Source organism: Gekko japonicus, unplaced genomic scaffold, assembly GCF_001447785.1.
Source record: "Gekko japonicus isolate JY-2015 unplaced genomic scaffold, Gekko_japonicus_V1.1 scaffold57, whole genome shotgun sequence".
Taxonomy (NCBI): Eukaryota; Metazoa; Chordata; class Lepidosauria; order Squamata; family Gekkonidae; genus Gekko; species Gekko japonicus.
This window is the reverse complement of record NW_015160208.1, coordinates 571,602-633,551: the sequence shown is the minus strand read 5'-3', so window position 1 is coordinate 633,551 and position 61,950 is coordinate 571,602. Positions and strand designations below refer to the sequence as shown.

Below are 61,950 nucleotides of genomic sequence, written 5' to 3'. Positions count from 1 at the left end.
CTGGTGTTAAATGTTTGTTTATGTTACTCACAGGAAGTCACATGTTTCTCATGTAACCAATGTTCTTTAGATGTAGAAAGCCCGGGAATTTTCTCCCTGATCTAGGAATTTGATTGGGACTAAAGTGTCAAGGTGTATTACCATTTTATGGCATCTCTTCCCGTCTTTGTTTGGTGTTCTGAAGAAGAAGAAGAGCAGCCATAATCTCTCTCTTCTGGTTTTGTCTTTGTAGAGTAAGGATGTAGCCGATTTAGCTCTGTTGTTATTTTCATCCCAGTTACCCTTCCCATGCTAGAATTTAGTAAAAACTTTATATTTTAATCACACATGGACTCTCAGTCTGAATTATCTTACTCTGGCTCTGCTGGACTATCTTATCTCTGCTAAATACCATTTTTCAATATCTCACTATCACCCAACAGATGTTACCTGTAACCACTTAGAATAGAGATTAGTTGGGGGGGGGGATTGGTGGGAGTTGTTTACCCTTCTATTGCGAGCTGCAATGGCTCAAGTAGTTAAGACACTGAACTGCAGGCTGTGGAAGGTCAGTAGTTCAGCAGTTCGAGACCCGAGTGTGCCGCATGACGGAGTGAGCTCCCGTCTCTAGTTCCAGCTCCTGCCAACCTAGCAGTTCGAAAGCAAGAAATTGCAAGTAGATAAATAGGTACCACTTCGGTGGGAAGGTAACAGCGTTCTGTGCACCTTGGTGTTTAGTCATGCCGGCCACATAACCATGGAAATGTCTTCGGACAGCGCTGGCTCTTCGGCTTTGAAACGGAGATGAGCACTGCAACCCTAGAGTCGGATTCGACTGGCTTTCGAGCAAAGGAACCTTTACCTTTACTTTAACCCTTCTATTGGTCAGTTAGCATCTTGTTTGTAGAAAATGCTTTGATCTTGCATGCATGTATTCACAGGTTTTATAGCTGATCTTCCTCTCTTTGTCCTGAGCAAGAAGGAGTGGAATTAGGGTTGCCAGCCTCCAGGTGGGGCCTGGGGATCTCCCGCTTTTACAACTGATCCCCAGCCGACAGAGATTAGCTCCCCTGGAGAAAATTGATGCTTTGAAGGGTGGACTTGTAATGGCATTGTATTATGTTGAGGCCTCTCTCCTCCCCAAACCACGCCCTCTCCTGGCTCCACCCCCAAAGTCTCCAGGTATTTTCCAACCCAGACTTGGCAACCCTAAGTGGAATAGCCATCGCTATTCCTGTAGCTGTGTAACTGATAGGGTGTAGTTAGCAGCTAGGAAGTATTCTTTGTTTATTTCTCTCCAGAAGTTCCCCTACCCTTTCATTTTTTAGTAATCTTTTTATAATCAAATACATGGCGTATGGTTCTTTTTTATACACCTGCTAATATTTAAAGGCTCAAAAATCCAACACATAGGTATAGCAGAATATATCATAAGGAAAGCTGGGTTAGATTTAGATAAAGATGGAGTGAAAATTGGTGAAGGGAACATTAAGAATTTGAGATATGGCAATGACACCCCATTATTGGCATAAAACAGTGAAGACTTGGAACAACTACCAAAAGTGCCAAAGCAAGATTACAGCTGAACATCAAGAAGACTACTGGGGAATTACACAACTTTAAAGTTGACAATGGAAAAATGGAAATTGTTCAAGATTTTCTATTTCTTGGCTCCATCATCAGCCTAAAGGGAGACTGAACCCGAAAAATCAGAAGGAGACTGAGACTGGGAAGGGCGGCCATGAAGGAGCTAGGAAAGACCCTTAAGAGTAAGGATGTGTTGCTGGCGACCAAATTCAGTATCAGTGTAGTCTGTGTTTTACGTCTGTAAGTATTATGTCTGTAAGTTTGTTAACTGAAATAAAAATGTTATATTACAAAAAGAAAGTAGATTCCTTTGAAATGTGATGTTTGAGGAGAGTTTTACGGATACTGTGGACTGCAAAAAAAGAGAAAGCAGAGGGCTCTAGATCAAATCAAGCCTGAACTCTCCCTAGAAGCTAAAATGACTAAACTGAGGCTATGGTACTTTGGTCACATCATGAGAAGACGGGAGTCACTGGAAAAGACAATAATGCTAGGGAAAAGTTAAAGGCAGCAGGAAAAGAGGAAGACCCAACATGAGATAGATGGATTCCAACACGGAAGCCATGTCCGTCAGTTTGCAAGACCCGAGCAAGGCTGTGAACAGTAGGACATTTTGGAGGACATTAATTCATAGGGTCACCATAAGTCAGAAGTCACTTGACGGCACTTAACATACACACACAAACAGTGCTGAAGTCCAAATAGCCAGTGAAGGGGGGTGCTTTGCCATCTTAGGACAGATGTCTGTGTGCCACTGGCAGAGTGTGGGTCTCTGTGACTTTGCCCATATTCGGCGTCTTGTTTAAACTATGCTGCAACCTGAGCCCAGCACCTATGTGTGCTTAGTTTGCACGTCGGAGATCTATAGCGCTTGCATTATTTTGCTGTGGTAGAAACTAAGCATGTTTAGATCTTGTGTATGGGACAGGACATTGGCTCTGGGCTAGAGCACCTGCTTGGCATGCAGAAGTTCCCAGGTTCAACCCCCGGCATCTTCCATTAAAAGAATCAGGAATGTGAAACATCATCATCATGACCTAGGACCCTGGATAGACACTGCCAGTCTGAGGAGATAATACTGACTTTGGATAGAGCAACGTTCTGACCTAGTAGCCCTGTTCAGAAGTTACAGTGAACACATGTACAATCTGTCTACGGTGTTCATTTGATTTTTCTGTATATGTGTGTTGAGTAATTCTCACATTCAGCACAAGTAACCATGTGTACGGCCAAATGTGAATTTAGCCTCGGCATTTGTCCAGGTACTGTTCCGCTGTGCCTTTCGTAAAGCGAACACATGTTGGCTCTATCTTACAAACAGAAGTGTGCATGTGCATGTGAGGCGTCACTGGAACTTGTGAGGAGGCTCCTATAAGGGAGCTTCCTGTGGGCTGCTGCACAGTTTAAACAGGACCCTGAGCCAGTGCCAGGCCACAGCATGGGGAAAAGATCTTTTGCTTTGGGTTTATATCAAGTCTTCAAGACTTGTCTGTGGCACAAAGTTTCACAGCTCTGTCACATCTGCCATGTATGCGGTTGCCTACGAGAAGTTAAGCCACACTTTTTAAAAAAATTACAGTTCAATCCCAAGTACCTTAACTCGGGTTCTGCTGCACTGAATGGACTGACTTCCTACTCAATGTGCTTCTGCTTGCTGCTGCGGACACTGAAGGTACCACAACAGCCTCTGCCATCTTGCACTCGCAGACAAACATGATTTTTCTAGAATCAGCCATACAAGGACATTTTGAAGGGGGGAAAGCAATTGTTCTGCCTGTTTGGGAACATTTTGTGTGCCTGTCATTGAGACGTGGGGTCAGAGAACATCTTTGGTGTATACACAAGATCACAACCATTTATTCTTGATTAATAAATCAGCCATACTCCTGGTTCTGTCCCCACAGTTACTAGAGCAGCATCCTAAGCAGAATTATCAGTGGGCTTAGAGAGGTCTAAGTCTGCCTAGAATGGCACTGTAACATTGCAGTCATTTGGAACCCTACTAGATTTATAAGCATGCATGGAAAGAAGGTCTGCACGACAGCAAGGTGGGAGAAGGTGGAATAATCTACCTATTTGTTATCTTTTAATAAACCTGGTTGTCAGATCTTTTATTTTTTAGTTCATTAACATAATGTTAACCTACATTATATGACCTTGAATCTCTGAAGTTATTCCTAAGGGAAAACAGGGATGCCAGCTACTCCCCCACTTTGGGGCAAGGGGAAAGAAATCATTATGATCAAATGTTGCCTTGGTTCTGGAATCTGAAGAATTCACTTGGTAGCTTGTTTTAAGAGTTCCATCTGGCTCAGCTTCTGTGGAAAATGCAGGTTTCTTGTCCTCATGGTTGCAGACAGAAACATGTGTGCATAGTGCAAGTGTGCTTTATTCTGTGATGTTTTCAGTGAGAGACCTTTTATTCCATTGTAAACAAATCATATGAAATGATGCTTTCAGATTTGCCCTTACTTATAGCTACTGATGCCAATGCTTCGTGAACCCCATCCTTTTTTCCTACAGTCACTCCAGTCCTTAAAGCAAGGGAAGACCTAAGTTTGCAACAAAAAGAGATTGATACAGTTTGCATCCAACACTCCTATCAAAGTAATTGGACTTTCTAGACATTTTTTAAAGCCAAGGACCCCACACACACACAGACACACACGCACCACTTCTTAGAGCACACTTTGCCGAAGGCAGACTCCTACATCTATAACCACATCTCTATGGCAGCCAGTTGCTAATTTATTACATTTATGTTTATTGAAGTTGCCACCTTTTCTTCTTGAAGAAAAAGGGACAGTACTCATTTGTTTGTAAATCCAATAAAAATTATACGATCTTATTGTATATAATTGGGGCCAAGCCTTTTCAAAATCGGGGATGTGGGGAGAGAGACAGTGAAGTCAGTATAAAACCAGTCAGGTGGCAACCCTAATGTACATTTAAAATAGAGCATTAAAATGGTACTAAAACACCCACCAGGTGGTAGCCTTAATAATCACATCTGTAGAAAATGCAACCTCTCTAGCTACTGGCCAATGGCAATGGGGGGAAGGGGCACACACGTGTCCCTCCATTCTATCTCCTGCTTTCCTCCTCCAGTGAGTTCAGGGCTCTCTCACTCACCTTGCCCCCCTTTTATCTTCACCATGACCCCGTGAGGCAGGTTAGACTGAGAGCATCTAGCTCAAGGTTACATAGCATGACTCCTGGAACCGGGGTCCTCCCAGTCACTGTCCAGCATGCTGTCCACGGCACCATGGCCAGTTTCCACAGGCAGCACACAGAATAACCAGGAGCCCAGCCCACGGCTTTGGAATACTGGAAGCCTACACCAGTGCCCACCTTTTGGCAGGTGGAGCACATGTTCGAATTGATTGGAGAAAGAAGAAAACGGTACAGATGGATTCCCTTCCAGATTTCACTCAAGGTGGACACGCTGCCCCGTCTTCATGGTCATCACTTTTGCCAGGTTTCAGTGCATTTCAAAATAAGGTGCACAGCAAGGGGGAGCACTGGAGTCCTGGCCTGGAAGTGGCCCCCACCCCACTGTATGTCCTTTGAAGGTGAAGGTTCCCTTGCTTGAAATCCAGTCGAATCCGACTCTAGGGTTGCGGTGCTCATCTCCGTTTCAAAGCCGAAGAGCCAGCGCTGTCCGAAGACGTTTCCGTGGTCATGTGGCCGGCATGACTAAACACCAAGGCGCACGGAACGCTGTTACCTTCCCACCAAAGTGGTACCTATTTATCTACTTGCAATTTCTTGCTTTCGAACTGCTAGGTTGGCAGGAGCTGGAACTAGAGATGGGAGCTCACTCCATCATGCAGCACCCTGGTCTCGAACTGCTGAACTACCGACCTTCCACAGCCTGCAGTTCAGCATCTTAACCACTTGAGCCACCGCAGCTCCGTATGTCCTTTACAGAGAGCCTAAGCAGGATGCTTTGGAAGTTGACGAAGTCTGAAGTCCCTTGCAGGTGGCTCCCTGGCATACTGTCCCTTCTTAGGTGTTTTTTGTCTGCCCACCCAGGTGAAGTCTGCAATGGCTGCCAGGTAACAATGAGGAGAGGATGTCAGGAGAACTTCCTTCCCTGCCCATCTCACTGCATGACTACTGTCATGAGCAGACAAGAAATCCAGACGGGGTGTGCCACATCATGCTCCATTGCTTGTGAGACGTGGATAATCAGAGTCTAATCCAAGACCAAAGAAAATTGCTTCTCAAAGAAAAGCGATGTTTACAATGCTGCCCATCCCCAGGTTTCCTGCCCTGGCCAAACCCCAACTGCCAATCAAGGGCCTCGCTTGCTGCTGTTGACCACTCTCACATGCCATGTGAACAACTTTTTTGGCAACTTGCCTCCTTTGCATACAGTTCCCCCAAGGCTAAATGAGGGCATTTCCGGCATCAGATGACATAAACCAACCTTCAGCCTGCCTTTCTTTTCTGGATAGTTTACATGTGACTGTGCTATTGATAACAAGTCACAAAGCATGGCGGGAGCATACAAATAATTATTGGGGGGGGGGGGGCGAACCATTTAGCCATTTTTCCTCCGGTGTTTGTTTGTAACCAAAATCTAGATATGGGCCCAATGAGAAAGGAACATTTGCAGAAAATCTGGAATGCATCGATGGTTTTCAAAAGATACCACGTCACTGAAAGATACATAGAAAAATGGGTGTCAGGTTGTTCTTAAGCCATCAGGGATCCTGGCCTAGGGCATGACCATCAACAGACAAGAAACACATTGGCCACAATGGGGAAGTGGGGGGGGGCTTTTTTCCAGGAAATGGCTAAAATCCTATTCAGAGCTCTGTGTTCTCAGGGACAGTACTCCCTGCTGGAGCGCCTTTTCAAACTTTGTGGCTGCATGTCAAAGGCTATAAGTCTTAGCCCATATACCTCAATCTGCTCATCACCTTTGGTATGAATGAAGGCTGGTTCTAGCTGAGGCAGAAAGCAAAACCTTGATTTCAAACTTGACAGCATTTATAAACCTGCAGAAGGATAACTTGATAGAATAGATTCATACTGTCTCAGTCTCCTGATTGCATACTTCCAACTCAGTCTAGCCTGGAAAACAGCCGCCCACCTTGACATGAAGGGCTTTGGTCCCTCATTTCAGCAGGTACCTCTCCCTAATCTCTGCCACGACAGCATTGCTCATGTCAGCAGGGCCTTTTGCAGGTACTATCCTGCAAATGCGCAAAATCAACAACTGCCTGTACACTTCTCCTTTGTGGCCCCCACCTTATGGAGTGGCTTGCCTGACAAGGTTAGGAAGACTCCTGCTTTCCTGGTTTTCTGCAACTATGCAGAGCTGACTTGTACTGGAGGGCTGGGGCCGCAATGGCTCAGAGGTTAAGTCACTGAACTGCAGACCGGAAGGTTGGTAGTTTGGCAGTTCAAGACCCGAGTGCCGCGTGATAGAGTGAGCTCCCATCTCTGGCCCCAGCGCCTGCCAACCTAGCACTTCGAAAGCAAGAAATTGCAAGTGGAGAAATAGGTACCGCTTTGGTGGGAAGGTAACAGCATTCTGTGCACCTCAGCATTTAGTCATGCTGCCCACATGACCATGGCGAAGTCTTTGGACAGCGCTGGCTCTTTGGCTTGGAAATGGAGATGAGCACCACACCCTAGAGTCAGATTTGACTGGCTTTCGAGCAAGGGAAACGTTTACCTTTTTAATAGGGCTACGGTGGCTCAAGTGGTTAAGACGCTGAACTGCAGGCTGTGGAAGGTCAGTAGTTCAGCAGTTCGAGACCCAGGTGCCGCAAGACAGAATGAGCTCCCGTCTCTAGTTCCAGCTCCTGCCAACCTAGCAGTTCGAAAGCAAGAAATTGCAAGTAGATAAATAGGTACCACTTCGGTGGGAAGGTAACAGCGTTCCATGCACCTTGGTGTTTAGTCATGCCGGCCACATGATCACAGAAACGTCTTCGGACAGTGCTGGCTCTTCGGCTTTGAAACGGAGATGAGCACCGCAACCCTAGAGTCGGATTCGACTGGCGTTCGAGCAAGGGAACCTTTACCTTACTGTAATTAAATGGTTCAGAAAGTTGCGTTAGTAAACGGATAGGAAATGGGGACTATACTACTGTGATCTGTCTGCTCTGTAAGTATGCTTCTACTATGTGATTTCTGCATTGTTTAACATGTCATGTTTAAATGCTTGTGCTTTGTGGTCAGGTTTGTTTTAGCTTTGTTCCAGACTTCTGGTTGGCCCCAGATTTCTACAATCCAAATCCTATTGCACTATTTATTGTGTGTCCCATCTCGGTGATTCCATTAGTCATAGTTGGAAGGGGCCATACAAGCCATCTAGTCCAACCCCTTGCTCAATGCAGGATCAGCCTCCACTACAGTATCCCTGACCCCGCCCTTAATTTAAGCCCATTATTGCGAGTCCTATCCTCTGCTGCCAACAGGAACGGCTCCCTGCCCTCCTCTGAGTGACAGCCCTTCAAATACTTAAAGAGAGCAATCATGTCCCCCCTCAACCTCCTCTTCTCCAGACTGAACATTCCCAAGTCCCTCAGCCTTTCCTCATAGGGCTTGGTCTCCAGGCCCCTGATCATCCTTGTCGCTCTCCTCTGCACACGCTCCATTCTGTTCACATCCTTTTTGAAGTGAGGCCTCCAGAACTACACACAATACTGCAGGTGCAGCCTGACAAATGCAATGTACAGCAGAACTATGACGTCTTGTGATTTGGATGTTATGCCTCTGTTGACACACCCCAAAACTGCATTAGCCTTTTTTGTCTCCGCATCCCACTGGCTAATGTTTAACTTTTTGTCCACCCTTACCCTAAGATTTTGTTTATACACGCTGCTACTCAGAAGTGTATCCCCCATCTAGTATTTGTGCTCCTCATTTTTGTAACCCAGATGTAGAACTCGGCACTTATCCTTGTTAAATTGCATCTTGTTCACATCCGCCCACTTTTTCAGTGTGTTCAGATCTTGTTGAATTCTATCTCTATCTTCTGGTGTGTTCGCTGCTCCTCTCAATTTGGTGTCATCAGCAAATTTAATGAGTAGCCCCCTCCACTCCCTCATCCAGATGATTGATAAAAATATTGAAAAGTGCCAAGCCCAGAACCGAGTCCTGTGGCACCCCACTGGACACCTCCCTTACACTTACACTATGTAATCTGCTTTGAGTCTCAAAAAGAAAGGCATACAAATAACGTTTTAAAAAATAAATCAATATTTATCAGGATAATTATACCCTGCTTTCCTCCCCAAAGTAGCTTACAACATTGTTTTCCCCTCCTCCATTTTATCCTCACAACAACCACCCTGTAAGGTAGGTTAGGCTGAGGGAGTATGACTGAGCCCAAGGTCACCCAGAAGCTTCCGTGACAGAGTTTGAACCCAATTCTTCCCAGATCATAAACCAACCCCCATGTCACACTGACACTCTGTGTTGTACAGAAATCATAAAATACCTGAAAGTCCCATGAAGTTCAGGACACAGGAAATTTTAACTTCCATGTTAAAAGTCATGTTTCTATAAGTCCTCCCTCCCAATTCTTTATTATATGCCTGTTTGATGAGAGACTGACTGAGCTTTGCACATCTCACTGGTGCCTGATAGCTCTCTGAGTTGCTCTGGGCAGGGCCCTGGAGTGACATCCAGCTGCCCATAGCGGCTGAGATCCCCTTTGGGCCACTCTGCCTCCAATAGCAGTTCACTCTATTTCAGCCCAGCCAGCAGCAGCTGCTGCCCCTCTTTCTGCTTCCACTTTGTGCGTTAATCACTTCACTCCACAGCTAGTGTATGTTTACTCATTATTAATAAACCCTGTCATCTCACTTCACCCAGGCCACCTCTGTGCCAAGGAGTTCTTGAGCTCCAGGCTTCTCATTCTTTAAAGGGACAGAAGCTTCACAGTGCTCTCACATGACCCCCCAAAAAATGAATATTCTCACCTTTGATGTTGATTTCATCACTTGACAAATTTGATGTTAAATACGAAAACCACTTTTGTTTGTAGCCTTTTGTTTGGGCCTCCGTCCTTGTTACCCTTTGCTTAGCTTCCCCCCCCCCCCCCACTTCTTAATCTGTAACTGTCTGCTTTTGCTACTGTGGGCCATCTCACACAGGAACATATGCCACTGCCTTATATGGTGTCAGACCATTGGTCTATCAAGGGCAGTATTGTCTACTCTAAGAACATAAGAGAAGCCATGTTGAATCAGGCCAATGGCCCAACCAGTCCAACACTCTCTGTCACATAGTGACCAAAATCTCAGGTGCCATCAGCAGGTCCACCAGCAGGGCAAGAACTCCAGAAGCCCTCCCACTGCCCCCCAAGCACCAAGTATACAGAGCATCACTGTCCCATGCACAGTGTTCCATCTATACCTTGTGGCAAATAGCCACTGATGGACTTCTGCCCCATGTGTTTATCTAATCCCCTCTTGAAGCTGTCCGTACTTGTAGCCACCACCACTTCCTGTGGCAGTGAATTCCACATGTTAATGACTCTTTGGGTGAAGAAGTACTTCCTTTTTTCTGTTCTAAACTTTCTGCTCATTAATTTCATTGAATGCCCACGAGGTTTTGTATTGTGAAAAAGGGAGAAAAGTACTTCTTTCTTTACCTTCTCTATCCCATGCACAATTTTGGAAACCTCTATCATGTCACCCCCTCAGACGTTTCTCCAAGCTAAAGAGCCCTAACCTCTTTAACCTTTCTTCATAGGGAAAGTGTTCCACCCCCTTAATCATTTTAGTTGCCCCTTTGTGCACTTTTTCTAATGCTATAATATTTTTTTTTTAGGTGTGGTGATCAGAACTGTACACAGTATTCCAAATGATATTCCCACAAGCCTCCATTCAACACCATCAGCAATTGCCTCTGATGGGCAAGAAGAGTGAGCCCCACTGCAATTTGCACCTCGCTATAACGTTCCTCCAACAATATCATGCATTGTCCCTAAATAGCAAGCAGGCTTCCTGGTCTTTGAGCTTCACATAGGTGTCAACTTCAGGGGGGCTGAGGGGCGTGAGCCTACCCCGAACTTTTCCAGGCCTCCCCCGAGCAACCAGCACCCAGACAAAGCCTTGCCCCCCCCCCCCCCCCCCCCCCCCCACCATTTTGAAAGTGGAGAAGAAGAAAAGAAGGCCTTGACGCACCTTCTCACCTTGTCACAAAGTACACCATCTTTCTGTGTTATACCTCTGAGGATGCCAGTCACAGCTGCTGGCAAAACATCAGGTCCTACAATGCCAAGACCATGGCCATACAGCCCGGAAAATCTACAACAGCTAACTACCCCTACGGACTTTTCTGTGTTGCCCTCCTTACTTTCAAATTTGTGACCATTTGTTTGTCTTGTGCACATGGTATGTATATCTGCAGATATTAAAGTGACTATTCTAAAAATGAATTTAAATAAAGGACACAGCAGGAGACCACTGAGATACTGCTATAGCCACTGGCCAACTCCCACCTTTTCCTGAGTTTAGCCCAGCCCAGGGGCATGGCTAGGGGGATTCCCAGGCCCCCCTAAATTTCTGAGGAGTCCTTTCCTAAATCCCACATGGTTCCACTTCCATAGATAGTGACAATGGCCTGTGATGTCACTGGCTCCTCCCTATGATGTCACTGGGCCTCGGTTCTTTTAAGGACCTGGCATAGCAATGCCTCTGGCCCAGCCCCAGCCCCCCCCCCAAGGAAAGTCTATGCCCCCTGGACAGGGTCTCCCCGATTAAAGAGGACACAGCTCTACAAAATCACATTGGTATTGGGACAGGAAGAATGTGATGCTGCTTGCCACAGCTCCCATGACACCCAATAGCTCTCCACAGGCAACTGCATTCCACGTTTCAGTCACCATAGTGATAGGCTGGGGGAGGGGCAGGGAGACAATTCCTTTTTCCCCAGGTGCAAAACACAGCATGTCCAAGGCTAGGGAAACACTACAGCCTTGAGCAGAAGCAGAACCTTAAGGAAGGGTATCTGGAGCCTACAGGCAGCAAATGGGCAACATGGGGAAAAGAATGGCCCGACAAAAACATCATAGAACAGGAACAGTCTGAGCAAGACACTGCAGCCTCTGAACAGTCTGCTGAACAGCTGATGTTCCTGTCCATAAGGAATGTCTCTGCTTCTAGTTTAAAACACACACACAACTCAGCTATGCAAAAGGCCTTCACAGGGTTCCATGCCCAAGAAGCTTGTGGTGAGAAAAGGAACCTCCCTTTGGCTTTCAACCGGTTGCTTATGACTTTCATCGGGTCTCCTTCAGTTGGGGATCTCAGTTATCCACTGCAATGATAGCAGCAGCTGCCCCATAGCAGCAAATGAGTGTGAAGATGGTCCAGAGGTCGGAAGAGGTTTCAAATGATGCTCACCCTTTGTGCACGTCTGCGGCCCCTCGTCATTGGATGGCTTTAAACTAGCTACAGACTCCAGAGATCAATGGCTCACATGTAACCAAACACACAGAGAGCAATTCTCAGGTTGACAGCAGCAGTGCCACACTGCACTCTAGTGGCCACCTGTAAACATACCAAGCTAGATTTGCATTAGGTCGATACCACCAGTTGAATGCAGCATTAAGTGAGCCCAGCTCCTCCGAGCAGTGAAAAGTGTCAGGGCCAGCATTGTTCCAGGTTGAAGGATCCTTACGATATTGTACAGTATTTTCTTTATTTACAGATATACAGGTAGAACAAAAGTGAAGGCACAGGAGCACTCCTAGAGGGCAGCAAAACCTAGGGTGGCAACTGCATACAGGGGGGGAAATGGCCTGTCTTTTGTTTTTGTTGTTCAGTCGCACAGTCGAGTCCGACTCTTCGTGAACCCATGGACCAGATCACGCCAGGCCCTCCTGTCTTCTGCTGTCCTCTGAAGCTTGCTCAATTTCATGTTCATTGCTTCGATGACACTGTCTAACCATCTCATCCTTTGCCGTCCCCGTCTTCTTTGACCTTCAATCTTTCCCAGCATCAGGGTCTTCTCCAGTGAGTGCTCCCTTCTCATTTGGTGGCCAAAGTATTTGAGCTTCAGTTTCATTATCTGGCCTTCCAGGGAACAGTCAGGGTTGATTTCTTTTAGGATTGACTGATTTGATCTCCTTGCAGTCCAAGGGACTCTCAAGAGTCTTCTCCAGCACCATAGTTCTTTTTTTTTTTTGTTCAGTCGCACAGTCAAGTCTGACTCTTCGCGACCCCATGGACCAGCTCCCGCCAGGCCTTCCGGTCTTCCGCCATCCTCTGAAGTTTGCTCAACTTCATGTTGGTTGCATCTATGGTCTATCCATCTCATCCTTTGCCATCCCCGTCTTCTTTGACCTTCAATCTTTCCCAGCATCAGGGTCTTCTCCAGTGAGTGCTCCCTTCTCATTTGGTGGCCAAAGTATTTGAGCTTCAGTTTCATTATCTGGCCTTCCAGGGAACAGTCAGGGTTGATTTCTTTTAGGATTGACTGATTTGATCTTTTTGCAGTCCAAGGGACTCTCAAGAGTCTTCTCCAGCACCATAGTTCAAAAGAATCTATTCTTCGGCGCTCGGCCTTCCTTATAGTCCAACTCTCGCAGCCATACATGACTACTGGGAATACCATTGCTTTGACCATGCGGACTTTTGTTGGCAAGGTGATGTCTCTACTTTTTATCATGCTGTTTAATGGTATATTATTTACCAGGTGATGATATTTCTCTGTGTTATGAAAAGCTTCAGCTGCCCATTTCCACATATTAAGCCTCTATTAAAGAACAAAACATTTCCCCTCTCTCCAGGGCTGTTGGTAAACTACTCCCAAGGTGCTTCAGACAACTGACAGCACAGTTCCCTCTCTCTTCCAGCATCTCATGCCCCCCCCCCCCCCCCCGGCAGCCTCCCTTCCTACTGCAACTAGGCAGGAAGTTCATGATGGGCACTTCAACAAGCCCATTTCCCAGTCCTCAAGGCTCATTAAGGGGATATCTACAGTCCTCAAAGCTCATTACCCTTCCTTTTGTCCTGCAGGAGAGAGTGAGGTACAGAGACCAAAACTAGCACCACTAGTTTGGCAGATCCATTTCTATCTGATCAGGTTTGATTCAGGAGTGGTGGGGCCAGTTTACTCAAGCTGTGTCAAATTATAGCTAATTTCCAGCCTTAGAGAACTGGGAAGGACCCACAAAGATGAAATAAAAAACAAAAGCACTAACTTAAAAAAAAAATTATGTAGTCACTTTGCAATTGGGTACCTTGGACAGAAACATGTTCAACTAAAATGTGACATCTTAACATGTTTTCAGCATGCTATGAAAGCTGGTTGTGAAAAGTAGTTTCATTATTTTACTTCTTTAGCACATTCTTATCCTGCCCTTCCTCCATGGAGCTCAGAGGGAGGGTTGCCAACAGGCCCAGAGGAAAATATCCTGTCCATTTAACGGAGGCTTGATGCATGGAAATGCACAGCTAATGCTTTTTCTGGCTTGGTAAATAACATCCCATTAAAGGGGCAGGACATCCCCCCCCCCCAGCAGCTGGCAACCCAATGAAGCTCAATACCAGCCGAACCTTCTGGTGGGGCATGAGAGTATATCAGGGACAGGACTTTTCAAGGTGTAGCCACCTGTGAAGTTTGAAATCTGCTGAAGCGGCCTTAAGTCACCAACCTGATGTCATGGCTCAGACAATCAATGACACATTTGGCTGAATAAATCAATAACCCATACCTTAGGAAGTCAGCGTGCTGTTGTGGCATAGTGGTTGGAGTGTTGGACCAGGGCCTGGGATTACTCAGGTTCAAATCCCCGCTCCCCATGAGACTCACCGGGCAATCTTGAGGGCTGCTCAGGTGCAGGCATCTGGTCTGCCCCTCAGGTGTTCCAGCAGACACCAGGAGGCAAGCCCAATACCAAGAAGCGGGGCTGCATGGGCTGCAACCATGCGAACATCCCCAGCAACCACACTGTTCTGCCCCAGACAGGTCACAAGGTGTAACGGCAGGACTGTGCCAGAGAAGGTGGACAGAACCAATCATGGGCCGGCAGGAATGGGGACCCAGCCCTTCACAGACAAGGGGAAGGGTGGGGCCATGAATCCATGCCACAGCTGCACACACCCCTGTAAAGGAAAAGGGCCCTGCCAAACAGTAACGGGGCAGCTGACAAAGTTGGCAAGGGTCCCCAGCGATCTCCCACTGGCCCTGGCCCGACAGGCCCATGGCTCATGTGAGCCAAAGGGCACAAGCACCAAGAAAGGAGCATAAGGAGACAACAAGGAGAGTGTGCCCAGCCAGGGGTGTCTGCCATTCCCTGGCAGGGGCATCTCCTAGTGTCCCAATCACACCACCACAGGTGCCCCCAGGCCACCTCCACTGGCAGCAGAGTAGAAGGGGGGTCACCAGGGTGGGCCTTGGTGCAGGTGCATGCATCAGTGCTGAAGGATCCCCCCAACAGCCTCTCGATGCACACCTGTCCATCCCCGACATCCCTTGCGATCAACAGCAGCCCCTCCAAGAGCCCAGCAGCCACTACAGACGCTGCCAGCCCCTCCATGCACTGGTTACCATGGGAGAAAGCATCCCTCTGTTCACATTGGGTCTCCAGCCATTCCCACTTAATTGCTGCCCACATGGAAGAGAGGGGGAGGATTGGCTATGCTGGCCACAGACCCTGTGCCTGGAGCCCCAGCAAGGGATCTGAGCCCCCGCATCCCATAAGGCTGCAGCAGCAGCAGCACCCAGGACCCAAGGCACATTCACCCTATCATATTTACCTTGGTGGCTGTTTTCCCCTACCCTTTCCATGGATGCTTATGGATGGAGTGGGGATCCTAAAAGTATATATCACCAGTGAAGAACCATGGCCTGGTAACTATGCAAAGATACAGACTGCACTCAATTATTTCCAAGGATAAAGCGATCCTTCTAGTCTGGGTGAGTGAGATGTTTGGCTAGACGCAGCTCTTGAGCCAAAGACATGCCACCCAAGAAGATATTTGTTGCTCAACCAATTTTGATTTCAAAGAAATAAAATCTCATACAGATCTGGCAACATTTCTAGCTCCAGCAAAAGTATGCAGCTGCCAAACCAATGTTCATGCCTGAAAGCAGTTGAGCCCTAAGGATGCTAGTATCAATCACTGATCATATGTCACATAGGTACGGATTGTTGTTATTTGGGATGCGCTTGCTCTGCTGTAAACAGGTAACATGATGCTCCCAAGGTCTTTGCCCCACAATACAATGCATCATACATCCATGATTAGCTTGCTGCCCTTTCCTCTGCATCAATCCATCATTCTGTCATCTCTCTAGACCAGGGGTTCTCAAAAGTTTTAACTCTCAGTGGGCCTCCTTAGACAAAGGGGGAGGGAGTCCAGTGAAGGGAGTTCTGTTCTAGCCCATCAATTAAAAACGAAAACGAAAACCACAAGCGTTACCCCTACCAGAGTAGATTATAAGAAGCCTTCAGTTTCTGGGGGAATTTAGATAAATGGCAGGCCTCAGAGAGAGGTGAGGTATTAGCAAGGATCTACTACCTATATCTAAGGAGCTGTGGTGGCTCAAGTGGTTAAGACGCTGAACTGCAGGCTGTGGAAGGTCAGTAGTTCAGCAGTTCAAGACCCGGGTGCCGCAAGACGGAGTGAGCTCCCGTCTCTAGTTCCAGCTCCTGCCAACCTAGCAGTTCGAAAGCAAGAAATTGCAAGTAGATAAATAGGTACCACTTCGGTGGGAAGGTAACAGCGTTCCATGCGCCTCGGTGTTTAGTCATGCCGGCCACATGACCACAGAAACGTCTTCGGACAGCGCTGGCTCTTCGGCTTTGAAACGGAGATGAGCACCGCAACCCTAGAGTCGGACTCGACTGGCTTTCGAGCAAGGGAACCTTTACCTTTACCTTTACTACCTATATCTACTCCCTATATCTACTACCCTTGGACTACTACCTATATCTACTCCCTATATCTACTACCCTTGGACTGCAAGAAGATCAAATCAGTCAATCCTAAAAGAAATCAACCCTGACTGTTCCCTGGAAGGCCAGATAATGAAACTGAAAAATACTTTGGCCACCAAATGAGAAGGGAGCACTCACTGGAGAAGACTCTGATGCTGGGAAAGATTGAAGGTCAAAGAAGACGGGGACGGCAAAGGATGAGATGGTTAGACAGTGTCATAGATGCAACGAACATGAAATTGAGCAAATTTCAGAGGACGGCGGAAGACAGGAGGGCCTGGCGTGATCTGGTCCATGGGGGCGCGAAGAGTCGGACTCGACTGTGCGACTGAACAACAACTACCTATATTTACAGGGATCTTTCCCTTTAAAAGAGCTCTCAATAATCAGTTCATTGCTTAACCCAAAGGGTTGTTTTTATTAAAAGAAGAAATCCAAATACAATGCACACATACAGAAATAAAGCACACATTAAAACATACTCACAAGTAATAGAAGTACAGAGGCAGTCAAGAATAATAGGAGGGTGTTGGGGGAATTATATTTTACCTATCCAAGAGATCAGGAGTCAATGGAGCAGAGACTGTGAAGATGGAAAGTGACTCAAATGAAGTTTGGGGTTGTGCTGCCAGAAGGTGCCTGGGGCAGGCATCCTGCAATGGAGCTGGGGCTGCCTAGGTATAGAAAAAATGGGACCCGAGGGCATGCTGTTGTATCTGTCCCTTGAAACAATGTACCTAAGGGATTAACTGGGACCAGAACAATGTGAAGGGGAGGCTCTGAGTAGCGTTCCCAGGAGAAGACAAAAGACATTGTCATATTTTCTATCTGTGTGGATGAATGGATTTCCTGGCACAAACAGGAACTGTTAATGTTTCTGCTGGAACTTAGCTAGGAATGTGAGAAGTTAATGATTCACTGATGATCCCTGATTACTGGAGAAAAAAGGCTATCCAGTTGTATGAATAGCCTATTGATTAGGGTGATTTGACCAGGAAGGAATGAACCAGGTGATAGGATTTTATATCAGGGGAGAAGATTTTCTTTCCTGTGGGCCCTAATATGTAGGAAAATATCTCATTGTTATGTAGGGGGGGGGGGCTCTTAGTCTGACAGAAGCCCTAAAGCCACCTCCCCATCATAGCAAGTTCAGACTTGTTCTTTGCTCCTAGAAACCATTTTGTTTGGCTCTGTTCCATCTTGGTTCAGTCTACATTTCTAGGCCAGACATGGCATTGGGGGGGGGGGTGAAAGAGGATGAAGGGCATTTTCTGTCAATTGCTCCCTTTTGCAGAGGCACCTAGGGGGCCTTACACAGAGAGAGTCACTTAGTCTGGTTCCAGTTGTAATATATGATATTTAACAGGTGGCATGGCCAGCTCCAAAACTGGCAAAATTTAGTAGATACAAGAACCACAGCCAATTAAGGGCTTACCAGTTTAAGAGAAAAGATCACCCTTTTGGCAATCACACGGAACACAATCCAGCTAAGATGGAGGCAGTATGCATCCTCTCATACTTCCCCAGGTTTTGTATCAACAGAATGAGCCTATAATACAAGCACTCTGTATCATCTAACCCAGGGGTGTCAAACATGTGACCCGTGGGCCAGATCAGGCCCTCAGAGGGCCCCAATCAGGCCCACAAGGCCCTGGCTGTTTCCTACTACCATTTGCAGTTCTGCTGCTGCTGCCATGTTAGAGCTTGCTTTACCAGTCTCTCTCAATTGCACAGGAGAGATCGATAGGCAAGGCTCTCCTGTGCGATTGAGTCTGCTAAAGAACTGGCTGAGGCTCCTCATCCTCCCCAGGGGGAGGGAGGGAACAGCCAGAACTGGCTTCCTGGCCAGGCTGCAGGCTCCAAAGGCAGCCTTTCTTTCCTTCCACTGGCTGAGGCTCCTCCCTGAAGGGAGGGAGGGAATGAGGAAGAGTTTGCTTTGGTGGGCTGCCTCAATCTCATGGAAGAAATACCAAGCACCTTTAAGACAACAAAGTTTTGTTCAAGGTATCAGCTTTTCTGTGCCTTGCTACTGTGTGTGTGTGTGTGTGTTGTTGGGCACTTTATGCCAGGGCTCTCCTGGGTGCAACTGCGTTCCCTCCCCCTTTTCACTGTATTCATGCCCTCATGATCCAGTCTTTCTCAGTAAGAAACCAATGTGAACTGTTTTAGAGGAGGAATAGCAACAAGCCAGTGAGGTGGATTAGACTGAGAGTGTGTCTCCAGACCAAGTTCACCCCCTTTGTAGGAAGTTGTCGTTATTTCTCTGGGGAAGAGTATAGTTTTGTAGACAAACATATGGCCCTCAGTCTGTGTCAGGATGCCTTCTCATGTTCTTGACCAGCACATGAAGCAACTTATGTACAAAAGGTTGCAATGCCCAGCCATTTCATGTTGTCTCCTGGGTTCTTGGTTAGGAACACTGAGCATGAGATTTCTGTAATAAATGTCAATAAATCAAAAGTAGCTTTGCAGCGTACAGATACACACCTGAACAGCATACTCAAGATTGCTACAGCACAGACATTTTGATGCAGTAATTCAGAGCAAGAGGTGTCAGTTATCAGACAAAATATTGCAAGTGTTTTAAGCATGTTTTATTTAAAGTTTTTAAAAAATTTAATTGTGTTTGTCTGTGTCTTTTATAAAGTTTATATCTCCGCTACCTGGCATTACATTTTATGCCACACATGGACCAGCCCAACAAGGTCTAATTTATGTCAGATCCGGCCCTTGTAACAAATGAGTCCGACACCCCTGATCGAACCAAAACCCCAGATTTCCCTATGTCACAAAGGACACTGGGGCAATTCCTTAGCCCTTTCTGTCCTGCAGTAGGTTAGTCTCCATTTTCTCCCACACGGGGATAGCTAGGAAGCCTTCTTAAGTTTGGTGTAGTGGTTGAGTGGCAGACTGTAACCTGGAGAACCAGGTTTGATTCCCCACTCCTCCACATGAAGCCAGCTGGGTGACCTTGGGTCAGTCACAGTTTTCTTAGAGCTCTTTCAGCTGCACCTACCTCATAGGGTGTCTGTTGTGGGCAGTGGAAAGAAAGGTGATTGTAAGCCACTCTTTGGGTAGTAAAAAGTGGGGTATAAAAACCAACTCTTCTTCTTCTTAAGTCAAGGTCAACCAGTTGGGATGACTACTCGTGTTGCCCTATTGCAAAAGGATGGGTAGAAATGTTATCTCCTGCCCCATTCAAAACATACAAACAAAACTGACTTAGGGAAAGATCAGAATGAAGCTTGTGCCTTTTGTAGCAGCCACCTGGGCTGGGAGGTCCTTGTTTTGTGGACTATGGTTCCAGACTAATATATCTAGAAGTGGGATGCTTGACTGCATGTGGAGAAAGCATGGGATGAGAGAAGACCCAAAGCCATGGGAAAGGAGAAGGATACTGGGTTCTCTCCACAGAATCAGAAATCTAGTTGAACATGAAAGGGATGAGAAGAGGGTTTGCATGGAGAGGGAGAACAGAAAGCTGTGCATTTTAGCCATGCAAGTAAAAATACTTCAAGATAAAATAGTACATTTTCCTTCTGCTAGCAAATGGAGCTGGGGCCGGGGGTGCTCATAGGGAACTTGAATCTCTCAAGAGAACCATAAAGTGGTTGGCAGTATCTGCTCCAGAAAGACATGTTGGGTAATCAGATGCAAAGAAAGAGAGAGAGTTTTTGTACCTTTAATGAACAAACAATGGGGAGTATCCTGTCTATGGTGAAGGGAATTCTGCAAGCATAATCACCCTTGCTAGAGATCTCTGAAGAGGCCTCTAGGCAGAATCCATCATATCAAAATATCACTAAAATATACTGAATACTAAAATATCTAAGAAAACAGAGTTGCAGTTACCTGTAACTGTTGTTCATCAATGTCTTCTGTGCAGACACACATTGGGACTGTGCAGGCCCATAGCCAGACATTTTTGTCAGGGGGGCCCCCCCAACAAGGGGCAGTTTAGTGCAGTACAGCTGACTCCTGAGGAAGCCAACTCAGACCCCCTTCCCTGTTCCTGCTCAGCTCACCTCAGTGAAGAAGGGTTCCATCGCAGAAGTGGCATCCGCTCCAGGGGCAGTCATACCCTCACTCCGAATTGGTGGCGGAGCCGGGAGCAGCAGCTGCCCGAGGCGGGCTGGGGCTGGAGCGTCCCATTGCCTTTCCCCATCTTGTCTTTCTTTCTCCCCACCCCTGCCCTCCACTTCTTCCAGCTGCCAGGATGCCACTTCTCAGAGTGCCCACCTCCAGCCTGCCTCCCCTGCTTCTCCCCCACGTTCACGAGGCTCCCACTTGGCTTGCGCCTTGCTGAGCAGTGGAGAAGGAGAAGGCACAACTGGTTAGTGAGGAGGCAGGACACATTCATGAGGAGACATTGCCCTTGTCAGCCCCCCATGGAATCAACTGAAATTGAATCCGACAAAGACAGAGGTCCTTTGCCTGAATCGGAGTGGCTCGGGGTTAGGGGTCCCTCTTCCGGCCTTCGGTGGGGCACCGTTGGTGCCAGCGCCGAGGGTCAGGAGTTTGGGAATGCTCCTGGGTGCTTCCTTGACAATGGAGGCCCAGGTAGCAGCCACTGCCAAGGCAGCCTTTTACCACCTTCGGCTGATTAGGCAGTTGGTCCCCTTCCTTGAACACAATGATCTGGCTTCAGTGATCCATGCTATGGTCACCTCGAGGCTAGACTACTGTAATGCTCTCTACATGGGGCTGCCCTTGGGGCAACTCCAGAAGCTGCAGCTGGTGCAGAACGCGGCAGCCAGGCTGTTGATGGGCCTCCCCAGGTGGGAGCACATCCAGCCTGTGCTGCAGTCGTTGCACTGGCTGCCAATAGCGTTCTGGATTCGCTTCAAGGTGCTGGTTTTTACCTTTAAAGCCCTTAATGGTCAGGGGCCTGCCTACCTGAGGAACCGCCTTTCCCCGTATGTTCCCCCGAGAGAACTGCGGTCTGGAACACAACACCGCCTGGCCCCCCTGGCGGCGCCAATGCTGTGGAATGAGCTCCCCACTGAGATTAGAGCTCTACGGGACCTCGAGCAGTTCCGTAGAGCCATGAAAACGGAGCTGTTTAATCAAGTGTTCCAATAAGAACTGTCTGCACCGGTTGGGTCCCACTAGCACTTTATTACAGGATGCCGCTGTATTTATTTAGTTAGTTTTATTGTATTTATTGGAATTGTATGGAATTGTATTTTATATCTTGTATTTGCTGGTTTTAAATTGTATGTTGGTTTTAAATTGCTTGTAAGCCGCCCTGAGCCGCTTTGGCGGGAGGGCGGGGGTAGAAATTTAATAAATAAATAAAACAAATAAATAAAAATGGGGCTGGGACTGCACTTGTGCAGGCTGGCCGTGGGGCATTTTCTTTCTAGTTCCCTGCAAAGAGGGAGCACCCTGCCCCCCCCTTTGGAACTAATGCATGCATGGGATTCCTGCCGAGCATGTCTCGTGCTCCATTGGCAAGCGAATCTTCCCTCAGTTCCCACTAAGCTGACGCAAGCCCCCTTCCATGGCACTGTGAGACCCCTGTGAGAGCTCATGGTGAGGCAGGAGGGAAGGAGGGAATGTGTATCTGCACAGAAGACATTGATGAACAACAGAGGTAAGTTGTCCTGCAGCAAGAGTAGTAATTGCAGCAAAGTGGGAAATCAAAGATTGTCCAACTCTTGAGAATTGGATAAATAAAATGCAAGAATATGCTGTTATGTCAAAACTGACAAACTTCATTAATTAGAGACTGAAAGATGAATTTGAAAATATCTGGCGAGTTTTCTGTGATAGTAATCACAGAAATTGATTATAGTAACCAATCTTTGTAGTCATGCAGTTTAATATAGTTTCAGTATGAAATATTAGATGTTTTCTTTTGTATGATTCTTATGACAACAAACAGTTATGTTAAAATTTTACACAAATTTTATGAGGTTATTCATGGTTTATCATATAACTGATAAGATGGATAGGATAAAAATGTTTATATTATGAGAAAATTGTAGAATGTTGAGTAGGTTGTTATAGTGGTTTTTAAAGTTATAATCTATATATCTAATCTCCAACAGATGGCACCGTGCGGATACTTAGTCCCAGGAAAAGGAAGCTCCCTCTGGCTCAGGAGCTTCTCCTACATAATCAGTAGACTTCCTGTATCTGCAGAAAAATGCAAAAACTAAGAAAATCCCTCCAGGGATGGCTGAATTCCCCCCAAAACCTTTTGAAATGGCCTCTGCAGGGATCTGCTTCGGACACCAACTGTGAGAGAGAGGTTAGAACGTTCAGGGGGGGGGGAAGAGGCTTCTAACCGTCTCTGTGAGTCAAAGGGTGTGGGGGAAGGGCCCTTTTCCAGGCCTCCTTTGGCCTTTCAGGGAGGGAGGGAGCCTTGGGGCCTGGCCTGGGGAGTCCCTAGAGGTTCTGAGGTGGGATTGGGGAAGGGAGAGGCCTCAGCTGGGTATAATGCCACAGAGTCCATCTTCTAAAGCAGTCATTTTCTCCAGGGAGACAGATCTCTGCTGCCTTGAGTTCAGTTGTAAGTCTGGGGGGGGGGGTGTTCCTTCAGGCCCCACTTAGAGGTTGCCAAGCCTAGGCTTGCCAGAACTTTAGGGCTGCCAGGTTCCCCCCCTGGCCACCGACAGGGGTTTCTGGATAAGGTTGCCAGGTCCAGGCTGGGAAACTCCTGGAGATTTGCGGGAGGAGCCTGGGGAGGACAGGGACCTCAGTGGGGTACAATGTCACAGAGGGGAAAGAGCAAGAGAGCTGTTTCCAGGGCCATAGCCAGGACTTTTTGTGGGGGGGTGCCCTCCCGGACCCCTTTACATGCCCCCACCAGGAAGATGCGCTCTGTCCGCTGGCACACCAGTCAGCCAAAACACTGTGCCACGCTGTCAGGCTCCCACAGCAGCTGGCACCATCGTTGCCAGGCACGGAGCAAGAAGGCCAGCTCAGCCCATATGTATGGTCACAACAGCCCCAAGGTGGCCATGCCCAGCATCAATGCCAGCAGCCTGCCAGCCGACATCGCTCGCTCACACTGCAGGAAGGATGGTGCTGGCAGTGACTGCTGGAGCTGTTGTCCAGTTGGCAGAGATCAGTTCCCCTGGATAAAATGGCTGCTTTGGAGGGTTGAGTTTATGGCATCATACCCTGCTGAGGCTGCTTGCCTCCCCAAGCCTCACTGTCCCAAGGCTCCGCCCCCAGATCTCCAGGAGAAGGAAAGTTATGAGAGAGGTAGAGGGAGAGAGGAGGAAGCAAAGGTGTGAGGAATAGGATAACCATTCCGCAAGTTTCTTGCGGGTCTCCACTTGTGTTATATAATTGTCCTAAAAATTCAAGTATTTGAATAAGAATTGTCCTTTATATTCGTAAAAAAATGCCCTTTATACTATGTCTTCGTGATTTTACCTTTTATTCTTTCCCCTTACCCTTTTTCTTTATTCTGTATTCCTTCAAAAAGTTCAAAATAAAAACTAAAAGAAAGTTACAGGTAAGTGCAACTCTGTTTCCATCTTCCGTCTTCTTGTGCAGCCCCACATCAGGACCATTAACGACCTAGTCACCAGTGAAGGTGGGGCGAGTCTCTCACTGGGGCCTGTAGAATAGCCTTGCCCACATCCAATGCTCCCTCTAAGCTGTGGAGTCTTGTGAGCAAAAATTCAACTTTGTGAGCTACTGGCATTAAAGTTGTGAGTGAGCAATTTGGCTACTTGCATAAATTAGTTTGCTCTGAAGCCATCCTTCCTGCACTAAGACAAAATGTGTGAGCTGGAGGCTAAAAAAATGTGAGCTTGCTCACAACTAATTCAGCTTAGAGGAAACACATCGGCTTCTTTCCTCGCCTGAAGGTCTAGCATAGTACTTCACAAATGTGTCCTCTGTTGACCAGGCTGCTGCCTTGCAGATGTCCAGCAGGGGAACTCATTGCTGAAACATGGCAGATAAACCATGCACTTGGGTGAAGTCTGCTTTCACATCGAGCAAACACAGCTCTCGGGATGCCATGTAGCAGGAACGGATGGCAGCAACTACCCATCTAGACACAGACTGAGCCAAAGTAACTTTGCCTTTCTTTGGGCCCCAGTAACAAATAAATATTGCTTTGTTTTTACACAGTGGTTTGTTTCTACCTATAGAGTATAGAAGGGCCCCCCTCCTGACATCAAGGTTATGTAGGGTCTTTTCCATTCCAAGCTCGAAGCAGGGGGGAATACCGGTAGGACAGTTTTCTGTGCTAGGTGGAACTGGGAAACTATCTTAGGCAGGAAGTCTAGACTTGGGTGTAAGACGACATGCTCACTGAATATCTTGAGAAAAGGAGGATCAACCCTGACGGCCACCAGTTCACTGACTCTTCTGGCTGAGGTAATAGCTGCTAAGAACCTTCCTTGAGAGTAAAGCTAAGGAGCAAGAGGCTAGACGCTCAAAGGGTGGTTTCATCAGTCTGGTTAACATTAAGGGCAAGGACCACTGTGGGACAATACAGGGTGTAGGAGGGAAAACATTGGACAGCCCCTTTAAAAAATGCTGAGCCAACTTATAGGCAAAACCAGAACTTTCCTGCACCTCCTCATGAAAAGCAGCAATGGCCGCTGGGTGGGTCTTCACTGAAGGCACCATTAAACCAGCTTGTGTTAATGACAATGGGTATTCTAAAACTGATGACAGTGGGCAGGTAAAAGAGCATTCTCCTCTCACGGATGTCCAGGACTCAAATCGAGCCCACTTCCTGTCATAAGAATATCTGGTTGAAGGTTTACAGGCTTGAAACAAGGTAGCCCATGTCCCTGGGGAGAAGGAGTGCTCTATGGCCAGATCCTCCATCTTCTAACTAGTACTGCAATAGTGGACTGTGCATCAGCAGATCTGGGGGGGGAGGGAACGGTATGTAGTCCGCGCCTGCTAAGTGGAACAGCTCTGAGAACCAGATCTGGTGGGACAACAAGGGAGCTACTAGAATACAACCCATCCATTTGGCCACCATTTTCCCTATAACCTTGTTTAGGAGAGGGAAGGGAAGGAATGCATAAAAGAGTGTGCCTGGCCAAGGGATCTAGAATGCATCTCCCAGGGAAGTCGGATTGCTGCCCATTAGGGAGCAAAATTCTGGTGCTTTCTTGGACTCAGCTGTGGCAAACAGGTCCACCTGAGGATACCCCCAGGTGTCAAAAATCATGTATCTGTGCTGGATAGAACATTCATAGTTGGCCTGATAGGCTCTGCTCAGGTTGTCTGCTTCTGTATTCAAAGTCCCCACTATGTGGATAACCCTGGGAAGGGTTTCAATGCTCATAGCTATTTCTCAAGCTGCTATTCCCTCTAAGCAAAGCCTCCGGGAACCGTGCCTCCCTGTTTGTTAAAATAATACACTGTTGAGGTGTTGTCTATTTGAATCAGCACCCTCTTGCCTCTGAGAATATCTGTAAAGGAGGTAAGGACAAATCTTACCACACAAAGTTCCAGGACATTAATATGGGGAGAGTATTGAAAGCATGGTCTGCTCTGTGGACTTCAGGAGGTTCGCATGCAGAGGTGGTGATGGGGCAACATTCTCTGAGTAAGTCTGCACCCAGGCTGCGTAAAGCTTTAAATGCACACTCTGAATTGCTCAAGAAAACAGTCTGAAAGATAAAGGAGAGATCTTTCAGCAGTGTTACTCAATGTTCCCTCTAAGCTGTGGAGTCTTGTGAGCAAAAATTCAACTTTGTGAGCTACTGGCATTAAAGTTGTGAGTGAGCGATTTGGCTACTGCATAAATTAGTTTGCTCTGGAGCCATCTTTCCTGAGCTAAGAGAAAAATGTGTGAGCCGGAGGCTAAAAAACTGTGAGCTAGTTCACACTAACTCAGCTTAGAGGGAACACTGGACTGTTACTAAATATTCCCATCAATTCAATCTGAGTAACAAACAGGCTGCTGAATTCTGGACTAGCTGGAGTTTCTGAACAGACTTCAAAGGCCAGCCACATTCAGCGTGCTACAGTGGTTATAACACAACAGACACATGACAAAGCTGACACTATCTAAGTGAAAAATGATCAAATTCACATCTAATATATTGCCAATAGGGAGTAAATTTGCTCACAGAGCATCAATTTGGTATCTTTGATTCAATCGTTTTTACTTCCTATGACTTAACTTTCTGTTGTACTGTCTGCTGCATCTGCCAAATTGCTCATCTCTGCACAGCTCTTAAAGAAACATGTCTGGGCAGGAAAAAGCACCCCTGTCCCTTTAATAAAAGTTTAATGTGCAGAAATGGGCAGCTGAAGCTTTTCATGGCATGGAACTGAATAACATCACATGATGTTTGTGAGAGATCAAACTAATTTTAAAGGGGCGGTTAGAGGGTCCAGTTTAAAAGTTACCCCTGTCTCTTACTCCAGGGTTGGGCAGACCATGCTTGAAAGATCTTTGGATCCACAGTCCTTGGATCCACTAGCTCGAGCCAACTTCAAAATGGCTCCTCTCAGGCACAATTACTTGCCGCACACCTGAGCAATCTTCTGGGGTATCTGCCCATACAAGTACACATCTGAGCTACTCCAAATCAAGGATTCCACCATCACCCTACCACTTCTCAGAGGCCTGGTTAAAGGAAGCCAAAAAAGACCATCTTGAATGCTTGCTCACTGTTCGTGGTATTTTCCACCAGGCATTTGGTTGAGGAGAGCGATGGGGGGGGGGGGGGGGAGAACTCGCGACTAAAAAATGGTTTGACGGAGGGTGTTTGGGGGGGGGACGGGGGGGGGGGGGCGCGTTCCCCCTTGGGGGGGGGGGGGGGGGGGGGCACACGATGAAGCCCCGCCCCCTGCTTCCGGCCGCACCGCTTCCAGCCCTCATTCAGCCAGGAGGAGGCAGGAGAAGAGGGAAGGTAAGTTGCTTCCTCCCCGCCTCTCCCCACCCCTGCCTGCCTGGGGCCAGGGAGGGCCTTGCCGGGGCTTCCTCACACTCCCGCTGGCCTTGCAGGTCCACCGCTGGGCCCCTGATGTCAGGGTGTGTGGCATATGCTAATGAGTTATGCTAATGAGTTCCCCTAGCTCTTTTTCTATGAAATGACCCCTGCATACACTTCCCCATCCCTCGCAACACCTCCCCCCAAGGAAGCCGAAGGTTTGGCCATTTTATATGTATTTTGTCTCTATTTATTGATCTGTTTTTAAAATTGTTTTAATGTTATTTTAAACTAAAGATTTGCGTTATCACTCTGTTGTAAGCTGCCCTGAGCCCTACCTGTAGGGGAGGGTGGCCTAGCAAATCTAATTTAATAAATAAACAGATATTTTGATTTGTCCTAATAAAGGGCATAATATGTGTTGTGCAACTTGTGTTGGATATCTGCTTTCAGCTGAGGAACACCAGGGCTGGGATAGAAGTGTTTAACTGCTGACATCTGCATGTTTTAATCAATGATAATTTGTCTAAGCATTCCTGGCTGTGGCTTTGTCAGGGAAGAACAGCTGCACTGTGGCCAATGAAAGAGCAATGATTAAACTGGCAGCCTTAGCAATGGGAGCCAGCCTTTGCAGGGGTGTGAGGACTTCCTGGACAATGGGACGAGGGGAAAACTCTAGGCTTCCTTAGAACTAGATCTAAGCCGGGGGAAGCGCTGGGCAACAACCACTCCCTGTGGCTTCTGAGCCAGCAGTCTTCAGAGGTCCACCGTCTCTCAGCCCAGAAGCTACTGGAAGAGCAGGCATGATCTAGCCTCTTGCTCATGCCAGCCTTACTGCCTTTTAAACATGGAGGAGGCAGGCAGAAATCAGAATATCCAGAGTTTACACTTGTGGTGTTTCTGACTTTTTTTTTTAATGTGTGAGTGTGTGTGTGTGTCATGGTTGGCTTCGGGTGACCCCTAGTGGGGCTTGGACATTTCAGAGAGGTGGCTTGCTATTACCTGCCTCTGCATCCCAACCCTGGTATTTCTTGGAGGTCTCCCATCCAAGTACCTGCCAGGGTCAGCCCTGCTTAGCTTCCGAGATCTGGCGAGTGTTTCTGACTTCTAAATATGTGAAGGTCTCAGATCATTGTACAGGAGGGGAGAGAACTTGGGTTCCAGCATTTTCAGACAAGGAAAGAGGCAAAGCTTAGGAGCAATTTCTGTGGATTGATTTCCATTAGTTGGCTGGATGTTCCACATTTGTCTATACCAGAAAAAGGAGTACCTTTATATATGACATAGGATGTCAGAGTTAAGTCTGTCCACTCCACAAAGTTCACACCTTCAGTTTTGCTCCTCAGGGCAATCCACAATAAAACTACAATCATCCTGGGATGCTATGAGATGTTGCTGGGAACGTTTAGAGAGGTTTCTAAAAAGAGATGTTGGTCTCAAGCAAGCTGGGGAATCATGGCTGCCCTCTGAGCAGGATGTCTCTGAATTCCAGATGTGTGTGCATAAGGACTCAGCTGTGGGCAAATGACACATGGAAGGCAAGAAAGAGTCCCACTCTACCACTCTGTCATATATACTGGGGCTGACCTATGGCATTAAAATAGTTCACATGCTTCACACTGAACTTTCACAATTGTCATTAGATAGGAAAGAGGTCTGACTAGCTCATATCACTTTGTATAGTCCTACTACTGCATGCTCGCTCTCTCCCATACATACATACCAAGTAGTCACCTGAAGTGCCCTACAGAGTGCCCCCCCATTAATAACTTTCTAGAAAAGGCATAGTTCATCATCTTCTCCCACCCAAACCTCTGAATGACAACTCCTAGATTCCTTCTGGTATATGGAAAAGAGGAGCATTCAATGTGAAACCCATGCCACACAGCTTTTTATATTCCAGGTCCCACAGACATTCTTTGAATATCCTCAGAAGATAATAATGCAGAACAGCCACATGAAGGCACTGTTCTCAAATGCTCCTAGGAGACCAACTCTTCAGGAGGAGACTATTCTAGCACCAGGAAGAACAACTCTATTTATTTGGGCCATTTCAACAACCTTAAAATAGCCACAGTTTTAACAATGTACCTACCTGTCTCTTTTCTTGTGCGAAGTACCCAGTCTTCACCATAAAAATTTTGGTATGAAAATTTACCCCTAAGTAGAAGCTCAAAAAAATATATATTCCGCAGGTTGGGAAAGGCACAAACAGGTATAGGAAAAAGCCTGCATGGTTAACAAACAAAGTAATGGAAGCTGTAAAAGGTAAAAAGGATTCCTTTAAGCTAATCACAGTGAGGCTGATAAAACGGAACACAGGCTATGGCAAATAAAATGCAAGTCGTCAGGCAGGCAAAAAGGGAATATGAGGACCATATATCAAAAAATGTAAAAACCAACAATAAAACTTTCTTCAAATACATTAGAAGAAGGAAACCAGCCAGGGAGGCAGTGGGGCCCTTGGATGACCAAGGGGTAAAAGGAGTACTGAAGGATAATAGGGAAATGGCTGAGAAGCTAAATGCATTTTTTGCCTCTGTCTTCACTGTGGAAGATGAGAAGTGCTTGCCCACTCCAGAACCACTGAGTTCGGGAGGGGTGTTGAAAGACCTGAGTCAGATTGAGGTGACGAGAGAGGAGGTCCTAAAACTGCTAGACAACTCAAAAAGTGATAAATCACCAGGCCCAGATGGCATACAACCGAGAGTTCTGAAAGAACTCAAATGTGAACTTGTGGATCTCCTTACAAAAATATATAATCTTTCCTTAAAATCTGCCTCAATTCCTGAGGACTGGAAGGTAGCTAATGTCACTCCCATATTTAAAAAGGGTTCCAGAGGAGATCCAGGAAATTACAGGCCAGTCAGTCTGACGTCGATACCGGGTAAATTGGTGGAAACCATTATTAAGGAAAGAATTAGTAGGCACATAGATGAACAAAACCTATTGAGGCAGACTCAACATGGGTTCTGTAAGGGAAGATCTTGTCTCACTAACCTGTTAGTGTTCTTTGAGGGGGTGAACAAACATGTGGACAAGGGGGATCCAATAGATATTATTTACCTTGACTTCCAGAAAGCTTTTGATAAAGTTCCTCATCAAAGGCTCCTAAGCAAGCTCAAAAATCATGGGATAAAAGGACAAGTCCTTTTATGGATCAAAAACTGGCTAATTAATAGAAAACAGAGAGTGAGTATAAATGGGCAGTTCTCCCAGTGGAGGGGTGTAAGCAGTGGGGTACCACAGGGATCAGTACTTGGTCCACTGCTTTTTAACTTGTTCATTAATGATTTGGAGTTGGGAGTAAGCAGTGAAGTGGCTAAATTTGCGGATGATACAAAGTTGTTCAGGGTGGTGAAAACCAGTGAGGATTGTGACTTTGTTGGTCTTAAAGGTGCCACTGGATTCATACTTTGTTTTGTTAACCACAGTTAGTCTTAAATACGGTTCTGCATTCTGTACAAACATGGACATCGTAGCTTACTCCTGGCTAGGGACATATGAACACCTGCCAGTTTGGCTCATGCTCTGTTCACTGATCACAAGCAGGGACGATTTTTCGAGGACTGGTTCAGTAAGTCATCAATCTGTTTGCCGGTATTCAACATGTTGCTTCACTGTATTTATTCCTAGCCATGCATTGCGACTGAGGGGTGACATGATTGAGGTTTATAAGATTATGCATGGGAAAGAGCAGGTAGAGAAAGAGGTACTTTTCTCCCTTTCTCACAATACAAGAACTCGTGGGCACTCCATGAAACTGCAGAGCGGTCGGGTTAGAACGGATAAAAGGAAGTACTTCTTCACCCAAAGAGTGATTAACACATGGAATTCACTGCCACAGGAAGTGGTGGCGGCTACAAGCATGGACGGCTTCAAAAGGGAATTAGATAAGCATATGGAGCAGAGGACCATCAGTGGCTATTAGCCGCAGGGTATAGATGGGGACTCTGGGGCAAGGGATGCTCTGTCTTCTTGGTGCTTGGGGGGGGGTCAACAGTGGGAGGGCTTCTAATGTCCTAGCCCCACTGGTGGACCTCCTGATGGCACTGGTATTTCTGGCCACTGTGTGATACAGAGTGTTGGACTGGATGGGTCTTTGGCCTAATCCAACATTGGCATCACTTATGTTCTTATATTCTTAAATTTGCCACAAGGAGAAACGTGCAGTTGGTAGCTTGCCCTTGGAGTCAGAGCAAACCCTTTCTGGACCTAGAGGATACACAGCTGGGACAATGACTTGAAGCTAGAAGGTTCTAGAATGGCAAGCTACTGAGTGAGCACTTGACTTGCAAGTACTAGTGGGGGAACGTGGGTTAATCCTCCATGATTCACTGTAGACTTGGTGTGACAAAGAGGAGGCTGTCATTCACCCAAGCTGTAGGCCTGTGTTTATATATTGTGGGCACAGGCTGGGATCCAAAGAGGGGCTTTAGGATGCCCCTTGGGATTTTTCTTCTCCGCTTTGAACAGGAGATTCTACCAAGCTATATCACAAACCTTTTGAAAGTCTCTTCCTTTTCAAAAGCTATTTACCAGATCACATGAGAAGAAACAGTTTGAGGAGCACAAGCCTAAATCACTTGAAATAAGTGGCACAGCTGCTGTTGATCCTGACCACATTTTGTAATATAGATAACACTGAATATGTAAATTTATTAAAAATGCCATTATTTTCTCTGCCCATTTTCAGCTCTCTTTACCAGGGTAAGGAGGAATTGTGTACTGTTTTGTTGTTGTTCAGTCGCACAGTCGAGTCCGACTCTTCGCGACCCCATGGACAAGATCACGCCAGGCCCTCCTGTTTTCCGCCGTCCTCTGAAGTTTGCTCAATTTCATGTTCGTTGCATCGATGACACTGTCTAACCATCTCATCCTTTGCCGTCCCCGTCTTCTTTGACCTTCAATCTTTCCCAGCATCAGAGTCTTCTCCAGTGAGTGCTCCCTTCTCATTTGGTGGCCAAAGTATTTGAGCTTCAGTTTCATTATCTGGCCTTCCAGGGAACAGTCAGGGTTGATTTCTTTTAGGATTGACTGATTTGATCTTCTTGCAGTACTGTTTACATACAGATAAAACCCAGTGGCTTTTACTTTATCCTTCCCTTCCTCCAAGGAGGTAAAGGTAGTGCACATGGTTCTCCTTTTCCCAAGGGCACCTAGTAAGTTTAATGGCAAACAGGGACTTAGCTCCTGGTCAAGCACTCTAACTCAAGAGGTGTTGAACTCATTTGTTAGGAAGACCAGATCTGACAGAAATGTCACTTTGTTGGGCAGGGCCATGTGTGCCATAAAATGTAATGCCAAATACTGAAGATATAAATTTTATAAATTACAAAGGCAAACCCAATTAATGATATTATTTTTTACTCAAAATACAAACAAAAGCCATTGATTCCTAGCAGTGAAAGCAATTGATTTACTGGGGAATCCACAAAAGTCCCAATAAATGTATTTAATCATATGCAAGACTATCATAAAGGGGGGGTATCTTACATTTCCATTAAAAACAGTTAATTTTTGCATATATAGCCATTTTAGGAGAAATCTTCCTTGCAAGTAAATAAGGTACTTTTTCAGCACACACACACACCATGTGCCCACCCTCAGCAGCCGAGCACAGCTACAATTAGTCTCTGGCTCTTTGTTTCCTACCTGCCCCCATCCTACTACTGAGGATCTCAGAGGCATACCAAACTTCTCCCTCCACTACCCCATCCCCCCCACCAACAGCAATCCTGTGAGGCGGTCCAGGCTGAGTGACCAGCCCCAGATGACAGGGTCCTGGCTGGCTCAGGAGGAAGGGTTTCTGAACCTGGATCTCCCAGATCCCCTCCTGCATTTCCCACAGAAGTGGAGGGGCTGAGGGAGAGGCAGTTTCCAAAATCCCCAAGGGGTGCTTTTTGTCCTCCCATTACCCCCATTCCTTCATGGGCTGAGAACAGGTGTGGGGGAGAAGAGAGGTCACTGTCCCCCACTCTCCCCGACACTCTGCCTCCTGGCTCTGCGGTTGCTCTGATGTGCAGCAAGGACAGCAGTGCCCCCTTTTTCTCTTCACTCCTCCACTCACTCCTGAGGCCAAGACGTCTTTCACCTCAGAACAGCACGCACAAGACAGCCCAGTTGTTACTCATCCAGGTACCGGCCCTCCTTTGCCTCTCTCCCCTGCCAGCCTTCATCCCTTTCTCTACCTTCCCCCCCCCCCCCCCACATTTTACCTCAGCCTCATAGTCCCACCCCCTACCAATTTCCTTTCTATTCCTGGACAGCTTCAACCACAGACACCTCACCCTGTGCACCTGCTCAACCTCCCCCCAAACAGCCTCCTGCCTTCCCTCCTTCGCACCAGTTGCTTGCCATATAAGAGCCCTGAACCAGCCTATATGTTTGACACCCCTGCTCTAACCATTACAACACGCTGGTTGGTTAATTATTTTACACACCAGTTTCCCACTGAGTAAACATATTGGCAAGCCAAGACCTGTTATGACTTCCCATTGCATCTATGTGTAACATGCACTCATGTCTAAACAGAAGTCCCCATCATGCAGGACTTTTGTAACATGCAAAGGAGCCTTTAAACTCGCTATACTACTGAACACTCTTTCATCACTGTACTGAACAGCAGGGTGATATTCTGGGCAGTTCTCATAAATAGGAAACAAGCCCCAAGGAAGAGTAATAAGGGGTGGAAACCTGAGTCAGATTCTCAGTGTCATACATTTATGTGCCAGCCAGAGTGAGGGGAAGATGGATTATTATGAATTGGGAAAATGGAAAGGGATGTCAGTAGATGCAGGCTCAGTGATACACAAAAGGATCAGTGATACACAAACTGCCGATCACTGTTAACATCTCACACCCCCCACACCCCAAAAAAGAAAAGTATCTTGAATTAAGACTAAGGAGTTTCAGATGCATTCTTTGTTGGGGGGAAGAAGGAAAAGGGTGTCCTGGGCTGGCAATGGAGGGAAATTGCAGGTTACAGTCTAGTTTGAAGGGATAATCAAAGGAATGGAAGATTTTAAGGGGACAGCAGGTGTCTTTCCACACAGATGTAGGGTTGTCAACTGCCTGGAGAAAAATAAGTCCTATTGAAGGGACAGGGCATTATTCTCTAGGCCTATTGGCATCCCTACACAGGAGGTGCCCAGATTGTCTGTTCATAAGAGGGTATTGTTGATGTTTTTGCTCATTTCTGATGCTGTGGTGGGTTCTTCTGGATCAGTCATGTCATTAATCCTATATGAGATGCAAATACAAATTCTTCCCAGTTCCCAGAAACCTCCAATAGTCTGTTGACAACAAGATAAAGATCAGTGACAGGCAGCTCCTGGACCAAATCAAGGCATTGAAGGAAATGGCAAGAGCAGTTGCTGGAGCAGAAGTTCTTGCCAGGGTGTACACTAGGGAGCCTCGGCCTTCCACTATGGTTGCTCACCTCCAGGTGGGGCCTGTAGATCTCTTGGAATTACAACTGAACTCCAGACAACTGAGGTCATGTCCTCTGGAGAAAACAGCTACTTTGGAGGGTGGGCTGTATGGCATTATACTAGGCTAAAGTTCCTCCCTCCTCCGAATCCTGTCCTCCCAGGCTCCATCCCACCCCCAACCTAGAGTTGGCATCCCTATTTATCACCCTACTTTCCATTCTTGGAAAGCTCTCTAGCAATACTAGTTGCTGACAAGGGCAACAAAGCAGTTCACATATGCATATTGATGACCTGCTTCCATATTACCCATGTGGTGCAGTATTTAAGATGCCAGGCCAGACTAGGATCAGGGAGAGCCATGTTCAGATTTTTTCTCCACCATTAAGCTTATTGGGTGACGGTGAGCCAGTCGTTCTTCCTCAGCCTGTTAACATATATGGTTGCTGTGAGGATAAAATGGAAGACAGGAAGATGGTATAAATCACTCTGACCTCCATGGAAGAAAGGTGAGATCAACCTACTTGGTACATAATTACTCTGTGCAGGATGACACACACATGTGCAGACTTACTCCACTCAAAATCTATAGGTCTGAAGTAGTTTGAAGTGCTATCCAAGTTCTGTCTGTGGTATCTGAACTGTGATGGGTCATTTATTCATGCAAATATTTATCCTTGTCTTGAAAACCCTACGGGGTCACCCGTAAGTCATCTGTGACTTGACAGCACTTTCCATCAGCAATATTTATCATCGTCATCATCAAGCATCTATAGAGATAATAAGCACAGTGCAATATTAAAATATAACATTTAAAAGTAGCATCCAAAGAGCAAGCACTGGCTGCAGGTTTACAGTCTAAATAAGTGTCACTACATAATTCCTTACTCAGATTATGATCGTGCATCTATGAAGTGCCCCAAAAGGAAAAAGTAATTTTCTTAGGGCTGGGGAAAAGGTTGGGAAGATTAATGACTAATTTCTGACGGACCATCTAGCTAAACTAGAAGCTTTGATCAGATCCAGAAAGTCATCTTTTTTCTTGACAAGAGGGAATAGTTAGGATGATTAGGCGGCTTTTTGTCACACTTTAATTGTTAAGAGAAAGTACATACTCATGCACTGTAAATTTAAATATTATCAGTGGACCCTGGGGATTCTAGACCAACCCACCCATTTCTAACACTGGTACTGAGAGAATTTCTCAGGTCCCGGTTTTATTCCCAAATACTAGTTGTTCGGCTATGTAGCTACCATAACATATGCAGACTATTGTTCTATCATGACCAGTTAGGAGCTGACTAGAGATGAAATTTTGTGCAAACTTGGAAGTTTTGTAAAATGGCAAACTAGTTTAGCACTTTAAATACTAATCATTTTCAAATCTTGCTTTTGAAGCATGACTTTCGAAAAAACAAGTATTTTGGAAGAACATTCAAACCAACCAGCATTTTGCTCAAAAATCCCACCCACCCATTGTTTTATTTCTGGTCTACATAAAAGGCACAGCATCAGTGTATTAGTTTTCTAAATACTGGAAGAAAGTTAATTCATTTGAAATGTTGGAGAAGAGTTTTATGGATACTGTGGACCACCAAAATCACAGCAATATTGACCTCCTCCTAGAAACTAAAATGACCAAACTGAGGCTATTGTACCTTGATCACATTATGAGAAGAGTAACTGGAAAAGACAATAATGCTAAGAAAAGAGGAAGACCCGACATGAGATGGATTGACTCAATCAAGGAAGCTGCAGCTCTCAGTTTGCAAGACCCGAGCAAGGCTGTTCATGAGAGGACATTTTGGAGGTCATGAATTCATCGGGTCACCATAAACTGGCAGTGACTTGATGGCAATGAACACACACAGGCATGTATTAATGAGAATGGCAAGAAAAGAAGTTCATGGTTAGGTCAGGTTCTAGGAAGATAAGGGGAACTCCCATCTCCATGGTGGGTTCAGCAAAATAGTTCCATTGTCCACACGGATTACAATTTCCCCTTGACAGCAGAGAGAAAGCTCCTGGTCACAACTGATACAATAAGGGAACTGGAAGCCCATTGGCTGTCTTAAGGGCCAGTCTTGGATCACTTCAGTTTGCTCTCCCAGGACGAAGTCAACAAGATCCTGGCAGCTACGAAGCCCATTACTCGCCTCCTAAATCCCTTCCCATCGTGGCTGGTTAAAACCTGTGGCAACGAGGTGCGGACCCCCTCCCCAGGGAGATAATCAACTTCTCCCTCTCAACAGGGACCTTCTCTACATGGGGCTGCCCTTGACTCTGCTCCGGAAGTTGCAGCTAGTACAGAACGTGGAAGCACAGGTGTTGCCGGCGACACCTGTGCGGGCTCGCATACACCCAGTGCTGCATAAAATGCACTGGCTGCCTATCGAATTCTGGATCCGTTTCAAGGTGCTGGTACTCACCATTAAAGCTCTATACGGCCAGGGGGCAGCATACCTTAGAGACCGCTTCTCCCCATATGAGCCCCGGAGGTCACTGAGGTCTGCAAATCAACATCTCCTAGCAATCCCCGGCCCCAGGGATGTCTGACTAGCCTCAACCAGCGCCAGGGTTTTTTTGGCCCGCCCTTTCCCCCACCTGGTAGAAAGAGCTCCCAGTTGAGATCTGGGCCCTGTGAGGTCTATTACAGTTCTATAGAGCCTGTAAGACAGAGCTCTTCCACTGAGCTTTTGGTTGAGGTGGCAGGCATCCCTCTTGGCTATCTCTCCTCCAGTGGCCTGGACCCCCATATTAGGACACTGCTGAATTAACTAACTTTTCATGGTATTTTAGGGTTTTATTGCTTTATATTGTTTTTAATGGTTGCTTTACTGTTATATTAAAAATTGTTGTAAACTGCCCTGAGCCCGCTCGCAGGGAGGGCGGTATATAAATCAAATAAATACACGTACAGATGAAGGGACTACTGAGATTCAAGACTAAGGCAGAGCGGCAGCAGCAACTTCGGTCTTCCTAAAACTTTGAGCAAAGCATGGGGGGTGGGAATGGCAAAGAGGAAGTGCTTGCGTGAACACACATGGTGCATACAAACCTTCATGCAATACAGATGGGTGATAGATGAACAGGTATATCACCAGAAGTCTGCCCTCTCAGTGCTCAGGAAAGACTGAAAGATACATCTGCCTGAGTGTGGAAGTGCTGAAACTGGGAACAGACATTTCAATAGGCCAGGAGAGAGCAGGATTTATTAGCCTGGCTCCACTGATGCTTAGTACAGTGATATCTGGCTGCCAAATACCCTTGGATGAGGATCCCTTTATCCCCAGACAAAGAAAGCTAAGGGTGTGGAATGCAGGGGGGGGGGGGAGCCTCAAACCATTCAGCATTAGCAGCAAGCAATGCACCCTTCACTTATCTAATCACATTACTCAGCAGTTTACAGCACAGTTAGTTTACTGTATCAGCTTCCCTTATTGTGCCTTCTATTCCCAACCATCACTGCTAGGCCCGTCCCGCTTTCCTTTTGCACTGGGTAATCAGGCACAAGGGCCATAATGGAATATACTAAGATAGCAGGCTACCTGAAGTGAACTGGACTGGGATTGACAGGGCCTTACAATCAGTTAACCTCTACTACCATGCCACAATTATCAGGTGATGTTTTCTGTGAAAAGCTTCAGCTGCCCATTAAACATCTATTCAAGAGACAGGGTGTTCTTTCCCATCCTACTGGCAACCTTACTTACAATGGGTTGTATGGGTGAAGTTTTCTTTTTCCTTTTTGGCATTTTTCTGTAATGACGTAAACAAGCTTTCTGGGTGTGCCTAGTTTATGAGTAAGCAGTTACCGAAATGAAAATGTTGGATCTGGCATTGCTAGCACACCATCATTTCCTTTCCATTTCCCTGTTGGAAGAGGGCTTAGTCTGATAGGCAAAGAGACCAGAGGCCCACAGCACAGTGGGCTGAGAGGTGCTCTTGCTCACCCCTACCATTTCAATTTCAGAAAGAGGTGTGCAGCATATGTGCGCAGCCATTTTTGGCACTTGATAAGGTTTGGGGAGGGGGCAAGAGCCCGTCCTCACTGCCTTTTTAAATGACTTTAAAATAACAGCAGCATTCTCACAGCAGCCATGAGGAGTCTAACATGTCTAGCTTGGCTCTAAGTGAAAGTGGTACCAAGTCACACCTTCAGCCTACTTGGGAGAAAGAAAAATGGCAGCCTCCACATGAAAATATAAAACCCAGTAGCTGATTAAATGTGTCTCTAGCACCAAACCATGCTATCACTTATTCAAGGAAGCGTGATTGTGAAAATCCCAAACACTTCAGAGCTGATAAGCAGGCATGCTGATAAAATAGCCACATCTCTGGAAGCAGCCTCGTCTGATGAAGTGAACTCTGATCTTGCAAACTTTCGTTGGAATAAATGTCACCATCAGTATTTGAAGTGGCCCTAGATCTGTTTTATTTTGGTGCTGCAAGCTAACATGGCTACCCCTGTGCAATTATACTCTGGTCCCAGTAACTGTTGTAGACCCTTTGTTTAATGGATAGTTTGTGTTGGTTACAAATAAGAAAACACACTTCAGGGTATGATGGAAGGCTAAATAAATTCAAAATAATTCAGAATCTAAAATAACTTGGCTTGTATTTTACTTTTCACAAAGTAGGCAACAATAATGCCTAACACTGAGGAGAAAGTTATTTGTAATGCAATTGATCAATAAAAATTTGAACATGTAAAATAGCCTAATTTTCTCCATAGGTCCACCTAGCTCAGTAATGTCTGCTGACTGGCAGAGGTTCTCCAGGGCCTCAGACAGCAGTAGCATCAGGAATTACTTGAGTAAAAACCCTACTCCAGCAAGCAAGCAAGTTGCATAATCATTTAAAAAAAATCTAAGAGATACTTAGCCTATCAGAGAATGAAAAAATGGACTAACATCAAGCTGGTCAGAGCAATCATGATCCACCAAATACAAAAAACTGAACAACTAAACTTCAGAATATGGATGACTAAATCGGCAGTAAATTGGTTCAGATGAGACAGAATAGATTACCATAAACTCATTGAAGATGGCCCCGGTTATGTTCTATCACACTCCAAAGCACACGGCCCATGATAAATGTTCTTTGCACAACCCTGATTGCAGTTTGCTTTTTGATTGAACAGTATTCCATGATGAAAACAAGTTTCTAGTCCTTCCAACTGGGAAGGACTGGAAACAATGAGGCTGAAAACTCAAGATATGCAAGTGCCGCAGCAAGTAGAAAAGATCTTTCTCAGCTACTCTTGTGACCACTCTGTATACTTGTGTTCCTACCTTTTATCCTCTTTATCAGTTCTTACTGAAATACCCTATATGGGATTATATATCCTTTAGGGGAACAAACAGAGGCAGTTTCTCCTAAGCCCATATATACCATGGAAGTGTTATGTGAAGCCACCTAACAAACGTGAACTTCAAAAGAGCTGGCATCTCCACTTGGAAGAAAACAACTGTTAACACCCCACCCCCAACCTTGGGAAAATGGTTCCTCTATTGCACTGAAACTTTTTTGCATACCATGGGGAGCTTTACCTTCAGATACTTGAGAAGCAGAGCTTTCCAAAAATCCTAGTAATAGTACACATTAGAACCTGTCACCAAGAACTGGCTCATAGACCAAACTTGCTTCTAAGCATCTCAATACCCAATAAAAGCCTCCCTGCTCAGGTACACAGCACCAATCAGTGCTGCATAAAGCAGGGGGGGGGAATAGATTCAGGTGGGTAGCCATGTTGGTCTGAAGCAACAGAACAAAGCCAGTGTCTAGTAGCACCTTTAAAATCTATGAAGTTTAATTCTGGGTATGAGCTATAGCAACCTTTGTAAAGAATTTGCTGCTTAATTCACTGATACCTCAAACCCCATAAGCACTGATAATGTCCTGTTCTGTATACAGCCCTTTGAGTTGCATGACTCCTGCAAGATAAAGTCTTGTATGCAATACAAGCCAGAGAATTCCATTTCCAGTGGTGCAGTGGAACACAGGCTATCTGCATGCTTATTGGCAACAATAGTGTAGCAATAAGGATTGGAAGGATTGGTTTGTAATGAAATGATTAGACACTCAGAAGAACAGAGGTTTCCAAGCTACCTTTATCTAGCATAACTTCTGTAAGTCATAGCTCGCTCCTCAGGTACACAGAAGCATCTGAGAAATCGAACACCAAAATAAATGTGACATCTAAGTCTTCCAAACTTATTTTGCTACCAACTGAAGTATTTCAGCAAGCAATACCTTTAAAAGGTTAAGTGTTACCAAGAGCAGTACTTATCCAACCAAATAGTTAAAATGACATGAAGCCTTTGAACCTGACAAAACTCCCAGGTGTAGTCTAAAAACTTTCCACGGTAATCTCCCTTAAACCCCTTGCACAAAACTTCAGCCACCTATCAAACTGAAGTACCACTTTATGAATAGTACACACATCTTTCAACCCATGGCAGAACATAAATGCACTGAAGAATGTGACCACACAATTGTACTAGTTTTGTTGGACTTCAATTCTAGGTTCAAATTCCAAGTTTTCTAAATGCAGTGTTTTTGTAACTTTAAAATGGCTGGATAGGAGCCGTTGGCTAAAACAAGCTAGAATTGTAAACACAAAAATCCATTATTGTGTTTGTTATTCCCAAATGAAGATTTGATGAGCTAGACTTCTTAGGTACAGTGACATGGCAGTTGAGTACATACCAATTGTTATTTGCCCATTAGTCAAGCAACATCAGGCCCACTTCATTTACTGCAGCGCTTTTATTTTCCTTTCACAATGAAGTGTTGGGCATTACAATTCTTAACTTTAGGATGACTTACAAATTTTGGTTTTCTACTGTCGTGTGACAACATTAAGGCAACGTACAAAAATCTTACATAAATTAAACCTGATGATTAAACATTAGAGCAACTCAAGTTAGAGCAATTTTGCCCTGTGATATCTTGCTGGGACACAAGCGGGCAAGGAAAGAAAAACAGGTTCATAAGGCTTGGATGAAATGTTTCCAACCCTGCTAGGAACAGTGGCAAGACAAAAACAGCCATCCTTTTCACAAAACTCCTGCCAGCCTCAACAATAGTGATCTGGAATTCTTAGCGCTTTGTGTAGTGGAAGTCTGACCTTTGTTACCCTGTACAGATCTAGCCTCAAGCTCCATTGTTACATCGCTAGTTATGCCAAGACCACCGTCCCTAGTAGTGGGACACAAGTTAAACCTTTGTAATGTATGAGTGCCACCTGTACCAAGTCTTGGGCCAGATGTATACAGGGTATGTTATATTTCTATGTACAAAGGGAACAATTAACTTGAGAACAGGGTCATATCAGCAACATGTAGACATCCTCACAGGATTATCGGAGACAGACTTCCCAATGACAATGTTTGAAGAGAAGGCTTATTCCAGTTTCATGAGGCTAGCATGAGGTGTATACATTTGCCCAGGCAAATTTATACTGGTGGTGAAAAAAAACTCATGCAGCAAACGCTACGCGTTTGCCAGTAGTCCATTTAGAAGCATTTACGGTGGACAATAGATGGGCCAGATTCGTCATATTCCTGCTTGCTGATCCACATCTGCTGGAAGGTAGACAGAGATGCAAGGATAGAGCCACCAATCCAGACAGAGTATTTGCGCTCAGGTGGGGCAATGATCTGCAAAAGCAAAGCAAGAAATATTTAGTAAATTTAGGTCACCTTCCCTGAGATGTCAGGAGTATCCAACAACAACTATCCTCACCTTTATTTTCATTGTGCTAGGAGCCAAAGCTGTGATCTCCTTCTGCATCCTGTCTGCAATCCCAGGGTACATTGTGGTACCACCAGACAATACTGTGTTGGCATACAGGTCCTTCCTGATATCTACATCACACTTCATGATAGAGTTGAAAGTGGTCTCATGAATGCCACAGGATTCCATACCTGAAAACAAAACAGCTCCAATAAATACACTGCACAGTACCTTGCGTCCAACGGACATATCTATCCAGTGTACACATTGATTTTTTGAGAATATTCATCTTACTACTGTCATTAAAAACTCACCTAGGAAAGATGGCTGGAACAGGGCCTCTGGACACCTGAATCTTTCATTTCCAATGGTGATCACCTGACCATCAGGCAATTCATAGCTCTTCTCCAGGGAGGAGGAGGAAGCAGCTGTAGCCATTTCCTGCTCGAAGTCCAAGGCAACATAGCACAACTTCTCCTTTATGTCTCGCACAATTTCCCTTTCAGCTGTGGTGGTGAAGCTGTAGCCTCTTTCTGTCAAAATCTTCATGAGGTAGTCTGTGAGATCACGGCCAGCCAAATCCAGTCGCAGAATGGCATGAGGAAGGGCATAACCCTCATAGATGGGCACAGTGTGTGTAACACCATCTCCAGAGTCCATTACAATACCAGTGGTACGGCCAGAGGCATACAGGGACAACACAGCCTGGATAGCCACATACATGGCTGGAGTGTTGAATGTCTCAAACATAATCTAAAAAAAAGAAGCATGCCATTAAAAAAATGATCACTTCTGCTCTTAACACACACACATGCAGACATGCAAGATATTTTGATGTGGGGAAAGCCAAAATAAAAGAACAGGCAGAAAAACAGAAACCTGAGACTTCAAGGAAGGAAATGCCAGGAGAGTACAGAACCCTGAAAACAATGAGAAAAAAAGAAACTGTAACTTAAAAGAAAAGAAGGTTGTGAAATGGGTGAAAGCAGCAAGTACAACAGCTCAGCTACAACACTACAACATACCTGTGTCATCTTCTCTCTGTTCGCCTTAGGATTGAGGGGGGCTTCTGTGAGCAGCACAGGGTGTTCCTCAGGAGCAACACGAAGCTCATTGTAGAAGGTGTGATGCCAGATTTTTTCCATGTCATCCCAGTTGGTAACAATGCCATGTTCAATAGGGTACTTCAGGGTCAAGATACCTCTCTTGCTTTGAGCCTCATCCCCCACATAGCTATCTTTCTGGCCCATGCCAACCATGACACCCTATAAGAGATAACACACAAAAACCTTTAGCTTATTACAACAATAAAGTGTCAAATACTTTGCACAATTAATTTATTGCTTTGCCACTAACCTGGTGGCGGGGGCGCCCAACAATTGAGGGGAACACAGCACGAGGAGCATCATCTCCAGCAAATCCTGCTTTGCACATACCAGAACCATTGTCAATGACAAGCGCTGCAATTTCTTCTTCCATTTTGCAGATCTGCTTAAACAAAATAATTTTCATTAAATACTGCTTTACAATATATAGCTACTTACCAGTGGAATGCAGCCTTAAAGCTAAGCAGGCAATACAACCTTTGGCCACTAGAGGCTCCTCTAGCCTTTTGCCATCCTCCCTCTAGGAGCCCCACCCTCTTAGCTAGAACCTTACTGCTTTCCCCACCTCAACATTAATCCTGCTCGACAGCCCAGCAGAAATCACTGGCACCCCGCCCCCCGCGTCAGGTTTGCTAAACTGGACTCAGATAATAAAAACCACCAGCCCTCCCATATTGCGCCTCTCGTACCTGCTGGAGTTACTTTGTTGTATGAAAGACTGTGACAAACAACTATGTCAACCCCAGCTGTTTCCTACCACAATCTACAATCTTGTAGACTGATCAAGTGCATTACGCAATGTTACGATCACTTAACATCCAGTAACCACCAGGAACGCCCCGGCCCCCGACATCCCTAGACGTCAAGAAACCCACTCTCACTATTATCACTACGTTGAAATACATTCTGAAGCGCTAGACACCTCCTAGGCCCCAAAACTAGCTTACCCAGGGTCGCCTTCTTCAAACACGGCCACCCCACCAGCACCAGGCACCCAAAAACTTCCACGGCGGCTATCTAGGACAAGGCTTCGCTGATCGCGGATGACGTCTGCACCCCTCCCTCGAACTGATCGAGATACTGCCCCCCCCCCCCCCCCCCCCCCGCGCGCCCCCCCCCCCCCCATTTCCTTGCATGAACAAGAGGGAAAAAAACTCCCGCCCCATTACGTCAACTACGGAGACAGCCAATCACCTGTCAAATGCCCTAAAACGGCGAGCAGCCCCACCTCCTCCCGCTCACCCCATTCAAAGAACCGTTACGAGCGCGCGAATTACGTGAGCCGAGCCTACTCTAAGGAATATTCACGATAAACCATCTACCCTGTTTAGAAACCCTGGGAAAACATTCAGAAGGGAAATGAGAAACAAAAGGAAGAAACTCATACTTCAAAGGACTGCCAACTGAAGGGAAAATTACATATAACACAAACGTCTGACAAAAACTTACAAAAATTCTACTTCCGTCTTCTCGGTAAGGGGAGGACAGACTTAAGGGCCCACCAAAAGAAGCAAGCGAATAGTTGCCAAACTCACCTGTAGGGAGGTGTGAGCTAGGAAGAAAGAGAGATCCGATACTGCTAGATCCGCTGCCGCCGGCTGAGTGAGACCGGGCGAGCGCCAGCCCCGCCCCTTTTATACCCAGGGGGCGCCAGCCCCCGCCTCGACGGCCGAGAACATCGCCATATATGGAGATCTTTCAGAAACACGGACTCCTATTGGCTGGCGCGGGCCGGGCCACGTGGAGCAGACGAAAGAAGTTTGGCACCGCCTCTCGTCTGAACCCCGGAGTCTGTATAACGAAGCGGGGGAGGGGGAATGGTTCGTCTGTGTATGCCTAGAGAGGTCTGGCCAAGGTCTGCACCTTACGGCCCCACTTCTCTTACGAGCGGCTCCGTGGGTCTCCCTCCACCCATCTTTTAGCTGCAATCCGTTCGTGCTTATGAAAGTCTGAGGAAGCATAGGCAGTTGTCACCATTTCAAAGCCAGTCTCTCGATGTCCTGAGATCATACCGTCTAATTCAGTCATTTCTGTATTTTGTGGCGCCTATACTGCTGTTGTGGTCAGTTTCGACGCATAACTATTGTACTTCAGTAGTTGGCAGGAGGGAGGTCTTGCAATAGCATCATCCTGGGGTACCCACTTTACCAGAACTGTAATGGCCTAGGCCCACCAATATATGTGACATCCCTTGCCACTGGAAGGCCTCTGTGCTTTCCACACTGCAATGGTGGTGTCCTTGGCACAGCATGATTACTAAAGTCTGGGGGAATATAGAGCACTTGGGCTCACAAAGTCCACCACTGTGCAGCTCTGCTATGATGCAACTATGGTGTTACTCTTTGGCTTATGTACATCAGTTTGCAGTAGACTTAACATAGGACATGTGTGATGCCTTTGGTTTGCAGCAGCCATAATATTTTCTAGCTAGGCCACGCAGTACTTCCCCTTAGATTAACAGTACCACCATGTTGCTATTTGTGTCTCCCTACCTACGGTCCTGTTAGCACACCTTTAAAGGGGGGGGAGAGAATTATTGCATTCCTGCAACACTTCTCACACTCAAAGGCATCAGTACTTAACCTGATATTCAAAGATGTTTTGAGGATTGCTAAGGGACACAGATGGGAAGTAACAATCCCTCTTGTGACACCGCTGTTCCAATAGCTAACAAATGCCCACTTAATAAGTGTAGGTAGTAAAAAAATTAGCAAAAATCTTCCAATACAAAAACAGAGTTTGTGGAACAACACTCTGCTCTGAATGGTGGCCCTGGAAGGTGTACATTGCCCAAGGTCATCAGAGTACATGGCTTCAGGATGGATGTAAAGCAAGAGGCCAAAAGGGACAGAGAGATGACTGGACTCATAGTAAATGTTCAGACACATCTGCAGGGCTCAGAAGGGTTTAAGGATTTATAACCTGCTTGGATTTGCATCTCAGGTTCCATGGAATCTACGGGATCCAGGCTGCAGAGGTGACTACTAATCCACTATGGTAATTTGGGTCCCACAGTGCATCGATACCCTTTTTATCTCTGAACGTGGTGTGCAATATGCTTCTAATAAACAGGGAAAACAGATCCAGGGTGCATCCATAAGATACAAGTGGAATAAGTAATTTCATAAATAAAAAGGGGCTCACATGGGCCATAATGTTCAGGGTTTATTTTTTGTTGGTTTTTTTTTTTTTACAATGACAAATATGGACAGTGAGGAAGCCTATTTGAGAGTTTGCCCACTATGCCTATGGCTGAAAAGTCCCTTTTAAATTCTGCAAGGTATCAGCATACCTCACTGTATTTGAATGACAGCCCTGTTCAGTTCCCTCCTACAACAGAAGAAGCCCTTTCCTTTTCAGAGCATTAAAATGAGGCACATGTACGCCTCTGTTACGTATGCCTGTGTGCCTGGGGTGAGGTGGGGGGAATGGACTCATCATGTAATTAGGTGAAAACACAAGCCATTGTATACTTTTTAAACTAGACTGCTTAGCTGCTGTAAGAGAGGCTGGAAAGAAAAAGGAAACCAGTCTTATGAATGCTTTTCCTGGCCCACACAAAACTAGTGTTGCTTACAAAGGTAACAATACTGCCATGGAACACAAGTAAAACTGCTGGTCTCCGCCCATCCCTGTTCAGTGTACACACCTAGAAAAATAACTAGACCTCACCTATATGCAGGTGAGTAAGTCATTCCTTTGTTCCTTCTCACAGAAACACAACCAGTTGTCTTCCTAAATTGGGAAGCTGTCTGCCAGATCTACTGATAGCTAAGATACCAGGAGGCCTCAGTGAGTAACAAGCACTGAATCAATGGAAATCAGAACCATAAAATCATGATGAGAGAATAATTATCATTCTATTAATAATGAACATTTATAAAATCACAATATTTTATTCTGGGTTATGTACAGTTTGAACCTAAGGATATTAATACCCTTCTAAGCCCATTGATTTAAATGGACTTATGCGTAAATCAGTTCAGGACTGCATTGTTAATTCTGGAAAATAATAAGTGTTCTGTGCTGGTTAAAAATCAGAGTTCTTTTCATAGGCACACACTGAAAAGATAGTCACCAGTTTATTGCTAATGGTTCCACATTAGTAGACATGATCATTTTTAGGTCTGAAGTATCTTTCTGTGATGTCATCTACAACCCTAAAAAGTAACAAATTCCTGGGAACTGGGAAGGTATTTGAATTGCGGGGGGTCCCCTTTATCTCTTTGTTTATCTAGTCATCCCTAGTCATTCATAGCTGCTGTCCATCCTGGTAAAGCTTGAATTAAGGTAGGAGGAGTTTTTTCCTTCTAAAACCCTTGAAGAAATGGAATGTTTAGAGGCTTTAAAGGAAAGGCCCCAATCCTTACAAGAAGGCCTGGTCTTGTGGTCTCTTTTAATCCCAGTTCTCTAAATTTTGGTTGTATATTTCCCTTTAAAGTTATATGACAATAAGGAAAAAATACATGCCATGATCAAGAGTTAGCAATATTTCAGATTAAAAGAGGAACTTTTTGTAGGTCAGAAGATATAAAATTCTAATGTAGAATTGAACAGCAAGCTCACATACTCAGACAGCACCTAATAGTGTATGTGTTTAATATTTGTCTGCCTATCAAAAACTACAATCCAAGAATTCAATACAGGGATTAGTCCTAAGAAGGTCTACTCAAACCTAAGTGTATTATTCAATGGGCCTTGATCCCACATAGCCAGCTGACCCGCATTTTCTAATTGGGGCCAGAATGTATTTTTTAAAACACATCTTCGTCTCACCATTCTGCAAATATGCTTTTTAAACAACGGACAAAATATTTACTTGGATCCCCTCTTCGGTTTTATAATTTACAGCTTAATGCTTCTAATTTACAGGAGAGTGAGCAGACTTGCAACAACACAGGACCATTTGACTGTTCCTAATCTTTTATGGTGCAGGAAAAACCAGCATGCTAAAAAAACAGCATGCTAAAAAACCCCTCTAGCTCTTCCAATTAATAAACTAAACATATTCCTGTAAGGGGGAGGGGTTGAAGGCGGGGCCTGAAGCCGACGATAGGAATGCCTAGTAGTTTCCTGCAGGCCGGAGTACAGCGATGGCCTCTTCCCTCAAAGTCACTTGCATTCCTTCGAGATTCCTTTGTGCCGAAAGGGAGGGCGTGATTCCTTTGGAGAAGCCACGGGGGCTCTCATGAGACAGCCTGCTGCCGGTTCTCCCGCGACGTTCTGGTCACGGCTGCACAGAGCGATGGCCTTGCGCTCTTGCTAGTGCAGAGACGCCGCGCAGCAAAGGAGTGGGGCGAGACCCACACCGGCCGCTGCCGACTCGCCCCAGGCTCCGACCACCGCCTCCGTGCGAGCGAGCGAGCCAGCCAGCACAAGGCAGCAGCAGCCAACGCCGAGTCCGGTCTCAAGCTGCAAACAATGGCCGGGAGCACCGGATCTGGGAGGCAAGGCACTCGGCCGCCCCAGAATCTGCATACCACATAATTTCCACTATCGTTGCCAGCTGCGCTAGCTTCTCGTCGCTGCTCTCTTGCTTGTTGTTTGCCGGGCAAGGCTGTTCGCAGAGAACTGTTTGCTGGCGCGCGGAACCTGCAAAGGCCTCGGGCGTGAAGGGCGGCTGGAAGCAACGTAGTTAGGGGCGAGTACAGGGCGAAAAATGGACGACGACGCCCCGCCAACTACAGCCCGCGGAGCATGACAGCGCCATCGGCATGTGCTTATGCCACGTCATGGCACTGCAGCAGCAGAAACGGGCTGGATTTTGGGTGTCTAACGCAGGTCTCTGTGAGAGACGGGATTTTAGGGCAAGGAACAGCGCCGACTCTCGCAGGTGATCAGACATGCTGGCGATGATGGGGCAACTTTCCGGGGTTTTCCACATGACTCATGGGAGGGCGAGGTGCAGCTGGTTTTCAGGATGTTCCTTTCTGGAAATGAAGTGCTTTATCAAAGGCAGTTCCTTCATTCCAAAACACACCGTTGTTCCCTTGAACCTACCTGGTGCCTGACTACTGATGGAGCTCTCAGCGTTGACGTCTCCCCGTGTTCCCCCTCCCCATTTGACTCTTTAGATTCGCCTCCCTCCAAATATGAGCTGTCAGGAGAAATGGCCCCTTTTCTAAAATGAAAGCGGCGGGGTCTTCCGTTTATTTTTCCTGCACAGGAAGCCTTTAGACAGGCTTGGCTATCGAGGGAACTCTCTCCTAATCTAACGTAGCATTGCAAGAGGTACGGGTCCTAGTCCCGACCCAGCTGCAGACCTCCAGCGTTCAGATCGTCCATTGATTTCTTGCAAGTCAGATAAATCAGGTGGAATGCCAGCCCCTTCCTGCATGTCCTCTCTTGCGAAAGGAAGCACTTCTGCAGCCCCTCTCTCGTCCTGTTAATTTCCTCGTTAGCCCCGGCTGCTGTAGCATCCCCCACAGAGGGAGAGAGGCGGGGGGGGGGGGGGGGGGGGTAGCCGCGAACCGAAACCTGGTGGGTGTGTGCCGCCCAGAGCAAGGTGGTGCTAAGTAGTTCAGGTGACACGGAGAACTGGGAGGGAAAACAAAAGGCTCTTCGCATGCCTATATTTGGAGATTTCTGGCCACTGCCTCGAAGATCCGCCCTGGTGTGCTGGGAAGGCGCCTACACCGATGATGCTTCCTGCAAAAGCAGCAGGCAGGCGGAGATCGTTGCCGCGGTGACTATTGGACTTTAGTTCCCAGATCACGGATCAAAGGGATAGGATCAGAGGAAGGAAAGGGTGGAGGAAAAGGCGGTGTTATTTACTTACAGGAACGAGTCACTTGGACACGGAAGCACCATGGCGCTGCTCCCCCAACACCATCCTCCGTCCAGCCCCAGGCCACATTTGTAGCTCTAGTAAGGATAATGCAAATAGTGGTTACAGCAGAATCTGGGAGACATGGATTCAAGTCCTCACATGGCCATAAAACTTGCTGGGTAACCTTGGGCCAGCCGTTGTTGTGAGGATAAAATCAGGAAAGGAATATCCTGTAGGGATGCCAGCCTCCAGGTGAGACCTGGGGATTTCCCGGAATTACAGCTCATCTCCAGACAACAGAGATCAGTTCCTCTGAAGAAAATGGATGCTTTGGAGGGTGGACTCTGTGCCATTGTACCCCATGAAGCTCTCTGTCCTCCCCAGGCTCCATCCCCAAGTCTCCAGGCGTTTCCCACCCTGAAGCTGTCAACCCCATCCCTCCCATCTCCCACCAGCCTGGATGCCAACTCAGCTCTTGGAGGAAGGGCAGGATAGAAATATCCTAGACAGAAAGCTACCACAGCCACAGCTGTCCAATCTAGCGAGAGAAGTAATCTCAGATGGCAAAATAAATGCCAACCCTTGAATAAATAGCATTTATTCACAGAATTTATACCCTGCCCTTCTACTTATAGAGCACTCTGGGCATTTAATCTATATAATAACAGATACAGGGTCTAATAAGAATTCTAAGGCTGCCGTCCTGCGTATACTTCCCTAGGGGTAAGCCCTCTTGAACCAGGCCTGAGCCATGGCATTGGAAACAAGCTTTGGATCCAAGTCCTAGCTCAGCTGAAATCCTGCCGTGCCCAGATCCTGCTTTCAGTTGCAGCAGTTTAAGAGAATGGAACACCAGCCCCTGCCCTCCCCTCACATGCATCCCTTACCGAAAAAGGAAATAAAGAAGCAGAACCACTAATGGGCAGGAATAGGCTGCAAAAGCAGTGATTAACACAAGGACTATCTTAAACACAAAATTCCTATGCAGGATATACTTCCATGTAGGAATTAGCAAGGAGTCCATGCGTAGTTTGTCACAGGTAGTGGTTGTACATGTGCATTTCACTCAGATATCCCTATAGTCATTTTGTACCGCTTAAAGAAGTCTTGATTCCCATCAGAGATCTTGAACTGTCATACTGTCAGCAATTTGTCCCATTCCTTCAGGCCTGGACAGATAAGAGCATAGTTTAGGTTGTAGAACGATTGTGAGTGGATGGGAGCTTGTAGTGAGGAACATTCCCCACATCAGTTCTGATGTCGCTGTGTAGGTGTGGCTCTCCTCCCATTTCCTTTTCATTGTGCTCCTTAATATAGACAATGACCAAATATATCTACTTTACCCAGTCCACTGAGATAAAGCAAAGGAAGGACACATGGAATAATCATAGAATCATAGAGTTATTTAGGAACTTTGCAGAATCAAATATACACATTGCTACCTAGGTGGTAGTTCGTCTTGAGGAGAATGAGGGTTTGCAGGACATGTGAGTTGGATCCCAGACAATACACACACACACCCCTTTATTATTTTTGTAATGCAAAAGTTGTACTCATAGTGCCATATCCTGCCTCTGAGTAATAGATGGGATCTTGCTGCAAGGAACAGCTATATGTGTGATACACCACTAGCAATTAACTAGAGCCTATTTTTAATAGTTTAGTGCTTTTAAGTCAAAGGAATTTCTTGTGCTATGCCTTTACAGTTGTTGCAGCACTAGGCTTGTAGCCAGTTTTAAGTTTCAGCCCTGCCTTTTCTGTACCCCAAAAGTAGCTCCTCTAAACACTACAGTTGTCTTTGCCTTTTCTACCTCCCCTTCCCTCCTGATACCACTTCAGTCAGAGTGCACTGTGCACCCCTTAGATGAACTAGAAAAACAGATTGGATTTATACCCCACCCTCCACTTGGAGTCTCAGAGTGGCTTACAGCCCTTCCTCTCCCCACAACTGATACCCTGTGAGGTAGGTGGGACTGATAGAGCTGACAAAAACTGCTCTTGAGCTTGTGAAGGAGCAGGGAATCAAACCCGGTTCTCCCAGATTAGAGTCTGTGCTCCTAACCACTACACCAAACTGACTCTCTAGTATTTTCCATTGGCACTGTACCTTCACCCTGACTTTCCCCCTCAGCTCAGTCCTTAGACATATGTATTGCACCACTTGACCCTGCTGGTCCTGGCCTTGGGTGAGCTGACCCTAGGCCAAGGTTTCCCTGAATGTCTTTGCTCCTTGATGGATTTTTGCCTTCCAAGACTTAGTGGCCCTTATTCCTCCACCCTTTTAATATCTGTTCTGCAGTCTGCACTGCAGTGCTAGGGAAAATGAAGCCTACATTAAAACGCGCCCATACAAAATGGAAAAGGTCTGTTAAATGCCAATGTTGTTGCTGGGAAAGAAAAAGAGAATGACTACATGAACCTTCTCCTAATTTAAGGTTAATGGAATGTAGGAGAACAGAAACCCTGTAGTTTAAAAACAAAATGGTAATGTAAATAAAATGAACCTACAACTCAGACACTTTCATAATTACAATCCCAATAACAGGCCCAAACAGAAAAGGGGAGGGGAAGAAAGAATAATTCATTTGTCTAAAATGGATACACAAGATGGAGGAAAGTAATCTATGCAACATTTGTGCATAATCTAATAGCTGCGGATTTCGTGCATTAAAGTAAACAGACAACATAGTCTGTAAAGACCTTGGAGCATAGAAAGAGCCTGGAGATTGGGGGCAAGAAGATTTCGGGCATGGCATAGTCTGAAAGAAGTGATGAGAGAGACCTTTGGGATGGAACTGCACCTTTAAAGGAGACATGAAGCGAAAAAAATAAAGTTTGTATTGACCACTTCCAATTGTTTGGATCCTGCAAACAAAAGTTAGACTTGGAGGGAAGAATATGTTCAGCAAAGGCTGTTAGCTGTCTGTTTGTAAGTGTACTCAGTGAATAACACTCTGTGATTAAACCATGAGCAAACACAGTCTCACACCCTCCACCTCCAATCACCATCTTAGCAGTTTTGTGTGTGTGTGTTGATTTTACACTTCAGATAATTGGCCCTTGGATATCTCCATATAGGGTCAATCTTGGATTGGTTTCATAGTGCATAATAATACACCTCGGGCAAAGGTGAAGGAGAAAAGGTTGTTTCTCTAATTGGATTCTTGATTCAAGGTTGAACACCCTGTTGTGTAACATTCTGTATGCTAAAGAAGGCAGGGACACATTGATGAGACAGCGAAGGCAAGTTAAGAAGAATTTCCTTAGGCATGCTTTCTCCAACACATGCCTACATAGGATTTGCCCCAAAGTATACCACAATTAACTTGCTGACCATGTCTTCATCTTCTGTCCAAGCAAGCACCAAGCACCAGGAAAGGGTGAGATAAGGGTTGGAACACTTTCCTTATGAGGAATGGTTAATGCGCGTAGGGCTCTTTAGCTTGGAGAAACGACGACCGAGGGGAGACATGATTGAGGTTTATAAGATAATGCATGGGATAGAGCAGGTTGAGAAAGAGGTACTTTTCTCCCTTTCTTACAATACAAGAACTCGTGGGCACTCAATGAAATTGCTGAGCAGTCAGGTTAGAACGGATAAAAGTAAGTACTTCTTCACCCAAAGAGTGATTAACACATGGAATTCACTGCCACAGGAGGTGGTGGCGGCTACAAGCATGGACGCCTTCAAAAGGGAATTAGATAAGCATACGGAGCAGAGGTCCATCAGTGGCTATTAGCCACAAGGTATAGATAGGGGCTCTGGGGCAAGTGATGCTCTGTCTTCTTGGTGCTTGGGGGGGGGGGGTCAACAGTGGGAGGGCTTCTAATGTCTTGGCCCCACTGGTGGACCTCCTGATGGCACCTGGTATTTCTGGCCACTGTGTGACACAGAGTGTTGGACTGGATGGGCCTTTGGCCTGATCCAACATTGGCGTCTCTTATGTTCTTAATGCATGCCCATCAGAATTATTTCTATTGCTGGGGATGTCTAAGCACATTGAAGTATCACTGATGTACCCCTTTGAATCATTAGGCCTACAGTCTTTAGTCCCATTATAAACTTACTTTATTCACCAGAGAATTAGCTAGAGAATCACAATCCCTTGTGAATAGTTTAAGAAGTGATTCTAAGTAGCAGAGTCAACTGATTAAATTATTGTAATGGAGTAATCATATGCCTTTTAAGAGATTCATGGACCAATTATATTTAAATAAATGTGCATGTTTTCAAAATATCGGCACCCTTTTGAGACAGATGGATAAATTATAATTGAATAGTCAAAAGCCACATTGTTATAAGAAATCCCACCCCCTTTTTCTCTCACAGCAACACACCAGAACCAAAATAGGCTCCGAAAATAAACAAGTATGCCCCTCATTCTCAGCCCCACTGATTAAAGTATACCCTTATCAATTAAAATTGCCCCCTACTGATCAATCAACAAAAGCTTCTACTGATAATTGTATTGATAACAACAAAGTTTGCAGTTCTTACTAACTTTTCACACATCCGTTTCTGGCTCTTAGTGTTGACATAAAGGAGATTTCAAGTTCTAAATTTCCAGTCCAAAGGCCCTAGAATCCCACATAAAGGGAAATCATACCAAATTATAGATCAAACACCAGGATACTGAGCTATATTTAAGTCTTCTTAATGTTCAGCAACAGCTTTCCTCTGGGGGTGCCTCACCACCAATTTTTTCTGCACTACGAAAGGGGCTAAAATTTAAGAACAAGTCACACTCCCAAACTACCCACTGAATGATGGTTCTCTAACATTCATAAGAACGTAAAAGAAGCCAATGTTGGATCAGGTCAAAGGCCCATCCAGTCCAACACTCTGTCACACAGTGGCCAAAAATACCAGGTGCCATCAGGAGGTCCACCAGTGGGGCCAGGACACTTGACGCCCTCCAAGCACCAAGAATACAGAACATCACTTGCCCCAGACTGAGAGTTCCTACTTATACCTTGTGGCTAATAGCCACTGATGGACTTCTGCTCCATATATATATCCAATTCCCTCTTGAAGCCATCCATGCTTGTAGCCTCCACCACCTCCTGTGGCAGTGAATTCCATGTGTTACTCACTCTTTGGGCAAAGAAGTACTTCCTTTTATCTGTTCTAATCTGACTGCTTGACAATTTCATTGAGTGCCCACGAGTTCCTGTATTGTGAGAAAGGGAGAAAAGTACCTCTTTCACTACCTACTCTATCCCATGCATAATCTTGTAAACCTCTATGATGTCACCCTTCAGTCATCGTTTCTTCAAGCTAAAGAGCCCCAAGTGTTTTAACCTTTCTTCATATCTTCTTCTTCCAAACCTTTTATCATTCTAGTTGCCCTTTTCTGTACTTTTCCCAATGCTATAATATCCTTTCTGAGGTGTGGTGACCAGAATTGCACACAGTATTCGAAATGAGGTCACACCATCTATTTATACAGGGGCATTATGATACTGGCTGATTTCTTTTCAATATCCTTCCTAATAATCCCCAGCATAGCATTGGCCTTTTTTATTGCCGTCCCACACTGTCTTGACATTTTCAGTGAGTTATCTACTAAGTCTCTTAGTCAGTCTTTGCCAGTTCGGACCCCATCAATGTATATTTATAGTTAGGATTTTTGGCCCCAATGTGCATCATTTTGCACTTGGCCACATTGAACCCCATTTGCCACGTTGACGCCCACTCGCCCATCCTCGACAGATTCCACTGGAGTGCCTCACAATCCTCCCTGGTTCTTATTACCCTGAACAATTTAGTGTCATCCACAAATTTAGCCACTTCACTGCTTACTCCCAGCTCCAAATAATTAATAAACAAGTTAAAAAGCATTGGACCCAGTACTGAGCCCTGTGGTACCCCCCTGCTTACCACCCTCCACTGTGTAAATTGCCCATTTATACTCACTCTCTGTTTCCTCTTAATGAGACAGTTTTTGATCCACAAAAGAACTTGTCATTTTATCCCATGACTATTGAGCTTACTTAGGAGCCTTTGATGAGGAACTTTATCAAAAGCTTTCTGGAAGTCAAGGTAAACATCTATTGGGTCCCCCTTGTCCACATGTTTGTTCTTCCCCTCAAAGAACACTAACAAGTTAGTGAGAGAAGATCTTCCCTTACAGAACCCATGCTGAGTCTGCCTCAATAGTTTTTGTTCATCAATGTGCCTACTAATTCTCTCCTTAATGATGGTTTCCACCAACTTATCCAGTATTGACGTCAGACTGACTGGCCTGGAATTTCCTGGATCTCCTCTGGAACCCTTTTTAAAGATGGGGGTGACATTAACTACCTTCCAGTCCTCAGGAATGGAGGCAGATTTTAAGGAAAGATTACATATTTGTGTCAGGAGATCCAGAAGTTCACATTTGATTTCTTTCGGAACTCTCGGATGTATGCCATCCAGGCCTGGTGATTTATCAGTGTTTAAATTGTCTATCAGTCGTAGGACCTCCTCTCTCATCACCTCAATCTGACTCAGATCTTTCAACACCCGTCCCGAAATCAGCGGTTCTGGAGTGCGTAAGCACTACTCATTTTCCACAGTGAAGACAGAGGCAAAAAATGCATTCAGCTTCTCAGCCATTTCCCTATTGTCTTTCAGTAATCCTTTTACCCCTTGGTCATCCAAGGGCCCACTGCCTCCCTAGCTGGTTTCTTGCTTCTAATGCATTTGAAGAAAGTTTTATTGTTGGTCTTTATGCTTTTTGCAATATGCTCCTCATATTCCCTTTTTGCCTGCCTAATAACAGAGTTGCATTTTATTTGCTGCAGCCTGTGTTCCCTTTTATCAACCTCACTGAGACTAACTTTCCACCACTTAAAGGAATCCTTCTGATCTTTTACAGTTTCCATTACTTTGTTTGTTAACCATGCAAGCTTTCTTCTATACCTATTTGTGCCTTTCCTAACCTGCGGTATATATTTTATCTGAGCTTCTAGGATTATAGTTTTAAATAGTCTCCAAGCTTTCCCAGTGCTTTTGACCCTTTTTACTTTTCCTTTCAGTTTCCTCTTCACATGTCCCCTTATTTCAGAGACGTTACCCCTTTTAAAGTTAAAAGTGGTCATGTCAGTCTTTTTGGGCAACTCCCTATTTATACAAATGTTGAACTCAATAACATTATGGTCACGGTTCCCAAATGGTACAATCACTTTCACATCTCTCACCAGGTCTTGGGCATTACTTAGGAACAAATCCAGGACCGCCACTCCCCTGGTAGGTTCTGTGACAATCTGCTCCATAGCACAGTCATTGAGAGTGTCTAGAAATTCAATCTCTTTTCCCCAACTTGAACATATATTGACCCAATCAATGTGTGGGTAGTTAAAATCACCTATTACAACACAGTTATTTCATCTAGCTGCTATCTCGAATTCATTCATCATTTTATAATTCTCCTCTATCTTTTGATCTGGTGGGCGATAATGAACTCCCAGTGTTAAGCTTCCTTTGGAGCCCACTATTTCGACCCATAGCATTTCCAGAAGCGAATCTAATTCTCTTACCTTTTTAGTCTTACTGGACTGTATACTCTCTGTGACATATAGAGCCACTCCACCTCCAACCGTTCCCCACCTGTCCTTCCGATATAATTTATAACCAAGAATCACCATATCCCACTGATTTACCTCATCCCACCAAGTTTCTGAAATACCCACAATGTCTACATTTCCCCCCAACAGTAAGCATTCCAACTCCCCAATTTTACCTTGGACACTTCTTGCACTTGTATATAAACATCTATAATTTCCCAGGCATGTTAGGCTCGCAACCTTCCTCCTGCTGCCTTGAGACCTTGCCAGGCAGTCCATATTGTTTGTCACAGTCTCAGTGGACAATTCTGATTCATTTCCTCGTAGAAAAGTAACAGATACCTCTTCATCTCTTTGAGATGAGCCATCCTAAACCAGAGACTTTTCATCTCCTGTTGGCTTTTCCACAATATTCAGTTTAAAAACTGTTCTGCCACCTTTTTGATTTTAAGCACCAGCAGCTTGGTTCCTTCTGGGAACAAGTGGAAACCATGAGGAATTTCAGACAGGCAATATATTCCGGTTCAGGAATGGTTCCCAAACGGTTTCTGGTCTGACGTTTCAGACAGAACGATTTTAGAACCGGTTCCCTACTGGAATATATTTGTACTTTCACACAGAAATGCTTCTGTCCCATTCAGGAAACAGGGCCGAACCATTTTACCTTTAAACCACTTCCAAGTAGTCTTCAGTTTCTTCTCCCGGATCCAAAATGCTTTTTCCCATCGTTTTCCCCCCGCACGGGCGATCTCTGATTTTTTTTTTAAAAAATGTTCACTTTAGAGCACTATAGCGCTATAACACAACAGCAAAACAGCATTATAGCAATCCAATTGGAATGCCTGGAGTGTTGTGTTATAGCGCTATAATGCTCTAAAGCGAACGTTTTTTAAAAAGCCAGAGATTGTCCGCACGGGTGAAAAACGGCGGGAAAAAGCGGGAAAAAGCAGTGCAGTCTGAAATGGCAAACCGCTTCAGGTCCAGCTGCTTACCAGTAGGGGAAAGCCATGTGTGAAATGGCAGCCCTATACTGGTTTACTCCACGACAGATCAAAACCGGCTTCAAACTGGCTTAAAAAAGGTAATGTGAAATTCCTCATTATCTTTTATGCAGCTCCCTCTTATTCCAAAAAGCATCCCAGTGCCTAACAAACTTGAACCCTTCCTCCCTACACCATCGTCTCATCCATGCATTGAGACTCCTGATTTGTGCCTGTCTCTCCAGCCCTGCGCATGGAACAGCTAGCACTTCTGAGAAGGCTACCTTGGAGGTCCTGGCTTTGAGTCTCCTGCCTAGCAGCCTAAATTTTTCCTCCAGGACCTCACTACTGCATTCCCCACAATTGGTGCCAGCATGCACCACAACCACTGGCTCCTCCCCAGCACTGTCAACCAGTCTATCTAGAACCATGTAATGTCCACTACCTTCACACCAGGCAGGCAAGTCACCATACGGTCAGTGCATGGGTTTGCCAACCAGCTGTCTACCTACCTAAGGATCGAATCACCAACTACTAAGAGCCCTCCTCCCTCCCTGCCCAGGGATGGCTCCTTGGTGTGAAAGGATACCCGTTCACCAACTGAAGAGGAGGTCCCTTCTGAGGGCACATTCCCCTTATCCTCAGCATGGTGCCCTGTTTCCTCTCAACCCTCATACTCCCTGACAGTGGCAGGGCTGCCATTTGCATAGTGGGACATATCTAACACGTCCCTAAGAGTCTTCTCCATGCACCTAACTGACTGTCTCTGCTTCTCCAGGTCAGCCACCTTGGCCTCAAGGGTGCAAACTCGTTCCCTGAGAACCAAGACCTCTTTGCACTGGGCATGCACCCAAGACTTTATTTATTTATTTATTTCTGTCCAGTGGGCAGATAGTTGTACATCTGACATTCCATGTAAAACACTGGATAGCCCCCAACCCTTGCTGGGATTCTGCCTTCATAATCGCTTTTTAAAAATAAAATAAATAATTACATATAATTCCCCTTTTAATACCCTTTGTATTTATGTGGCTCTCCTTGTGGAAAGTCTACTTGCCTTGCTGGGAACACAAGGAGACTAGGGCGCTGGCTTCTTAGTCCTGGGCTTCTTACAGAGCCCCTAGTCTGAGAGCCACAGGCTAAGAGCTCTTTGGCTCATGCCTCTAGCAAGCTGCAGCCTTAAATAGAAGCCTCACCGAGCAGAGGCAGGGTCAGCAGCTGTTCAAATTACACCCAGGCAATCCAATTACAGTCAAACAAATCACCCTTTCTCAAACAGCTAGGACTCTGCAACAACTTAAAACTCACTCACACACTCCCAAACACTATCCTCCCACAGAATACCCTCAGCTAAATCTCCTAGCTGAAAGCAAATAAAAAACACCCCTCCAGCAGCTCTGTCTCCTGCTGCTTCTCAGAGCTCAGCTGGGTCAACCTGGTGTTGATATTTGCATCCTAGCTGGAATGCAGGAACCCTTCCCCCCTCCCATCAGTCATCCAGAGGTCACTTAGTTACATGACCACTCCTGTCCTTGCATTTGAAGAGAAGAAGAAGAAGAGATTGGATTTATACCCCGCCCTTCACTTGGAGTCTCAGAGCGGCTTACAAACTCTTTTCCCTTCCCCTCCCCACAACAGACCCCCTGTGCGGTGGGTGGGGCTGAGAAAACTCTGACACAAACTGCTCTTTTTTCAAGGACAGCTGTGCCAGAGCTTGTGACTGACCCAAGGTCACATCAGCAGGTACAAGCGGAGGCGTGGGGAATCAAACCCAGTTCTCCCAGATTAGAGTCCGCACACTTAACCACTACACCAAACTGAAAGCAAAAACAGAGATGCCCGTTTCAGCTCCAGGTCTGCCAGTTCCTTTGAGGACACTGCTGTTACCTCAGGGTACCACCATGTCCCCTCTCCCTTTTGATGCATATTCTACCAAACAACTACCTATCTCTGTCTTTATGGCTGATAACTCAAACTAGGAAGTCAGGATAATGTATTAAAGGGAGGGAATTGCTGAGATAGGCTTGCCAAGTCCCCCCGGGGGGCAGGGAAACCCCCGCCCCAGAGGCCCGTTCCCTGCCCCCGGCAGATCGGGCCCCGGGGGGAACCCCACCCCGACATGCGCGTCACCCGGAAGTGACGTGACGACGCTGGGCATGCTGGGGGCAGGGCCACGGTCATCCGAGGGAAAACTCTATGGTTTTCCCTTGGATGGTTGTGGCCCCACCCCCAGCGTGCCCGGCGTCATCACGTCACTTCCGGGTGATGTGCGTGTGGCGCATGCATGCTTCGCGCACGCGTGTGCGTTCTAGATGCCAGACGGGAGTCCCCCGCTCCGGAGAAATTTACACTTGGCAACCCTTTGCTGAGATGAAATCATAAGTACCTTGAGGAAATATCATTTTATGATAGAGAAGTCAGATTGGGTCTGGGGAGAAAATAAAACCACCATGAATAGCCAAGCTTCCAATGATTCAAAAATAGCCCAAATATCTCAGCTAGTAATAACCAAGAGGAAATCTAGAGTCTGGACTACTTTAGGTGCCTTATATTATTAAATGAGTCTGCAAATGGTTTGGTTGGATGTCATCAGATGTATTACTACATAGGATGACCAGGATGAGTAGGTATGAACCTTATTTGCAAGCCTGCTGTAAAAAAAAAACCCCTTTAAATTATATTGTAAGAATTCATCCAAGTCAGGTCTAACATAGTCCAAACAGCTGGACATAGATAACTGATAACTGAAACCCAGATTAAAAAAAACACATTCATTCTTTTTTATATTTTTACATCCCAGTTCACCAAGTATAATGATTTGTTAGGACTGAAGACACTAATCAAGATATAATTATCGTGAATATGCACAAATTTCAGCTGAATAGAATGTACAAGAGGGGGACCCGCGATACTTGTGGGGGGGGGGGAGAAGAGCTCCGTCTCCTCCATCCCCCCCTCGATCTCCCCGAGGCGGCGGTGAGGCCGGTCTTCTCCCCCCCGCCCGCCCGGCCTGCCTG

General features: G+C 45.9%; 1 protein-coding gene across 1 annotated transcript; it reads right to left on the bottom strand.

Moving 5' to 3' along the window:
- Positions 1-40,885: 40,885 nt before the first annotated feature.
- Positions 40,886-45,233, bottom strand: ACTG1 (actin gamma 1). The gene is made up of 6 exons (XM_015408729.1): positions 45,172-45,233; positions 43,887-44,018; positions 43,556-43,795; positions 42,845-43,283; positions 42,540-42,721; positions 40,886-42,454 (listed from the first exon to the last, which is right to left on the bottom strand). Exons 2-6 carry the CDS (start codon positions 44,007-44,009, stop codon positions 42,311-42,313), a joined length of 1,128 nt encoding a protein of 375 aa, XP_015264215.1. The 5' UTR covers positions 44,010-44,018; positions 45,172-45,233; the 3' UTR covers positions 40,886-42,310.
- Between the last annotated feature and the right edge of the window lie 16,717 nt (positions 45,234-61,950).

Coding starts and splice junctions, on each gene's coding strand:
- ACTG1 (XM_015408729.1), bottom strand. CDS start 44,009: ATGGAAGAAGAAATTGCAGCGCTTGTCATTGACAATGGTTCTGGTATG. Junction 42,722..42,844: donor GTTCCAGCCATCTTTCCTAG/GTGAGTTTTTAA, acceptor TTTTGTTTTCAG/GTATGGAATCCTGTGGCATT. Junction 42,455..42,539: donor CTAGCACAATGAAAATAAAG/GTGAGGATAGTT, acceptor TTGCTTTTGCAG/ATCATTGCCCCACCTGAGCG.